The sequence below is a fragment of the Nuphar pumila genome, chromosome 3 (assembly GCF_984573655.1).
Source record: "Nuphar pumila chromosome 3, dmNupPumi1.hap1.1, whole genome shotgun sequence".
Taxonomy (NCBI): Eukaryota; Viridiplantae; Streptophyta; class Magnoliopsida; order Nymphaeales; family Nymphaeaceae; genus Nuphar; species Nuphar pumila.
In genome coordinates, this window is record NC_143251.1 from 10349838 (window position 1) to 10421926 (window position 72089).

Here is a 72089-nt window from a genome sequence, read left to right on the forward strand (position 1 = left end):
TACTGTCTTGGGCCGATCTTTTGAAATAGGACATGTGCAGTGCAGAGCTATACTGAGTGAAAAATGCATCGAGTGTAGAAACGTGCGGTATGTGTTCGCTTGATCGGTGACGTGCGGTGGTAGCACGGCATGTGATAAGCATCGGTATCGTCGTTAGTACATCGTTGTGTGGCGGTACAAACGTGGAGTGTTGCTTGGTTAAGCAGTGTCAGCGGATCAGAGGATGTTGCCTTTGAAGATTTGGTTTTGCCTTTGAAGATTTGGTTAAGGATCTCTCAACTTGAAAGATATCGCACATGTAGATTCTCCCAAGAATCACATTAGATGATTCCAACCGAGTATGGTGACTCGGGGCTAGGCAAGTGAATGTCTAAAGGCCGACGAATGAGTCTGGGTGGTGCTCTTCGCTATGGTGTTCAATCATCAACTGATATTCGGACTGAGGGCGCAAGGTCTTGTTCCTTCGGTAAAGAGGTTTTATTGCGTCGTGCGCATGGAGTCGCAATACGCTCCATAGCATGCAAGGCTAAGACAAAGTTTGTGCTTCTTTAAAAAAATGATAGCTGGTATTGAACGGCTATGCACTAAGCGGCATGGACTACGTAGAATATACATTTAAAAATGTGCTTGATCAGCTTCCACTAGGCAGCTGCGCACGAGGTGGTACGCAGCACCAATACAAATGATTCAGCACATGAAAAGGTGTTGGTACGCAACCTTTGGCCATTAGGCTGGCCAGCTTGAGCAGCTTGACGTGTTGCGGGTTTGCGAAGCATTCTATGCTCATACAGAGCGATAAAAAGGCTTGCAGCAGTAAGGAATGACTGTCGCGCCGCACTGGCTTATTGAAAAAAGTAAGCCTATAACAACTACATTCTACAAAAAAAAGGTCATTTATTCAATTAAGAAAGATGTCGCCAAGGTAGCTTAACATGACGTAGAACATGCTTCGCAGCTACAAACTTGGGGAACTAGGACAGCCAGATCTCAAAGTGTAGAAGGTTGAGTATCATCCCACTCCGGCTGCGGAAAATTTTGCCCGTTAACCAAAATCCTTGAGACATCCTTTAGCTTCTAAGCTCTTAACAAACCACCCTCTCAAGCAGGTTGCATGCAATGAATTGGAGAAACATGAGTATAGAACTGGTTTACATTTAAATAAGAAAGTAAAAAAGCAGACTAAAAAACCTTCGTTCATGGTCAGACTCTTAATAGATAGTAACATTTGAAAAAAAAAAGAAAAAACTGGAGATTTGACAAGATTGATTATGCTAGTAGCCAACCTCATCCATCGCTGTACCTAGAGTCATAATGAACCTATATTGGGCATATATGGCCTACACCATCCCCCTGGAAGAATATGATAATGCAATCATGGAACTGGGAACCTTCTTGCTAGTGAAATTGCATCAAGAATGGAAGTTGAAGCCATTTGAAAAATCCACAAGCAGTATAACCATAAAAAAAGTAGTTGTTCCTTATCCAAAAAAATGGTACTCCTTCAAACCAACAGAGGCTTGATTTGAATTATCTCCATGCCTTTATGTACCCACATTGCACGATGGTACATGGTAGAGTGAAGGATTGAAGGAATGCTAGCACAGCAAGAATAGGATCTTTCAGCTCTGGATAATTGTCAATACCTACTTATAAACTTGAAAAGAATTTTGCACACTACATTCCTATAAAAAGGCTTGTGAACAGTGGCTAAGATGCAAGCACATAGAATTCTGGGGTATGCCAGCTCCAAATGTATATGAAAACCTCTAATAATGTCTCAAACTATGCTTCTAGCATTCCTATGATGCAAGTTGTCTTCAGAGTGTTTCCCAGGAAAATTTAGTAAATAGTGTAGTCACAGCCTAAACATTAATTATACTAGGAAGCTAAAGAAAAGGCAGGAGATCCCAATTTTCTACAAACAATCCTATCTCCATGGACTGTGATGAATCTTCCATACGAGATCCTGATTTCTATGAAAAATCCTATCTCCATGGACTGATGAATCTTCCATAAAAGCAGAATTTAATCATCACTAGTCTACTCAGCAGCTCAAGGAAGCCAGAGATGACTGAAGGTTAAGCTCTCATAAAGATTAATGTAGAATGGGTGTGGCATAAAAAGAGTCAAAGCCCTGCCCAATCGGGTGCCCTCTCCCTAATATAGTATGAATAGAAAGATCAGTTCCTAAGAATTCTTCTGAGATAAGGAAGAAAACCAAAAGAGTTGGAAGTAAAAAACATGAATTGCAGTTTCTTCTTTTATGGATCTGCACAAGAAATTATCTTATGGAAGAGGAGGTTGTGTTCGTCATTAGGATGTTCTCATACAATCTCTGCCATGACATGTATGAATGGAAGAAATGAGTATTTTAGAGGGTGTTCCAGCATATGAAACTTCCAACTACATTACACTGCTAGATTGGAAGACTTGTACGAAACCATTAGAAGGGCGCACCAACAAACACTTGTTTTTGGCTGACATCAACTAGACAACCTTATTTCATAAGTAACTCAATTGGAAGATTTTGGGTGGACAAGCCAGAAATTCCAACATTTCCAATGGACCTATTGTTTAACCTGCAGTTATCTAAATAAAACAGAAAAAGTGCAAGATTTTTGGGACCTCATCATCAAATTTCAACTCCTTGTAAAGCCATAACCGATCTACGTACCCAATCTCCTTTTCATTTCTTTTGATCTGCTACCTGCATCAATCAACATCAATGGTGCCTGCTAAACAAGACACCATTAGTTTGGCTCAAAGGTCCAAACGGCATCTAAACAGTGGCAAGAAATTGTGAACCTAATTGAGATGCCTGAAACGAGATATCTGGCCAACTAAATGCTAATTGACTGCCACCCATATGACTACATGACTTCTACTGGACGCCAGGATCGCTACCTTTAACAGTAGTTGAAACTTGAAAGCATATTTCTTTGAAAAATAATTGCTTCTACGTTTGTATTCATCTTTAGATAAAAAAAAATAAGGTATTTATAATAAGTAGCACTGACACCCTCTGTACAATGGCTGAAGGATTTTATACCTCTCAAAGCAGAACAAATTGCCAATACAAAAGGACAAAAAAAAAAGAGAACTAGACTTGGAACTTCAAAAATCAACTCTACCTTACAATTGATGGCAAACCACAGCCAAAGCATGTTTAGCTCACCTGAAGTAAGTCAGATACTTGCTGTACTGGCTAATCAGCAGGAGACAATTGAAAAGATCAAATTAAACCTGAAAATCACATTTATCATAAGTAACGACTATAAATGCCACTGGCAGAAAAAAAGAAAGAAAAAATCTTCAACTGGATAATGGTAAAAAAAGGTTACTGTTAAAACAATAGAGTGCTCCTCTCATTTGAATCAGGGAACCAAAATGTTATTTTAATGGATAAACAAGGACCTGCCTACTAATAGCATTACCTGCTGCCTAACCTTTCTTGCACAATCTGCAAACTTCTTTGCAACATGTGCACATTTAAGAGGGTCCTTCATATGTTCCTTGTAACACTGCAGGCATGCATCTTTTTCAAACAAGCAGGGCATAGGCTTCTGGTAAGGAAGCTTAAACTCCTTATCATAAAGGTCCTTTGTTCTTTGTTTTACTTCTTCAGTTATGGTATCCTCCATCTTTTTCATCTTCTCCATGACCTTTTCACTCTCCTGAAGGACGGCTTGAATAGCGTTTGTCTCTGGATCTGTAACAGTGGGAAGAGGAGAAGGAGGAGGCTGCATCAGTGGCAAAGGTAAGTGGGAATGGAATGGCCATCCTCCAGTAGAGGTCGTTGATGAGTCAATGGATAGCTGCTTGTGTTCGCCTTTGTTCTGTGACTTTTGAGGACCCTGGTTCTTTGGTTTAGATTTCTTAGGTTTTTTAACCTTTTCTTCTTGTCTTGCAAGCTTATCGACTAAGTTAGAGCTGATATGGACTGTAAACCCCTCGCCCATTGTTGTATGTTATACTTTCAACCTGAAAAACAGAGCAGCAATGGTCACAAACTAAACTGAAGGTTCTGACACTTGGCTGATGTTATTACTTGCACACACACACATAATGGGGGTGAAAGTGGGGTGAGGGAAGAAGAAGAAGAGGAAAGAAAATAAGCAATTATTTAATACTGATTAAACTAGCTCAAAAGCACTTTTTTTATTTCCTTGTGCCTTTGTATATGTCAGATGTCAGTGCAGGCCCACTGACAGATATTTTAACCAAAAAAAGGCCTACTTTGAATTTTTTAACCAAGCAGCATCAACTCATAAAATCCACAACTTCCACACAAAAGTGAAATTTGATAGAACTGCCTATAAGAATAAGCTAATATTAAGAAATTTCAATAATAGAAAAAAAATGTTCACATCTTGAACATTTGAACCAGCAGCCAGCTGAAGAATCCTGCTTGACACTTACTGGAATAAGAAATTTTGAGGATGGGGAATATGCTTAATTGAAGAGCATCATTCTGATCACTTCTATCATTCTATGCCTCTTTCAAGACCATCATAATAATGTTTAGTACGTTATTTATCTTTTAATAATGTCATAATCTGCACAACTATCCATACATGTCCTACACAACTACCAACAAGATATATAACATAGATGCCTCATATATCCCTGTATTTGATCTTTTTTTTTCTTAGCGGGAAGAAACCACCGTTTTGGTTTGAATACTGGCTGAAAGTGACCATGTTGCCCATCGCCTTCCTTTGGTAACCACAATGTAAGTTTCCTTCAAAGCCCTAGAGTTGTCATTTTTTCCCTATTGAATTGACTCACCAAATCCCCTTAATTGAACATTGCAAATGCTTTGATCCTTTTCTTTTTCAAGAATCAATGTAAGCACATGCTTGGATAAACCAAATGCAACCACTACCATTACCGCCCTCATCTGTTGGATTAGACCTGAACTATCATGAACAAAGCCACGGAAAATTTTTGTGTCATCTTTTAGCTGCACGACTATCCATCAGTTTCTCCAAGATATATTTATCCATGACATACACTTGTTCTAAAAAGGTGATGGTTCCAAGCAGAGCCTAGTGCATCATCAAATCAGGATTATTAAAACACCCCCTATTTTTTCAAAGGCAAGAAGCACCAAACTGCTATAACAAAGTAAAATCTACTGTGAGCAATGAAAGCTACAATCATAAGATAACTGAATGTTAGGATGATGCTTAAATTGCACTGAGAAAAGAAAGAAAGAAAAAGAGCAATGTGATTCATGTTCTTGCAAGTTCCTGCTATTCTGAGGTTGTACCAATTCCATCCATCATACTTTGCCAGCTAAACCCCCTAGCATGGATGCATGCACGAACTACACCGCTGGATGCAAATGTCATACGCCACCCAAATACAAACACCAAGAACCAGAACTCATTCCGGACGGCTATGAATTGCAGATTTGGTCCCTTCATGACCAAGAAAAGCAATGCCAGGATCCCATTTTGAGTCTCATCATGGCGCAAAAGGGGCATATATATAATTTTTATATATGGTGAATGATTACAATTCCCAAAAAAACACCTATAATACAAAAACCCAATTGGAGTTTCCATTCTGCTACAAATAATTCATCAGAAACAAAGCGTGAACAACGCATAATAATATGAGAAAGGAATATCGGTGAAGATCCCACAAAATCAAACTAAAATCAATTCGAGCTACGGAGAGTCCTTACTGTGTTTGGTAGTGAGAGAGAGAGAGTGCATTGATGCAACTCATACCTATGAAGCAGAAGGTGGTCACCGAGAAACACGATAAAAGGATGAGTTGGGCTCACGCAGATGAGTGCTTCTCGCCGGAGACAAGAGGAGGGCTTGGAGGCAAGAGGGAGGCGGCGAGTCGGTAGCGAACTCAATGGGCTCGGGTTGGATTGGGACTTCGGATATAAGAGACACATACCCATGTAAGACCCAAGTCGGATCCGGTTAAGACTAAGATCCGAATCCGGTTGGCAGTTGGCACTTACCTCTCGCTAGAGATCCGCTTAATGTGGCCAGAGAGGAAAAGCCTACTCTATTTTATTTAATTTTTTTTGTTGTGACGAAGAACCCTGTGGGGTCACCGCCACTCAACCTCCCATCAGTTAAATGCACCCTCACACCTGGTGCGAATCGAACCTGAGACAAAAGGGTCAGCACCTTCAACCCAAACCCACTATTGTTCGGGTGACTAAATTCTCATTTGGTTTTTATAAAAAACCCAACTATTTATCTAGCCCAATGTTGTCAAAATAGTATCGGCTATCAAATCGTTTGGCAAACCAATTCAGGTGAATTACCCGGTACCGATTCTCAATTGAATCGTTCTGAATTGACTAAAAACAATCAAAAAATATTCTGTATCAATCAGAACGTGTTAAAACCATTTAAATAATATCAAAAAATTAAATTTAAGCATTTTTTACATTTATTAAAAAATAGCCTATTCAGGTTAGTATCATATCGATTTTCTGCCTATGCGATACGATCCAGGCCGCCGATTCGCACCAATACTGACAACATTGATCTAACCCTGAAGGAATTAGTCATGCATCCAAAATGTTGGTACAGGAAACTGCAGAAACTCGGCTAGAAAGGTCATTTTGTACACTGTCCATTTTCCTCTTCATGGCAGTTCTAGGCATGGGCTCTGGTTTACCATTCTTCTCTCCACAACATTTTTTTATCTAGACAATGAGATAAAAAATTCATATCAAATCCCTCTTTTTTCGAGCTCCATTACCTTTATGAAATGATCCACGGTATTTTTGCTTATTTTGGTACTTGCAGTAAACAACATGTATGCAACAACAACTACAACAACGCCTTCATCCCAAAACAATTGGGGTCGGCGATATAAACCAAAAAAGAAAATCATTATGGGTCTTCCACATGAATCTTTCTCCTCCAATCATTTCTATTTAATGTCATGTCCTCAGTAAGGTTCAAAGCATTCATATCATCTCCTATCACCTTCATCCAAGTCTTCTTAGGCCTACCCCGACCTCTTTTAACTAATAAATTTTTTCATGTCTCCATCCTTCTAACTGGAGCATCATTAGGCTTTCGCCGAATATGTTCAAACCACCGTAAACGATTCTCTCTCATCTTATTTTCAATAGATGCAACGCCTACCTTCTTACGTATCTCCCCGTTTCGAATCTTATCTTTTATTGTATTTTCACACATCCATCTAAGCATACGCATCTCAGCTACACTCATTTTTTGAATATGATGTCTCTTGGCAGCCCAACATTCCATACCATATAGTAAAGCGGGCCTAATAGTCGTCCTATAAAACTTTTCCTTCAACCGCAATGGCATTTTACGATCGCACAACACTTCAGTTGCACTTTTCTATTTCATCCACCCAACCTTTATCCTATAATTTACATCTCCATCAATTTCTCCATACTTTTGAATGATAGATCTCAAATATTTGAAACAGTCATCCACCGGTATTTCTTGCTCACCAAGCTTCACTACACCCCATCACTACTTCGTTGCTTACTAAATCGGCATTTCATATATTCTATCTTACTTTTACTCAACTTAAAACCTCTTGCTTCCAATGTTTGTCTTCATAATTCTAACTTCGCATTAACCCCAGCTCTAGACTCATCAATCAAAACAATATCATCAGCAAACAACATACACCACGGCATATTTTCTTGAATTGATCTCGTAAGCTCATCTATCACTATAGCAAATAGGAAAGGGCTTAATGCATGTAACCCAACCGTTATAGAAAAATTGGTTGTCACCCCTCCACAAGTGCGGACATTGGTTACTACTTCGTACATATCTTTAATTATACTAATGTACTTGAGAGAAACACATTTCTTCATCATTGTCCACCAGAGAACATCCTTAGGTACTTTATCATATGCCTTCTTCAAATCAATAAAAACCATATGCAAATCTTTGTTCCTTTCTCTATATCTCTCAATAAGTTATCTAAGAAGATGTATAGCTTTCATAGTTGATCTTTCAGGCATAAAACCAAATTGATTCTCTGGTATCATGACAATCTTCCTCAACCTATACTCAATCACCCTCTCCCAAAGTTTTATAGTATGACTCATGAGTTTTATACCACGATAGTTTTTGTAATCTTGTATATCACCCTTATTCTTATATAGAGATACCAAAGTACTATTCATCCACTCATTAGGCATCTTATTTGTCTGTCAAATCTTGTTAAAAAGATTTGTCAACCATTCTAAACATTTTTCACCCAAGCATTTTCAAGCATCGATGGGTATACCATCTGGGCCAAGTGTCCTTGATTTCATTTTTTTCAAAGCCTCTGCAATTTTTTTCTTTTGAATCTTGCGCATGAAGTCGTGATTCATCTCATGAAAATGAATGGAGAAGTCTCCAAGATCCTGAGCATGACTTCCATTAAATAGCTTATCAAAATCATCTTTCCATCTTTCCTTAATCTCCTCTTCTTTGACTAAATCCCTTTGTGTTTTATCTTTGATACATCTAACCATACCTAGATCTCTCGATTTCCTATCTCTCATCATTGCAAGCCTATAAATATCTTTCTCGCCCTCTTTGGTATCCAACTTATCATAAACCTCCCTATATATCTTATCCCTCGCGTTTTGAACTACTTTTTTAGCTTCATTCTTTGTTATCACGACTCTTAGATTTCTATAACACTCTATTTTAACCTTAATAGCTAATTTGACATCCTTATTCCACCATGATGTATCCTTACCTAGCGGTGCACCGCCTTTAGGCTCACCCAATATCTCCTTAGTCATATTTCTCATGCCACCCACTATCTTATTTTACATTGATTTTGAATCCTCCTCGAGATATCAATCAGCTTCCTTAACTACCTGCCCTACAAACATTCTTTGTTTAGCTCCTTTCACTGCCCACCACTTAATTCTAGGATCTATCCTATGTCTATCCCTTTTGTGGCATTTTCTAATTCTAAGATCTAAAATTAAGACTCGATATTGTGTAGCTACATTTTCTCCCGGTATAACCTTACAATCGATGCAACAATCAATATCTCTCTTTCTAAGTAGAAAAAAATTTATCTGACTCGTATTAACCCCACTTTTAAATGTTACTAGGTGAGACTCCCTCTTCCTAAACCAAGTGTTTGCTAAGATCATATCATAGGACAAACCAAAATCTAAAATCTTTTCTCCACTTTCGTTTATTTCTCTTATATCATAGTCTCCATGGATACTCTCAAATTCATCCGTACTAATATTTGCATGTCCATTAAGGTCATCGGCGATGAAAAGCTTTTCTCCATAAGATGTCCCTTTTACTACTCCATCTAAATCTTTCCAAAATTGACGCTTAGTGGAATCATCTAAACCTACTTGAGGTGCATAAACACTAATAATATTAATAATATCCGCACCTAATACTAATTTAATAAGTAAAATCCTAGCACCCTTCCTACGAACCTCAATTACTAAACTCACGACTAATAACAATCCCTACTTCATTCCTATTTATTCCTGTATACCAAATCTTATATCCCCAAGGTTCTATCATTTTTGTTTTCTCACCTACTCATTTGGTCTCTTGTAGACATAAAATATCCCTCTTGTAGATATAAAATATCCATCTTTCTCCTACACATAACATTTATTAATTTATCAGTTAAAAACCCTATGTTCCAAGTGGCTAACCTAATTTTATGGTCTGGTACTGTCTTTGTGATTCTACGTTCAGCAGCCATCTAAACAACTGTGTTATGCAACCGACTTGGATCATAAACTTCATCCATAAGGCGAGCACACTTCCAAGTATTTAAAGTTTTATTTCATTTGCTGATCAGTTCTTGTTTGTGGCAGCTCTGCCTGACCCACTAAATTGCTATCGAACTTCACCCGCTACACTTGGAGTATTTGGATTCACAGAATTTGGCAGAATTGGAATCCAATTCCATCAAAATTTTCTTTTCAACCTTATGATTCACACGGTATCAATGAATCACAATATGATACAAACAACAAAACAAATTTTCAGATAATTTGGGAAATGGGCATTGCAATGGCAGCTCCTCTTAAACCAAAATCAGAGATCACCAATTTCACAACAAAAGGAAGCACATCGGTTTGAAAGACAAAACTTGCCAATCAGAGGCTCAGAGCGTATATAGCACAATCTATAAAAGGTCTTATAAAATTATCAACACAAAGAGGGCATCGGATTTCTCAAATTATGTTCAACAAGTTCAATGCAGTGATACAACACCACCTGAATAAGATTCAAGGAACTCTGTATACTGAGTGCAAATTCACTATTATCCTTTGCATTTTCTGCTTGGATTCCTGAGACCAAAGTACGAAGAGGGAGAAACCACTCAGTGTAAGCCTTTTGTAATTTGCTTTCAAGGAGGATGCCACTGCAGTTTGTCTTCCCTGGAGTCAAATGGCAACAATGCGGTTGTCAAGTATTAAGAAGTGTCATCAACAACAGCGGAAAAGGTAAAATCAGCATCAACAAGGGTTTGCAACAGGTTTCAATATCCTCCAACCATAAAGGTCACCATAAGTACAGGAATGTCATGCAGCATTTAAGCCAAACGAAGAAACAAGCTCAACGGAAACCTTAATTCATCTAAACAGTTTCATACAATGTCAACCATGGTTCATGACCTCCGATTATATCATGCAACCACTAGTCAGGTTATGCAAACAAAAAGTCTGATGCTAGTAGAACACACAAGGAAAGTTTACATACGAGATTATATCATGCAACCACCAGTCAGGTTATGCAAACAAAAAGTCTGATGTTAGTAGAACACACAAGGAAAGTTTACATAGGAAGACTAAGAAGCTTTAGACTTGGATACTAGAAATGCATTACAATTTACATTTCACTTCACTATGGAATTTTCCATTACCATCATCATTATGCTTTATTAAACTCCAGGTAGATTGAATGATTATGCGTCTGATGACCCACACTGGTACCCCTTACCAAATTAGAATAAATCAACAAAATAAGAAAAAATAAAATATCATGACCATTAGGATGGTAGTAATTTGACTAAATGGTTAAATTTCCATCATGATTATTCTTAATTTTGTGAGATTTTCCCTTTGAACCTGTTTTGTGAGAAGAGAAAGAAAGAGAAGAATAGAGGCTGCGGCTGTCACGATTTCATTATCAATAATGAAATCGTGACCTAGAACCATGTATTAATATGTGTTACTATACAATATGGGTCCGGGTCTAGTATAACATTCAAACCCAAAAATGAAATAAAGACTATACATAATATGGACCCGGGTCTGTATATTATATCCAGACCCAAAAATTACAATAAACACACTTTTTCACCTCCCCTTAAGTTGATCATGGTCTTGAACCATGAACAACTTGCCTTCAAGCATCCAAAAACGATCTTTTGTCAAGCTTTTTGTAAATATGTCAGTATTAACAAACTCAGGCTCGATTTCTTTTTCTTCAACTTTTTGTCTTACAAAATGTTGGTCTATCTCAATATGCTTAGCACGACTGTGATGTACTGGATTGAATGACATGTTGAGAGCACTTTGATTGTCACACAGCAAGGTAGACCGAGAGATCGTTTCTCCCACTTCAGTTAGTAGATGCCTGACCCATGTGACTTCGGCACTAACGGCAGTCATGGATCTATACTCAGCATCAGTGCTTGATCTAGCGACAGCCTTTTGTTTTCTACTACTCCAAGAGACTAAGTTTCTTCCAATAAACATACAATATCCTGATGTAGATATTCGTTCATCAGGATCCCCAGCCCAGTCTGCATCACAATATACAGTAAGTTCACGCACATCCTTGCCAAACGAGTGCGGAGAATATATCAACCCGTACCCAATGGTCCATTTCAGATATCTGAGTATCCTCTTAACCGTCTCTATGTGTCCAGTACGCGGTGTATGCATAAACTGAGACACTTGATTGACTGAATAAACAATATTAGGACGAGTGAATGTGAGATATTGTAACGTCCCTATTAGACTGCGATACATGGTGGGGTCCTCACACAGATCTCCAGCAACTTGTGGGGTCTCTAATGTATCTTAGCATCACAAGGTCAAACATCTCTCATGCCGTGTATACTGCAAGCCCATTTCAGCATGCTCCTACATCCGTCCATATGAGTGTCGTTCTCCGAGTTGTCAGATATATAAGAGAAACTTTAAACAAGGGAGTTTTCCTTTCCTCATCTTCTGAGTTAAATTTAATTTCATATACTGACTCTGATTGAGGAGGTGACCCAAATAACCGTCACTCCACCACAAGTTTTTGTATTTTTTTAAGAGAATCACTGGTCTCATGGAGATGTAAGAAACAAGAAAAGGTGTCGTTATCATCCACTGAAGCAGAATATCGAGCCATGGCTTCTACAACTATGGAGATTGTCTGGATTCATCAGTTGTTGCAAGACATGGGAATTCAAATTCAAGGACTCACAAAGTTGTGTTGTGATAAAAAGAGTGCAATCTATATTGCTAAAAATCACACTTTTCATGAGCGAACAAAGCATATTGAGATGTACTGCCATTATGATAGAGAAGCATATCTACAAAAAGTCATCGACCTTCCTTATGTGACTTGAGAATATCAGTTGGCAGATTTCTTCACCAAAGCGCATTGCTCACCCAGATTCAACTTTCTCCTTGGCAAACTTTCGGTCATTGCGCCCTAAGTTTGGAAGAGGGTGTTAAAATATCTCTCTTTATATTTATAAATATATACCTAAAGAGGGATACATATACATATATGTTATATATATATGTATATGTATCCATTTTCAGATATATGTAAATATCTTTTTGTAAAGTCCACAAGGGTATTATAGTCATTTCCCTCCTTTTGCGCATATTTATAATTATGAATATGTTGTAATATTTTTTACTTTTTCCATTTTCTTTTTCTTTTTATTTTTCGTTGACTAAGGTCAACTTGGAGGGGGCTCAACACTAGCTGTTGGGCCCCTCCAACGATTAGAATTCTAACCGTTGGAGGGGCTCCAACAGCTAGTGGAGCCCCTCCAAGGCTCATTACTTCTTATAAATAGGGGAGATCCCCTTTTGTATTTCTCACTTCTGGGAGCTTTTGTTCTCCACTCTTCTCAATAAAAATTCTTTATATTTTGTATGCCTTTGTGTATTTGTGTTTCTTTATTGTACATTTGTTCTCAGTGTTCTTGTGCATTTGTGCACATACCTATTGGTGGTGGCGTGCTTATAGCACACTTTATCTCCTTTTTTGAGATATTTTCACACTTTGATCATTCTGCTTTAAATTCAATTCTGACAAGGCGGATATCAACAGATCTCTAATCTCTCCATTGTCTTTGATATTGCTGAACTTTCTTTTTGGTTCTGTCTGTGGAGTCTTTCCTTTATTTTCAGGATTGTACCAACAATTCGCCTTGATATGCCCCATTTTGTTACAAAGAAAGCAAGTGGGGATAGATCTTTGTCCCTGAGCATGGGTCAACATATTTGGGGTGGGAAGCAAACCACGTCTGCCGTGTCCATTTCGCCCTTGTCCACCTCGCCCCCGTCCTCGACCATAAGTCACCCTTGTGGCAAAAACTTCTTGAGAATTTGCATGAGCGTGGGTTCCTTCAAAAAATCCCTTCAGAGTCATTTCATACTGAATTAATTTAGCTCGCAACTGATCAAAAGTAGGAAGGGCAGGTAAGCACATCAGTGAAGTGACGATCATGTTATAGTCGGATCCCAATCTACTCAGAGTTTGTTGCATCATATCACTGTCACTCATTGCTGATCCTATAACTACAAGTTGGTTTGTGATAGTCTTCATCTTGTTTAGATATTTCATGATGGTTATTGAGTCTTTTTTCAGCAGCTGAAATTCCCTCTTGAGAAAAACCATCATCGCCTGTGAAACTTGTGAATACGTCTGAACCAATCTCTCCCAAAGTTGCAAGGTTGTACAATTGTCAAAAATTGCAACAAGAACCTCTTGAGACAATGTAGATATAATGTATGCAACTACTGATTGATCTTTCCTTTCCCAGTTGAGATATTCTACATTTTTTACATACACAATTGAACTTGCCCCTTTATTATTTTTCTCTTCTCTCGCAACGAATTCTAGTGGGACTGGGGTGGTTCCATCCAAGTGACCTAAGAAACCTTAGCTCCTTATAAAAGGAATGATTTGTCTCTTCCAAATCAAGAAGTTTGAGGTGGTTAACTTTTCGAAAACAAGTTGATTGAGGAAACTTGAAGAAAGACTTGATTGAGAAGAATGAGAATCCATGAAGGAAAAAGAATTGAACAAGGACATTTGGGTGTTCACAAAGTGCCCAGTCTACTGCCAAAGAGGTTTGTTGATCACCCCCCCCCTTCTTTTTTTTTTTGGAGCTGAGCAACCATCGAGAAACTAGCAATTAGAGACTGTCAGATTCAAAGAGAGATCAGATCTGAATTTTCCCTTCTTCTTTTTTATAAAATTTGAGATTGACGCAATAGGAATTTCTCACACATTGAACAGAAGTTGAAACTAATTGCGTTTTCAGATCTGGATACTAGACGAATAAAAAAATGGGTTGACTTTAGGGTTTCACGTGAAACAATGGATTCACGTGAGACGTGATTTTTTTTTTGAATACAACGATAAGAAGTAGAATATTTAAGAGATTTACGATTCACGTGATGATTTAGAGATTCATGTTAGGGATTCACGTGAGATGTGAATCTTCCAAGAAAGAAACGAAAAGAGAGATGAAGAAAATCGAAAGTGAAGAAAAAATGAGAGAGATGAAGAGATCTCAAACCTCTGGTCGCACCTTTTGGAAGCCCCTTTCAAACCCTAGGTGGATCTCTGCTTTGATACCATGTGAGATTTTCCCTCTGAACCTGTTTTGTGAGAAGAGAAAGAAAGAGAAGAATAGAGGTTGCGACTGTTTGAAATCGTGACCTAGAACCATGTATTAATATGTGTTAGTATACAATATGGGCAGACTCAGAATGAAATAAAGACTATACATAATATGGACCCAGGTCTGATATGATATCCAGACCCAAAAATTACAATAAACACACTTTTTCAAATTTGGGTTCTTCAACAGAATTCGCTAAATTTTTCATGGTAGACAGTGTCATCATGGTTAATTGAAGTGGTAAAGAGACAGCATGATACCACAAAGTAGCCATACAAATCTGGTGACTATTGGTATGTCTAGTTGGTCAGCGGTTGTTAATGTCAGCTATTTGTGTGGTGGAGCGGCCAAAACATGTGTGGAGTTACGTATGCGACCCATCAAACTACTAGTAATGGGGGAGAAAACATAGCATGTCACAACGCTTGATTTAAGGCATCAGCAAAACACTGCTGTCTGTTCCAGAAACAAAAAAACCCTTCACACACCAGGATGGGAGTTGGGGACAACCTACGCGCAGGCAGCAGCAGTACAGGCTCCACCAGATCAGAGTTGAATCTTTCTTTTGGCTTTCCCATTCGCTATTCTGGAAGAAGAATGAAGGGTGCAAAGCACCTTTCAGAACATTGAAGTTGCACAATCGACAAGACTTGAGGTACGTTTGGTTGCTCGTGGGGTACTGTGCAAATGAGATTCATTTTCTAAATCTCATGAGAACTCGAATCTCATGAGGTCTCATGAGATTAGTTCTCACACAAATGAGATTCACTTTCTAAAACGACTCTCATTTGCAAAGGCAAATGAGATTCACTTTCTCATGAGGGTACTTTTTATGTTTGGTTGCTTTTGCAAAAAAAAAAGCAAATGAGATTCACTTTCCAAAGTGTATGAGGAAGTGAATCATGTAAAAGGTTCTTTCCCACACATTTGCGGAACCCTAAAAGTGGTGATGAATCATACATGTTTTTTCCCTCTCCTGTTATCCTTACCATTGCAAGCTGGGGCATAATTCCTTATGTAACAGAACCAAGTCCAGTCAGTACTGCATGAATGGAAAAGAATGAATTATGCTAACACAGCTTCTACAGGACATGCACATGCCATAGACATGCAAAATCACTAGACAAGTAGAACAGATGGGAGTAACTGGACTTAATGCATTTTTTTATAACTTGCATTTAGATAAGTAGAATAATACATGGTTGTGCTTAATCCTTGGTTCATGTTCAATATGGTACATCACACGTCACCTTTTCCAAAACATCCCCAAACAAACATCAAAATGTCCTCAAAAGGGGAGAAAAGTTTTGGTTTCCATGAAGGTCCAAAATGGTGGAAACCAAAACCTTTTTTCCCCCAGTTTTCAAAATGGTGGAACGGCAACAATGAAGATACAAAAACATACCATGGAACTGCCTACAAAAGTTCTCTTTATAAAATGGTTAACATATACCAACACCTAACAAGTACCTTTTTAACAACCATTGTGCTTTAATACAGGATTATATTTAGGGAATGCTATTTACATATTTTAGAACAATAATGAACTGAATAGTAAAAAAAGGTCACCTTAACCAAGTGTTCAATGGCAATCTTTACCTGATGATTCCAAGATAAGGAGACACCTGTAGAAATTGAGTGCTGATACAACCTGCAGATAATGTTCAGAGCAGTCAAATAAGTCGCAAAACAAGGTTTCAAATTTCATCAAGCATGCCCCAAGGGGGGTTGCATAGTGGGTGGGGCCTTGGCTGCTAGACAGGCAGTCAAGGTTCGATTCCCATGGATGTCACCCCTCTGCGCAAGCCAACGCGTAGCATAGGCCCCGGGGGCAGGGGTCCTAGCCTCGGAGTTTTATGCTGTCGGCACGACGACCATAGGTATGGCAGGCTGAGCCAGCGCGACCAGGTCTTCGTGCCAGGTGCGGTTTCTTCGGGTTATAAATCCAAAAATAATGATGACATATAATATAAAAGCAGCACTGATTGATACATAAATAAGTCCATAGAAAGCTAATGGTTGTCATATTCAGCATTCACAGAACAGAACTTACGAACTAGCAAAATTAAACAGGAGGATCCAGCTGACTTCTCCAACAGAGGTAAAAAGAAGTGTTAAATCAGACCTAAAACCATACATTAGAAAAGGGACCTCAGTTTTTAACAATGAGCAAAAATGGTTTCCACCATGCAACACTGGAAAATCAAGCACTTGCTTTGACTGCAACCTAAATCATGAAATAATTTTTCATCATTGTTCATGCTACTCTTCTATCCAAGTGCTGCAGTATGCATCATTGTCTGTTCTGTCTAGTTAGTAAAATTGGTATTTGCAGCCTAGTCACCTGCCTAGGTATTAGGCCTGCAGCTGGACCGACTAGGCCATGAATTGGCCACCTAGTCCCGCCTTTGATAACATAGATCCCATCACTAAAAAGGATGTCAGAATTAATGGCATCACGTGGCCTCTAACATATAAAGCTTACACAAACTTCACATAACTTCTTGTGTGTGCACGCATGTGTGTGTGTGCGTTAGCTCGCACATTTAAAAAATACGATCACGTACATCACATATGTAGGTAGATAAGTCTATAAGATAAAAGAATAATTCATTATGGCAAAGACAGTGCAAAGAATAAGCATATTGATATCATAGGAAAGAAGAAAAGATTTCTTGGTGACATATTGATACCATAGAAAAGGAAAAGATTCCTTGGTGATACCCAAACAGCAGCTCAAATCACCTCTCACCAAGTGCAAACCAACAAAGATATAATCAAGTGATTGATTTGAGCACTGAAGAATTCACGATCTATAATCCTCCAAGATGGTACAAGATGTCAACTCAGGACCTCACAGAACATACATTTAATTTACAAAGCACGAATGTACCAGATTATCTTTGCATGACAAAAGCATTTTTGAAATGTGGAAAAGCAAGATATTTGGATACATAAATCTAAGTGTCATTGGGAAATTTACAGAGGTTATACAACAAGTACCGCATCAGAATCCTCTGGAAGAGCAGGAGGACCACCTTTAGGAGGCTTTAAAACTAACTCTACCAAGTCAAGAGTGCCACGACATCCATCAGATGAACTTTGAATGATTTTCTCCTCCATTTGAATGTTTTTTTTATTCCCTCTGGCACTTTTGTAGCTTTCCACAAAATCCTCTTTAGCAAAATCTATGAGAAGTGCAGTCTACATGGAAACAAAATCATAACTAGGTTTTGCATCTAAGGCAGTTGTAATACATCGACTCATGCAAGTACAATGCGTGCATAATTGTGCATGTGCATAGCCAACAAGGAAGCAATCACTAGGTAAGTCTCTGGTAAGACACAGTATATGCATGGAAAACCTGAAGAGGATGGATAAACTTCATATGCATATGCATTGCATGTGTGCATGCTCATGTTGTACATGTTAGCAAGTATTACAAAAGAATGCAGCATTTATGGCAAACACACTCATAAATTGCAAAGTTCTCACCATTGAGGGGTAACTACTACTTGTAATAAGAGCATATAAGATATCAAATTTTGGGCCAGAAGGAAGACCAGAGAGTACCTGGAAAAAAATTTTAAATCAAAGAAAAAGGAATAGATGAGTCAAAGACACACAAGCAACAGCATAAGAAAATATACTGCATCAAAGGATACAATGCGAAACAAATTACTTAAAATGGAGAAAGATAAAATTTGTAAATTATAACATAAAAATAAGGGTGTGTCTTAGACAAAGAGAGAAAGAAAAATAAAAAAGATGGCTAAGATAAACAAATAAAGAAATGTATGACCAACTTAGTGGTGTAGATAAGATTTATAAGAAAAATGAAAAAGATGGCTAAGATAAACAAATAAAGAAATGTATGACCAACTTAGAGATGTAGATAAGACTTATAATCAAGGCACTTGAATGTCACAATGAAAATGGCTGAACATAGAGATGCAACCAGGTGCCAGTGCAAAAATGCTTCGCAAAAAGCATCATCTAGAATTTGACAAACCATTTTAATAGACCAAAAAATTGTGAAACTAAAGACCTATAATAACAAAAAGCAAGAAGCCACACAAAACTAATGGAGTTTTAATTATCAGGAGACAGTCTGAAATGGTCAACTTTATGTTTACTTCTTTCATTCGTACAACTTGTTCTTTTTACAAAAGGAAGATTATTGAAGACAGTCATATATCGCCAATATATTCATAAGATTATTGAAGACAGTTATATATATCACCGATTTTATTGGTCTCTTTGAGGTAAATGAACAAACTGATAGACAAAGGAAAATACATGATAAATCAATTTTATCTTATTGAATTTATCATGGTTTTTTGTAAAAAAATGCAATAAATCTTCAACATAAAATAATGTTTTCAGAAGGGACATTCTTGCCAATTTAACTCAATTTCTAATTTTTTTCTAAATTTAAATTGCACATAATGGTGCAGTTTGCATGTGTGCCAAGTGTGTACGCACTCCAAAGATGAAGATATGAGAGAGAAGGCTTGTCTTATATAGAAACATGAGAAATCCCGTCTTCAAATCAGGCATTTATTGCTTGTAGAAATCGATGTGACTAGTGGCATATCAGGTAGACAACTGTTGAATACCATCATTAGGACTGACAAACTTTGGTTTCGAGATTGTCCAACAATAACATAAATATCAACTATGTTTTGAACTGTCACAGGGACTCGGCCAACTGGGTGCCGCACCCGCACCCATGTGACATAGGTTTTGAACGTTTATAACAGGAGATAAAATATCATAATATTTTTTACTATGGCACAGTCTTGGGTTGGTTATCCAACCAACCCTGGTCAGAATTGGTAAATGCTACCAGATCTGATTATATACATACAGGCATGATAAGAGCAGATATTGAAAAAATATCTCACAGAATAAAGATTTGGCTATGACTACAGTGGTCCAATTATAATATATATATGTGTGTGTACATCTATATACTCTATAAAATGCATTTATAGTAATACAATTATAAGTTTTTTAAAATTGATCAATTTTGGACTTCGTCAAAGTTGACCAAGTCTAAAATTGGATCAAAATGGTCAAGTGCACAATTGATTACACCCAACCTAAGTCACAGGGACTCGGCAAAGCAAGTGCCGCACCCGCATCGACGTGACGCGACACGGGTGCACGTATGGGTGCGGCACCTAGTGCAGTCAACACGACCCTAGGTGTGGTCAACGCACCCAGGGTCATTTGCATCTAATTTTTTAACATGAAAAAATCTGTTGCCCGATCAAAAAGGGTTGCGAAAGAGGTTTGTCGTAATCTTCTCCTCTCCTCTCCTCTCCTCTCCTCTCCTCTCCTCTCCTCTCCTCTTCACTCCTCTCCTCTCCCACACAGCGCCGCTCTCTCTCGCCTCCTCTCCTCCCGACATCTGCCAAGGGAGCCCGACGCCACCACCTCCTCTCCCTCGTCGTAGGTACCCTCTCGCTCTCTTGTTGGGTCGGCAGGGGAGGGGCCCAGCCCCCCTCCCTGCTCCCTCTGATTTCAGGGGAGGGGCCCAGCCCCTCCCTGTTTTCAGCAGGGAGCTGGATGTTACGAAAACCGCGAGCAAGAAACAACCGAAGGAAACAAAAAACTTTATTTCTCTTTTTCGACAGTTACAAGAGAGAAATAAAAGAATGAAGGGTGTCAAACATAAGCCCAGTAAGGGCAAAAACTATGAATCAGGCTCCACAACTCATCATTGGACTTGATATTATATTTCTTCTAATGATGCATTTGATGATAAAGAAGAAAATTATTAAGATCCATTACTTCATCGTCATATACATTGTAGGATATACTTTTGGTATGTAATTTAGTTTTTTTCTGCTTTACTTATTTGATTGATATTTAAGTTGATTTGTGTAATTGATTTACTTATTTGATTGATATTTAGGTTGATATATTGCATGCATGATGAATGATATTATGACAATGTTATATGTTAAAACTTTAAAATTATATATATATATATATAATTTTTTACAGTTTTGCCCTGCCGCACCCCCGCACCCAAGGTTTTTGAAAGTGCCGCACCCCCGCACCCATATGACATAGCACCCAACCGTGTGGGGGTGCCACACCCATGTCACACCATGTCAACACAGGTGCCTTGGGGGTGCTGAAGCAACCATGTTACATAGGTATGGATCAGGAGACCAGTGTCTCCAGGCATGGATGTGGACCAAACGAGGACTATGCAACTCCTGAAGATACAACAACAACAACAACAACTACGCCTTCATCCCAAAACAATTGGGGTCAGCGATATGAACCAAAAAAGAAATTCATTTTGGGTCTTCCACATGAATCCTTTTCCTCCAATCATTTCTATCCAACGCCATGTTCTCGGTGAGGTTCAAAGCATTCATATCCTTTCCTATCATCTCCATCCAAGTCTTCCTAGGCCTACCCCTACCTCTTTTAACTAATATATTTTCCCATTTCTCCAACCTTCTAACTGGAGCATCATTAGGCCTTCGCCGAATATGTCCAAACCACCGTAAACGATTCTCTCGCATCTTATTCTCAATGGGTGCAACACCTACCTTCTTACGTATCTCTTCGTTCCGAATCTTATCTTTTATTGTATTTCCACACATCCATCTAAGCATCCGCATCTCAGCTACACTCACTTTTTGAATATGATGTCTCTTGGCAGCCCAACATTCCGTACCATATAGTAAAGCAGGTCTAATAGTCGTCCTATAAAACTTTCCCTTCAACCGCAATGGCATTCTACGATCGCACAGCACTCCAGTAGCACTTTTCCATTTCATCCACCCAACCTTTATCCTATGATTTACATCTCCATCAATTTCTCCATACTTTTGAATGATGGATCCTAAATATTTGAAATAATCATTCACCGGTATATCTTGCTCACCAAGCTTCACTACACTCCCATCACTACTTCGTTGCTTACTAAACCGACATTCCATATATTCAGTCTTACTCTTACTCAACTTAAAACCTCTAGCTTCCAATGTCTGTCTCCATAATTCTAACTTAGCATTAACCCCAGCTCTAGACTCATCAATCAAAACAATATCATCAGCAAACAACATACACCACGGTACATTTTCTTGAATTGATCTCGTAAGCTCATCCATCACTATCGCAAATAGGAAAGGGCTTAAAGCAGATCCTTGATGTAACCCAACCGTTATCGGAAAATTGGTTGTCACCCCTCCACAAGTGCGGACATTGGTTACTACTCCTTCATACATATCTTTAATTATACTAATGTACTTGAGAGAAACACCTTTCTTCATCATTGTCCACCAGAGAACGTCCCTAGGTACTCTATCGTATGCCTTCTCTAAATCAATAAAAACCATATGCAAATCTTTGTTCCTCTCTCTATATCTTTCAATAAGTTGTCTAAGAAGATGTATAGCTTCCATAGTTGATCTTCCAGGCATAAAACCAAATTGATTCTCTGATATCATGACAACCTTCCTCAACCTAGACTCAATCACCCTCTCCCAAAGTTTCATAGTATGACTCATGAGTTTTATACCACGATAGTTTGTGCAATCTTGTATATCACCCTTATTCTTATATAAAGGCACCAAAGTACTCTTCCTCCACTCATTAGGCATCTTATTTGTTCGCCAAATCAAGTTAAAAAGATTTGTCAACCATTCTAAACCTTTCTCTCCCAAGCATTTCCAAGCCTCGATAGGTATACCATCTGGGCCAACTGCCCTTCTTGATTTCATTTTCTTCAAAGCCTCTGCAATTTCTTTCTTTTGAATCTTGCGCATGAAGTCACGATTTATCTCATGAAAAGGAATAGAAAAGTCTCCAAGATCCTGAGCATGACTTTCATTAAATAGCTTATCAAAATAATCTTTCCATCTCTCCTTAATCTCCTCATCTTTGACTAAAACCCTTTGCGTTTCATCTTTGATACATCTAACCATACCCAAATCCTTCGATTTCCTATCTCTCATCTTTGCAAGCCTATAAATATCCTTCTCGCCTTCTTTGGTATCCAACTTGTCATAAACCTCCTTATATACCTTAGCCCTCGCGTTTCGAACAACTTTTTTAGCTTCCTTCTTTGCTATCATATACTTCTCCAAATTCTCATTATCACGACTCTTACTTAGATTTATATAACACTCTCTTTTAACCTTAATAGCTAATTTGACATCCTCGTTCCACCATGATGTATCCTTACCTAGTGGTGCACCGCCTTTAGACTCACCCAATACCTCCTTAGCTACTTTTCTCATACCACCCGCTATCTTATTCCACATTGATTCTGAATCCTCCTCGAGACACCAATCAACTTCCTTAACTACCTGCTCTACAAACATTCCTTGTTTAGCTCCTTTCAGTGCCCACCACTTAATTCTAGGATCTATCCTATGTCTAACCCTTTTGCGGCATTGTCTAATTCTAAGATCTAAAATTAAGACTCTATGTTGTGTAGCTACACTTTCTCCTGGTATAACCTTACAATCGATGCAACAACCCCTATCTCTCTTTCTAAGTAGGAAAAAATCTATCTGACTCGTATTAACCCCACTTTTAAATGTTACTAGGTGAGACTCCCTCTTCCTAAACCAAGTGTTTGCTAAGATCATATCATAGGACAAACAAAAATCTAAAATCCTTTCTCCACTTTCATTTCTTTCTCCTATACCATAGCCTCCATGGATATTCTCAAATCCATCCCTACTAATGCCTACATGTCCATTAAGGTCACCGCCGATGAAAAGCTTTTCTCCATAAGATGTCTCTTGTACTACTCCATCTAAATCTTCCCAAAATTGATGCTTAATGGAATCATCTAAACCTACTTGAGGTGCATAAACACTAATAATATTAATAATATCCGTACCTAATACTAATTTAATAAGTAAAATTCTATCACCCTTCCTACGGACCTCAACTACATTATCTATAAACTGACGATATTTTCTTCAAATAATGACAAGGACAGCAATCGTGGCACTTGGTAATGATTAAATGCATGAGAACACCATAGAATTTGAATTGAAACCTTTCATACACATTTCACAATATGAAACCATTATAATTTTTCAAGGAATAAACAACGACTTGGCCCAAACTAGGCCACTGATTGGGAAAGCACACTACTTGACAGAGTTCAATTAATATAGTTGATAAAAGTAGGTCTAACCTAGTCACCAAAAGGGCCCAGCTTATTAGTCATTCTCTAGGCAGCAGCCTAGCACACTTCTGGGGACATAGTCTCAACTAAAAAATTGTCTCTAACCTGCTTTATAGTTAAACCAAGTCATGACCATCAACTGCCCTGGACAATGCCCCAGATTAGCGGCAGTCAAAAGGTTAAACTATGGCCAACCTAACTTGCTCAAGTACGGTTCCAGTCTTAACATTCCCAAGTTAAATAGCCACGTCCATATTAATGTAACATAGATTAACACAGAGTGTGTGTGTGTGTGTGCACGTGACAGTATACATTGTTAAGAACAAGCACAAACCACATGGATTACAGGGAGTTCACAACAGTTTTTTTATGAAATAAAACGGTTGCTCTATACAAATTTCAAATAAAAGATCAGATGAGAATAAATTATATTTCCTAAGGTGTACAACTGTGAGCAACATGCCTTTCTTTTCATTTTAAAGGGTCACTGTTCAAACTTTTATGTTTCCATCTGTTTGATTGACAAAATAAATGCCTTTCTTTTCATTTGCTTCACCTCCTTGAACAGGGAATCATCCAAACCAGATGAAGCAAAAGGTCAGCAAGGATAACAGATGCTTGAAAACAACTCAATTGACAAATAAGTCCATATCCATGGTAAAAATTCAAATTTGAGAGGTAAAGAGGGGAAAAATATAAAGGGAAAATAAATCTCCAGAGAAATGAAATAGACATGCATTGAATTTCTTCATTTCAACTTACTGTACTACAAACTTTTGACAGCCAAAGGGTGAACAAGTCATGCAAAATCTGAGATAATCTGGAACTGCAATGCAGTTAAAAGATCAATATCTCTCTTTAAGTGCCCCAAATGATTATGCCCTCATAGTATGAAAAAATACACCAAAAAATGCATGTAGCATAAATTTTACTTCATGAGAAGAAATTAATTATAGAAGCACTTCCTTTTCTACGAGAAATGATACTAAAGACAAAACATACACTCTTGAAAAAATAGACGTGAAAATTTAGTTGGGGGAAGATATATTCTTTCAAAATACAATGAAGAGATTTAATAGCAAAATGACAAAACACAGATGTTGAAAAGCAACTGAATACTAAGGGTATATTATGTTTTCCATAGGAAGAAATAGAATACGTTGACAAGGAAAAAATAATATATTCATACTTAATATTAAGCAAATAAAAAATTACAGCAAGAAATTTGCAGTGCATGTCAATATAAGATGAAGCATGACATTAGGTTTTACAATAATTAATTACCAAGACACTCAAATCCATAAAAAAATTAATCTTTTCGAGCACAACCAAGAAATACATATCGTGTTCATCTAAGAAGTTTAGTAGCTAATAGTAAAGGGCAATAGGGAATTCTTTCAAAGGTTCATAGAATTGAAAGAGCTGCTGTATCGTATGAACCTATAAAAGGACATGCTTCAAGAACTTACTGTCTTTAGAGCAGAAAACGCTTTCTTCCGAATTTTGGCATCTGAAGCATAAACAATGACTAGTTCAACAGCCTGAAAGTTTTATCTTCAGATGTTAGAGAGCAGTGAAAAACATTTAACAAAATCCAAAGAACAACATTTTAATATACCTGCAGTGTGGCAAATAGGTCAGTCATACATGAGGACCAATCATAATTTTCATCATCAGACGTTTGAGATAATTTTCCGTCCATGATACTCAGTATAAAGTCAATACAATGTTCTTTCAATTCCCATGAATGACCAGCAGAGGAAAGCAAATGCCTCAAGAAGCATACTGCCTTATATCTTTTGTTTTGACTGCTTTGAAGCTTAAGCAAAACTTTGCTAAACTCCTCACCAGCATGCTTTGCAACCTCATCCGATATATATCCCCAGATAACTAACAAAAAACAAAATCAATGCCAAAGTTGTCAATGGACTAAACTTATTATATAAAATGAATTTGATCATAAGAATCAACTCCAGGAAAAACTATAGTGTTTCATATCAAAGCAATAGAGTTCCAACCATGAGAGAGATAGCAAAGAAGAAGATGAGAAACATCATTAACCTTGAAATGAGAAAAATACAAGCATATAAGGGGGCATCCCCTCTACCCCACTACAGGACAAAAATTGTTGACTCTGTATTACCTGAGAAAATACAAAAATACCCTTAAAAGGAATGCTATGTACATATAAATACAAAAAGGGGCAGCACACAAGAATGGTAATATACATATGATACATAAGTTTCAACACTCCCCCTCAAGCTTGAGATGATGCAAGCAGAATCATCCCAAGCTTGGAAAGGAATGAACTAAAATGTAAAGGAGCAAGACTCTTAGTGAACACATTTGCAATTTGATCCTTAGAGCCTGCATGCTCAAGTGACAATCTATTTCAATATGCTTAGTTCTTTCATAAAACTCTAGATTTTTTGCAATATGAATGTTGCTCATATTGTCACAATACCTAACTCTCTCAATAGCCACATTATCCATACAATCTTAGTTGTAACCTAAGTCGTAGCCTTGTATTCTGCTTCAGCTGTAGATAATGCAATACTTTGTTGTTTTTTACTTTTCCAAGAGATTAAGCAACACTAAAATAAAATATGAAATTTAGTAGTGAAAAGACGATCCTAAGTAGATCCCCCAAAACCAACATCACAGTAACATATCATAGTGCATGGTGTCCCTCACATATCTAATGATCCTCAGCAAGATGGATTGGGATAGCTCATAAATTAACTAACTGCATGGACTACATTAGTGATATTTGGTATGAATATAGTCAAGTATATCAAACTCCCAACTAACTATATACCATTGTATCTTCTAATTCCACTTCATCTGAGGCCCTTAGTTTTAAATTTTCTTTCATTGGAGAACTAACTCTCTTTGAATCATCTAGCAATCTCGCCTTCACAACCAAATCAATTGCATACCTATGTTGAGATATATATACTCTGCTTTTCAAGTATGCAATCTATAAACCAAGAAAATACTTTAGATTTCTCAAATTCTTCATTTCAAATTCTTCTTGGTATCATCCACCCGTCTCCATCACAAAAATAGTAATTAAAATGCAAAATCCCAAAAATCTAAATCATACTTAAAAAAACAGATTTATCATGCATTTACTGAATAAATAACAAAAATATGGGTCGAAATGCAAAATCCCTAAAATCTAAATTATACATTTGAAAAAAAACAGATTTAGCATGCATTCAATAAATAAATTATAAAATTAGCAATAAAAATGCAGTACCCTTAAAATATAAATCATACTTAAAAAAATAATTTGATATAGCATGCATTAACTAAATATATTACAAAATTAACAATTAACAATTAAAATACAAAACCAATAAAATTTAAATCCTACATGAGAAAAAAAAATGAATATAGCATGCTTTCAGTCAATAAATTATAAAATTAGCAATTAAAATATAAAATCCCTAAAATCTAAATCATACATGACAAAAAAATTGGATTTAGCTTGATTTTAATAAATAAATTATAAAAATATGGATTAAAATGCAAAACCCCTAAAATCTAAATCATACTTGAAAAACAAATTAGATTTAGCATGCATTCACTAAATAAATAACAAAAATATGGATCAAAATACAAACCCCTAAAATCTAAATCATAGATGGAAAAAAAATCGGATTTAGCATGCTTTCACTCAATAAATTACAAAAATAACAATTAAAATGCAAAACATCTAAAACCTAAATCATGCCTGAAAAATTAGATTTAGCTTGATTTTAATAAATAAATTATAAAAATATGGATTAAAATGCAAAACCCCTAAAATTTACATTATACATAAAAAACAGATTTAGCATGCATTCATTAAATAAATTACAAAATTAGCAATTAAAATGCAAAACCCTTATATGAGACTCTAGTGCAAAGGTTTTCTACAAAATCAATTATGTATTGTTAATTGTAACCCTTTGTCACTAATCTTAGTTGTATTTCTCAATTGATCTATCAATCTTTGTTTTGATCTTATAAACTCACTTACTCCCAATAATATTCTTTTCAGGTGGAAGCTTTACCAACTCTCATGCATGTATCCTCTCCAACACATCCATCTCCTCTGTCATTGTCTATTGTCACTCTTCTTTTGAAGCTGCATCTAAACAGGACTCGGGCTCAACATAGGAATAAATCAATGCCAAAATGCACAATGTCTAAGAGAAAGATTCATAAGACACAAAGCGAGAAAGAGGAATAGATAATCTAGAACTTCGACGTACCTGAGGGAAAGAACGAGAGCACGAAGTGGAAGGTGAATCTAAGCTTGTGTGATCAGGTTCAACTGAACAAGGAATTAGATCAGGATTGGCCTTTATATTTTATACTTCCTTTGCTTCTACTTGATCCAAGAATAGAATCTCAACAATATTTCCATGTCTTGTATAATAGATTTGTCCAAATCTATTGTCTCTAAAATGGACTTGTTCCCCCTGAACTTCGACATGCTCGTTCGTTCGTTCTTTTTCAAGAAATAGCACTAAAAAAGACAAATCAGATTCATCTCCCACCTTATACCCAATCTGGCTAAAATAAGGTGTATCTTAGTGAAAGACAATATTTCTAGATACCCAAACTTTTTTTCAAACTGGATCATAACACCTATAGCCTTTTTCACCATTTGAAAAACCAAGAAAGCAACATTTAACAGTTTTGGAAGACAGTTTCTCTATATCTATTAGGTAAAAGTACAAAACAGATACACCCAAATACCTTCATCATTCTATAATTTTGGAACCATTCCATATAACTTCTTCAAAAAGTGATAAATCTTTAAGAACACTTGATGGGAAATGGTTTATCTGATAGACAGCTAACTGAACTGCCGCAGCCCAATAAGCTTTTGGCACACAACCTCCAAAGAGAAGCTCTCATTGTGTCCAAAATATGTTTGTTCTTCCTTTCAGCCTAAGTCACATGGGTGCGAGTGCGGGTGCGGAGATGCGACACTTTAAAAAACCTTGGGTGCGGGAGTGCGGCAGGGCAAAAATGTATGTATATATATATATATATATATAATTTTGAAGTTTTAACAGTTAACAACAGTAACACTATTATATATATAAGGGAACCTTGACAGTTTCAAGGTTGGCATAGTCAGATTGACCATTTTCTTAGTCAACTATATGTCTTGGACTGGTCAAAACAGGGGTACATTAACCAGGTTATATGAACATATACATGCTTGAGTGATTCAATGTAACTTCATATTTCTAACATTAAACCTTCTGCAGCATGACATTAAATGAGTTATGAAATGAACTCCAGCAGAATTATGACCACGCAACAGAAACTAAAATCGAGTACAAACACATATAAGCATACGCCTGTACGAAGAGCAACCAGCAAAAGAACTTGAATGAAGAGAATACCTTGTATTTCTTGAAACAGGAAAGTGAGCAACTGCACCTTAAAATATTGACAAATCAATAACTTCTGTAACTTGGTAGATCTTATAATCCTATGAACTGAACTTAGATAATGAATCAATCCCAAAACAAATAAATTAAACCCATTACATGCCCATAACATAGCACCACATTTTAAGCAATGGTTGATAGAACAACTTTTCAAAAAAGATGAAAGTAACATTTGACCTTAAGTCATCAAGCATAAGCAACTAATAAAATAGATTGTAAAGGAAATAAAAAATCAAGAAGCTCCACAAAACCCATTTTAGCATAGAATCAAAAGCCCCAAAATCAAATAGTCAAAGATCCCCAAAAAATAAATACAAATTTCATTAACTATATACCTCTATAGCATCATCAATTCATCGAAAAATTTCGGAGTGCCCAAACCCCCCAAATAACATTATTGAAAAAAATTCGGAATGCCCAAAACCCCCAAATAATATTATTGAAAAAAATTTGAAATGTCCAAAAAGCCTATTAATAAAAAGTTAAAAACCCTAGATGTTAATGACCCAGGTATAATACAATCAGAGAGAAGAGAGACAGTGAGAGTGACGAAGAGCGAGTGAGAGTGAGAGTGAGAGACAGTGAGAGTGACGGAGAGAAGAGAGACTATGAGAGAGAGTGAGAGTGAGAGTGACGGAGAGAAGAGAGACCGTGACAGTGACGGAGAGCGAGTGAGAGTGAGAGAGAGAGCAAGTCGAAAGGAGACATACCTGAGAACTGAGGAGGAGCGGCCGGAAGGAATCGGAGATCGTCGGCTTCAGGAGGATTTTGCCCTAATTCTCCTTCTCTCACTTGCTTTTCATCGGGCGAAAAAAACAATTTTGTCTAAAAATTGGACCTAAATGACCCTGGGTGCATTGACCGCACCTAGGGTCGTATTGACCGCACCCGGTGCCCCACCTGCATGTGCACCCACGTCGCGTCACGTCGACGCGGGTGCGGCACCTGCTTTGTCGAGTCCCTATGACTTAGCTTTCAGCCATTGTGTTCTACTCAAGAGTATAGGGATAAGATTTTTTATGATCTATTCATTTTTCTTGCAAAATTTTGTCAAACACAAAACTGACAATATTCACTGCTAGAGTCAGTTCGAAGATTCTTAATCTTAGCCAAGAACTAAGTTTCAATCATGACATAAAACTTTTTGAAGATCTCAAAGAGTTCACTTCTACTCATAAAATATACCCAAGTATATTTTGTGCAGTCATTAATAAACATGACAAAATATGACGAACCCTCCTTGGAGAGGACTGGTGAGGGACCCCAAACATCCAAATAAATAAGTTCGAAAGAAACTCAAGTTCCCTATCTCTAGCCTCAAATGGCAAGGCATGACGTTTCACCAGCCTACAACTCTCGCACTCCTGCACATGTCTTGACACAACTAACTTCAACCAACCTAAACTACCAGCATACACCAAATGTTGCAACCTAGAGCAAGAGATATGATCGAATCTCTGATGCCACAAAACTAACTCATCCACAACTACAACTCCTAAACTAACTCTACATCCAATCTAGGTAATATAAGTCTTCCCTTTTATGACCAACATCAATCTTTCTTCCTGATAGCTGATTTTGCACAATACAATTAACAGGAAAGAAGGTAACAGTATAGTTAAACTTGGTAATTTGGGCAACAGAAATAAAATTCATTGCAAGAGAAAGGACATGATAAACTTATAAAATATTCAATTTACTTTTAGGACAAAAATTGAAAGTAATGAATTTAACTTTTAATATTGCCATGGAGGATCCATCTATAGTGCGAGAGGTATCACTACAAGTCTGACAATTGGCTAAAATGGACCCTTGAGTCTATCAACCACCCAAGAGGACTACCAGAAATACTTGCACAGGAAATGTTGGAAGAGCAAAAATCAGAAGAAAGAGCAAAAGAAGGGGCAACAGTGAGTGAATGAGATAAGAGTTGCAACTGAAGAATTTGTTGTTGCATCTGCCATATCAACTCCAAAATCCATAGCCAACTCCCATCAGAATGCTCAAAAGAACCTCCCACGCACAAGTCAAAAGATTGAGTATTTCCACTACCAACCATTTGCCCATTCTTGTCCCTAGGACTCTCTCAAATAGACAGCCACATAACCTCCACTCTTCTTTCTCAATGCAGGGTAGGATCGCTTCATATACCCTATTTCTTTGCAATAATGACACTTCATACCACTCATGTCACCTCGAGATGCTCCTAGCATAGAAATCCTCTCATTACTGAATCTACTATTCTGACAAACAGATGCACAAATCTCATCAAGCTTCACTGGATCAAGACGAATCAATTCTCCCTTCTCAATCACAACTGCAACCCCCAACCACACAACAAATTTCTTGCACAAAACCAACAATAACAATAACAAAATAGCCAAGAAAATTACAAAGGGCAACCAATCACTACACCATCCAAGCCACAAATCTGTATCAACTTCAAAGGATTTGTGTCAACACACGATACACCTCAAATACAATGATATGCACAATATCGGCCCCAGTCTTGTTGGATTTCACGGGAATGACTTGAATAATCTCCTTTTTCTTTACTCTCCAAAACCCCCAAACTACAAATTAAATCCCTGAACATAAATGCAAATGCAAATGCAAATGCAACAAAACAATGCTGAAATACTGCTCACAATAACAAATGCAGCAACCCAAACCACAATATGTTGTAAAGTAGACTAAAACCAGATCATCGACACCCAATTCTTGCAGTAACACCCAACAAACTCAACCCAAGAGAATCAGTCAAGAAGGTACTCCACACATATTATCACCCTTCCAATATCACATGCACAAAGTTTATAGGAAACCAACACATCAGTACAACAACAACAACAACAACTACGCCTTCATCCCAAAACAATTGGGGTCAGCGATATGAACCAAAAAAGAAATTCATTTTGGGTCTTCCACATGAATCCTTTTCCTCCAATCATTTCTATCCAACGCCATGTCCTTGGTGAGGTTCAAAGCATTCATATCCTTTCCTATCATCTCCATCCAAGTCTTCCTAGGCCTACCCCGACCTCTTTTAACTAATATATTTTCCCATTTCTCCAACCTTCTAACTGGAGCATCATTAGGCCTTCGCCGAATATGTCCAAACCACCGTAAACGATTCTCTCGCATCTTATTTTCAATGGGTGCAACACCTACCTTCTTACGTATCTCTTCATTCCGAATCTTATCTTTTATTGTATTTCCACACATCCATCTAAGCATCCGCATCTCAGCTACACTCATTTTTTGAATATGATGTCTCTTGGCAGCCCAACATTCCGTACCATATAGTAAAGCGGGTCTAATAGTCGTCCTATAAAACTTTCCCTTCAACCGCAATGGCATTCTACGATCGCACAGCACTCCAGTAGCACTTTTCCATTTCATCCACCCAACCTTTATCCTATGATTTACATCTCCATCAATTTCTCCATACTTTTGAATGATGGATCCCAAATATTTGAAATAATCATTCACCGGTATATCTTGCTCACCAAGCTTCACTACACTCCCATCACTACTTCGTTGCTTACTAAACCGACATTCCATATATTCAGTCTTACTCTTACTCAACTTAAAACCTCTAGCTTCCAATGTCTGTCTCCATAATTCTAACTTAGCATTAACCCCAGCTCTAGACTCATCAATCAAAACAATATCATCAGCAAACAACATACACCACGGTACATTTTCTTGAATTGATCTCGTAAGCTCATCCATCACTATCGCAAATAGGAAAGGGCTTAAAGCAGATCCTTGATGTAACCCAACCGTTATCGGAAAATTGGTTGTCACCCCTCCACAAGTGCGGACATTGGTTACTACTCCTTCATACATATCTTTAATTATACTAATGTACTTGAGAGAAACACCTTTCTTCATCATTGTCCACCAGAGAACGTCCCTAGGTACTCTATCGTATGCCTTCTCTAAATCAATAAAAACCATATGCAAATCTTTGTTCCTCTCTATATCTTTCAATAAGTTGTCTAAGAAGATGTATAGCTTCCATAGTTGATCTTCCAGGCATAAAACTAAATTGATTCTCCGATATCATGACAACCTTCCTCAACCTAGACTCAATCACCCTCTCCCAAAGTTTCATAGTATGACTCATGAGTTTTATACCACGATAGTTTGTGCAATCTTGTATATCACCCTTATTCTTATATAAAGGCACCAAAGTACTCTTCCTCCACTCATTAGGCATCTTATTTGTTCGCCAAATCAAGTTAAAAAGATTTGTCAACCATTCTAAACCTTTCTCTCCCAAGCATTTCCAAGCCTCGATAGGTATACCATCTGGGCCAACTGCCCTTCTTGATTTCATTTTCTTCAAAGCCTCTGCAATTTCTTTCTTTTGAATCTTGCGCATGAAGTCACGATTTATCTCATGAAAAGGAATGGAGAAGTCTCCAAGATCTTGAGCATGACTATCATTAAATAGCTTATCAAAATAATCTTTCCATCTCTCCTTAATCTCCTCATCTTTGACTAAAACCCTTTGCGTTTCATCTTTGATACATCTAACCATACCCAAATCCTTCGATTTCCTATCTCTCATCTTTGCAAGCCTATAAATATCCTTCTCGCCTTCTTTGGTATCCAACTTGTCATAAACCTCCTTATATACCTTAGCCCTCGCGTTTCGAACCAACACATCAGTACACAACAAAAATAAGAAAAACCAGTTATCGCCTACTAGAGCACACCCAAAACATCAAATAAAAGTCAACAAATTTATCGTTGATTGCAACCAAACCACTTCCAATAGGATCTGTACTCAAAAACGACCCAAATGATGCAAATCTAGGGCATTGAAAATCCTTGATGAGATCAATACCAGCAATTTCTCAAATCTGGACACTATTCAGAAACTCAGAAAAATCCATATAAAATCAAGTATACCTCCGATCGGAATGATTCTTGAATTAGAAATCATCTAAAATCAAGATCTACCAAAGCCCCAACTCAATCGAACCAAACTACAAAAAATGTACGGATGTCTTCCTTTGGCACACGCAAAATGAGGCACACACTCAAACACACTAGAACGAGTTTCTTCTTCCTTTTCCCTTCCAGATAATTACCAAATACCTATTTCTACGGTTGGGCATAACTCTAATACCATATCAAAGCAATAGAGTTCTAACCATGAAAGAGATGGCAAAGAAGAAGATGAGAAGAGAAACTTCATTAACCATGAAATGAGAAGAATACAATCATGTAAAGGGACATCCCCTCTACCCAGTACAGGACAATAACTGGTGAGTGGTGACTTTCCACTACCTGAGAAAATACAAAAATACCCCTAAAAGGAATGCTATGTACATATAAATACAAAAAGACGCAGCACACAAGAACGGTAATATACATATGATACATAAGTCTCAACATTCCACAGAGTCACTACCCAAAGTACAGACTCCAGAGCCAAAAGAAAGCATGGGATGAGAACCTAGAAGATATGGGTCAAATAAGATAGCTATACCAGTTAAGAATTGCAATATCTTAACTAAAGGATCTTGGATTCATATCTCATTGTGGACAACCAATCTCTTCCCACTAAAAAAAAAAAAACAAGATACAAGATCTAATCAGGCAAAGAAAGATCAGAATACCTGCAAGAGATGCTCCGTGTTTGATTGAAGAAAAACAAGCCAACAAGTGATCATTGTTCTCTGCAGTAGTTAAGGAACATTGCCCAAAAAATGGACTTATTATCTAAGCAATGCACATTTAAGATGAATCATAAAAATATTTGAGGAATTACCACCGAATAACACACTGACAACTGCATCAATATCATCTCCAGTTATTAAATTAATATATGAAAGTCCACAAAATGGCAGGAACTCTGATAATTGACAAATGTAGGTCATTCTACTCAAAGTAGCACCTGAAACAACCGTCTTCGAAACAAGGGCCTGTAGATCAGAAGTGGTAACCACACAATTTAAGGACCACATGGAAGACAAAAACAGGGAAATTATAAGGATTACAATTACGCTCGAAATTGACCATTCAAGACACAGAGCGCAGGGTGGGGGTAGAGAGAGAGAGAGAGAACAGACCATGACTTGTAAGACATACAGGCCAAGCAATGCATTTAGTAGTCGTTTGTCTTTTTCCACCTATAAAATATGGTGCATAACAGTAATTTAATATTCAAATTCAAGAAGAGAAGAGATACAGAAAACAAAGTACAAGTACTGACAAGGACAGAAAAGATAGCCCATCATGAAGCATGTCACAAACCAATTTGCCGCACACTTCTCGTATGGAAGATGCGATCATAATCCCTCTCTCAAATAAATAATGTAGAGAACCTTTATTTTCCTCTGGCAATACTGAGGATGCAGATTCTAGAACATTAAGAATCACAGGTACAGCTGCTTTTATTTGTTCAAAATGGCGCCTTCGTGTGCAAAGGAATACTAAAACCAGAGTTCCATAGTCAGAGAGGAAATGATCAAAAGTTATTCTTTGATTTTTACACATTAACATCAAGCAGCTAGTTGCGGCTTACAGTGCAGAAATACAAGAAAATGCAACTGGAATCAAATAGTAGCCTCTAAAGTCTAAACATTTTTTTCTTTCATTTCCTTAATAGAAGTAAGATGTACATGACATGATGCTGCATTCCACCATAAGTTCTACCATTTCCTCTCATTCAGGAATATACCATACACACAGACACACAAGCACAAACACACCCACGCACACAGACACACAAGCACACGCACATGCACCTGCACTTTCGGGCACACACACACACACACACACACACACACACCTGCACTTGCGGGCACACACACACACAAAAAAAAAAGGGAAAAAAGCTACAAGGATGCACCACAAGAATCTAATTTAATTTAGGTTACCTTTGGGAACTCATAATTGTCATGGGAGTTTACGCAGTTGGTGAAAACTTGGCCAAACTACCTTGGTGGTGGCTGTTTGGGAGAATGATATTGAGGAGGTAGGCTATGCATCTGGGAAGAGGATGTCAGACTGTCTCCCCTTTGTATTTGCACTAAAAATTGTGTTAGTTAACTACCACCTCCTAATGGTGGTAGCTGACAAATCCAGGATGAGAGCTGCCACTTTTACAAATGCATAAACTCCATCCAACTGTCAGTTCCCAAACAGAGACTCAGAAGAAATCACCAATCCAGATATCTGAGTTTGATAAGATTATATTACGTAATATAATACCAAAGCCAACCAGATTAATGATCTAGAAGGCCTTACAAACCGCAACTAAATGTGTTCCAATCAGATATCCAACCCACATTTTCCCATTGGTGTACGTACCCATAAACAATCAGAAATGCAGATATTCAAGCCAAATTGATACCAGTAAGAACCCCATCCATAAGCAATCAAAACTCTTCTCCCTTGTAACACTTAGCCTGTCTCTTAAGATGGCCACCGTATACACTCATTCATACATACAAAACATACATAAATACATGCTTACATATATGGGATAAAGTTTGCTACAGTTGATTGTAAATACAATCGAGTTAGCAAACCTTTTCTTGTTTTTGTTTTTCTTTGTCACATCTAACATTGTAGTGTGATCTACATGTTTTATTTAGTGGGAACAGGCTTTTGGATCGACAGCATATGATCTGTATACAAGTTTTTCTGGTTATCCACAAATCGATGGCTATGAATGCATTCATTTTTTTTACTAAAAAATACCCATTTTTGTCAAAAAAAAAAACATGATCTAAGGGTTGATTCCCACTAAATCAACCATGTTGAACACATCTATAAGGTTAGATTGAGTCAAAACCAGTCACATATATCGGTCTCAGGCTCTCAGCTATATCTCGGGGAGGAAAAATCTTGAGATATTATCATTTTTCAATAAATATTGGGAACATCTCAAAAAAATTAAAAAATAAAGTCAAACCCGTTTCTTTTTTTTGTCTTTTGTCTCTATCGAAAACCCTCCCCCTTCCCACCCTTGGCAGCAGGAGTAGAAGGAGAGAGAGAGAGAGAGAGACGGTGGCTCCTCCTTCTTCATCTTTGTCTTCTCCTCGTTCTCTTTCGTGGAGAGAGAGAGAGAGAGGCGGCAGGGATGGTTAATAAGAGGGGGGATGGGGGTCACAATGTACCCCTTCCCCTTTTATAATAAAAGGGGGATGGGGGTTAAGAGCTACCCCTTCCCCTTATATAATAAAAGGGTAACCCCATCCCCGTTTTTATTATAAAAGGGGAAAAAAGTGCATTAAATATCATTTATTTTTAAAATAAATATTTTAACAAATAAATATTAAATTATATATATATAGTTGTGCCCCCGTATCCACATCTTTTGGAATTGCCATGCCCATGCCCATGCCCTATGTCACAGGGATTCGCCTAGACAGGTGTCGCACCCACGTCGACGCGACGCGGTTGCGGGTGCGGTCAACCCGACCCTGGATGCGGTCAATGCACCTAGGGTCATTTTGGTCCATTTTTTGGATTAAAAAAAATCTGCTTTGGAAAATAAAAAAAAAAGACCCTTGCTTTAAATTCATTTAAAATGCATTGAACAACATTATTTTCAAGTGAATAAATTCTCGTTAAACTCTCTCTCTCTCTCATTTAATAGTAATAAAACTTCCTCTCATCCACCAAAAACATAAAACGAGCTTCTCAACAAGGCAGATTTGGAAAGTGTTGATAATAGAAAACAACAAACAACAACAACAACAACAACAACTACGCCTTCATCCCAAAACAATTGGGGTCAGCGATATGAACCAAAAAAGAAATTCATTTTGGGTCTTCCACATGAATCCTTTTCCTCCAATCATTTCTATCCAACGCCATGTCCTCGGTGAGGTTCAAAGCATTCATATCCTTTCCTATCATCTCCATCCAAGTCTTCCTAGGCCTACCCCGACCTCTTTTAACTAATATATTTTCCCATTTCTCCAACCTTCTAACTGGAGCATCATTAGGCCTTCGCCGAATATGTCCAAACCACCGTAAACGATTCTCTCGCATCTTATTTTCAATGGGTGCAACACCTACCTTCTTACGTATCTCTTTGTTCCGAATCTTATCTTTTATTGTATTTGTGTATCCATCTAAGCATCCGCATCTCAGCTACACTCATTTTTGAATATGATGTCTCTTGGCAGCCCAACATTCCGTACCATATAGTAAAGCGGGTCTAATAGTCGTCCTATAAAACTTTCCCTTCAACCGCAATGGCATTCTACGATCGCACAGCACTCCAATAGCACTTTTCCATTTCATCCACCCAACCTTTATCCTATGATTTACATCTCCATCAATTTCTCCATACTTTTGAATGATGGATCCCAAATATTTGAAATAATCATTCACCGGTATATCTTGCTCACCAAGCTTCACTACACTCCCATCACTACTTCGTTGCTTACTAAACCGACATTCCATATATTTAGTCTTACTCTTACTCAACTTAAAACCTCTAGCTTCCAATGTCTGTCTCCATAATTCTAACTTAGCATTAACCCCAGCTCTAGACTCATCAATCAAAACAATATCATCAGCAAACAAAAAATGAAAAATCCATGCACAGGGGGTTTTGAACCGAGGTCATCAACCTACGGGGTAACAAGCCCCACCACTTGTTGATAATAGAAAACGGTTTCCTAAAATCTATCTTGGAAATTAAAAGCTTTCATTGAGAATAGGAAAGGTCTCCTAAAGTCCAACGTGTAAATTAAACCCATATTTTGAAGTTTTAAATGATTTTATTTAGAAGTTTCAATTTTGGACCAACCTTCTATATATATATATATATATATATATATATATATATATATATATATATATATATATATATATATATATATATATATATATATATTATTTTATTTTATTTTATTTTCCCACCCCCACACCCAAGGTTTTTGAAAGTGTCGCACCCCCGCACCCATGTGACATAGCCCATGCCCATGCCCATGCTCATACCCATACCCATAGGCTGATATCTATGACTATGGTCAAAACAACTTGCATCATGAGATTCCAACTAGACTAACTAGACAGTAGGTACAATTGATTGTAGCAAATACATACACACATATATGTGTGTGTTTGGTAAAATCGTTTGCAATGTACAATCTAGTTCAAATATGAAGATGCAAGATGTTTTAACTCAATCTGATGTCAGATATTTATTCAGCATTCTCGACCCTTGGAACATGGTTTTTCGATGAAAAAACAGATTTTTTAAGTCGAGAAATTTTAAGGAATTTATGGTCGTTAATTTTTCAATCACCAGAAAATCATGCTCTGGTACTAGAATCCAGCAATCCAAAAGCCAATCCAAACACATGCAAATCACATCCATGGGGTTGAAAAACTAAGAAAACAAAAGATTACAGAAAAATGAACTTCGCTAAGTCACTTTTACATACAATAGATTGTAGCAACTTTATATATATCACATGGAACTATTGAGATAGAAATCATAGGTTAACCTTCGATAGTGTTATTTGAGTCATGAAATTCTAGTGCATTAGGGGTCATTGACTTTCGAACCCTTAAAAAACTTGCTTAGATGTTACAATCACATGATTCAAACTTCATTCTCCACTAAATAAACCTTGTAGATCACATCCATAAGCTCCGATCTACCAAAAAACTCTAAAAAATATGAAAAGAAGATGGTTTATACTCAATAGTTAGGTGCCTTCATAGCACTGACAAGCAGTGATAGTTTGGCTTAAACAAAGCCAAGAAGTAACAGCCTTGCCTTTTATCAGCAATGACCAATTATCATTGTTTGAGATTCCAAATCAACTAATAGCTGCAGCAAAAATCAGCATTCCATTTGGCAAACATAAGTCATGGAAAACTGCATAAATTGATAATAAACAAGACAAACTGATGTGCTTTATTAACAAAATTAAAGGGTGCATTAAGACACAAGCCAAATATGTATGTAAGGGAAATCATAATCTAAGCTTACCATGAGAGATTCCACGAAAAAGAGGCAGATAAATTTTGGGTGCATTATACGCTTTATGGTAGTCTAAAGCCTGCCCAATTTGAAGAAAAACACGTCCATGATTCAAAGGTCTAGTAAAAATAAAATCTCTCGTGCACACACATACATGCAATTTTCCTCGACTAATGAAATTCACTCCATCAGATAACCCACAATCATGCACCTTCTCTACGGACTTAAGTTTTGGGAACCAATCTTAAACAAAAACGGAAAGAGAGAATAGACAAACAAACTTCTTCTTTGTACCCACCTCTCTGGAAAAGTGAGATAAGCTAGGATATAGTATCATCCACCAAAATGCAACTCCAAACTTATCCCATATTTCCAGATAAACGGGCACATCCAAACACGAAACACCCAATTCCCAACGCCATCGCCCTTTGATCAAATAGAAACAACCGGAATTCAATAAACAATCAGCCTCCCTCACACAACTCCAAATCTTAAACATGCCAAACAGTTCCAAGAAGCAACGAACCTCGCAGAGAATCGAGAGCATGTCACGCGGGTTACAAAACTCGCAGAGATGGTCGACGATCCGCTCCACAATCTTCGCGCATTCCTCGGAAACCCCGGCAAACTTCGCTATCGCCTTCGGCAGATCCAGCGAGAGAGCGTCCGCGACTTCCTGCGAAGACTGCGTGATCAGGAACCAGAGAATCAAGGGAAGATCATAAACCCAAATGCATATACCCACCTGGTTCAAGCCGATGAGGAGTTCGTGGGTGGCTTTGACGACCTCGAAAGCACGGTCCCTCCATCCAGGATCACCCGGGGCAGCTAGGGCAGAGACGGAGACGGAGTCCAAGAAATCGACGAGGGACGGAATCGCGCCGGAGGGGATTTGGAAATCCTCGCTCTCCGAAGCCTGCAGAAATCGAGCTCATGAGAGAGAGAGTTAGGGTCAGGGTCAGGGTCAGGGTTAGGGTTAGGGTTAGGGTTTCCCACCTGGACGAAACAGGAAGAGAGGTCGTGGAAGCGAGGGAGGAGGGATCCGACGTCCTCCATCTTCGTCGCGCGCAGCAATTCCAATTCCCCGCGTGATTTTGAAAGAGAGAGAGAGAGAGAGAGAGAGACGAAAGAAGATCAACATTACCACTTATAATGTTAAACCCTTAAACTCATGAACCGAACATTATAGAAAAACAAAACAAAACAAAAAACATAGAAAAATAAAAAGCTAAAGAAAAAAAAAACTACAAACAGATAACCAACAAAGCCAAAGCCAAGCTCAACCAGGATCTTCTGGATTAGAAGAAACCACATATGAGTGAAAGTTGTTTAAAGATAATGAGAGGTCATTAAAATGCATACCTAGAATAGCATATACATCAACCAAGATTGTATGGACAAGATTATTAAATCCTAAGATCTTCATGTCCTATTAAATAAGGTCACAAAGATTGGGCAGGACAAAAATAAATAAGAAACAGTTTCTTCACCAACTTGACAAAGCACACGCCAACTAGAAAACTGAAAGGCCAACTTATTTAAATAATTATGAATCTAAATCCTATCATGCAAAATTAACCAAGCTAAGACTCGAGATCTTAAGGAAAGGTCCTTAGCCCATAACACACACTCAGAGAATCAATCTGCTCTTGGGATGAGCAATGATATATACACTTTGTGAGTAAGGAATGCACCATTTAACACAATCACCCATTGCAACCACTGATCATAATTTCTCGCATCTTCAATTTGATCTCTGAAGAACGATAAGGCTCTCAACCACATACTTCACAAGTGCAAGATCGTCAACCCCCGGGTTCCACGACGAAAAAGAGATAAATTAGGAGCACCATATTTAGCATGAAGCAAATGAGCGCATGGAGAACCTGGTTGATGGGTCATCCAGCATTGTTTGACCACAAGAGTAATACTTCTCTGTCTTAAAGCAAAAACACATAAGGCAGCCTTTTGCCTAGGTAACACCACCGTTCATCAATGAACCAAATGGCGCTTACTCTGGAGTTAACACCCAGACCAAAGAAAACCCATCATTAAACGACAAATTTGTTTCTCCACACCGACTGGCATCACGAACATTGACATGAAGAATTCAAAAATAGAAGAAAGAACATGTCTCATTAAAGTCAGACGGCCAACGATGGAGAGATAAGATGTCTGCTACGAAAAAAATTTGTTTTGTACTTTTTTAATAGTTGAAGCCCAAGCAGCGGAAGAGAGGCACTTCACTTGTAACGGCATGCCCAAATACGTCATCAGCAACTTAGAGAATGTGCAATTAAAAATTCGTTGACCCGCTGCAACCATGGAAGACTCAACATTGAACATAGTAAGAGAGCATTTGCTATCATTTAGGGAAAACCCAGAAAGGAAGAGAAAGAACTGAAGAATAAGTTTGAATCTAAGCATCCCTTGCACGTTTGCTCACCCAAAAATAATCATATCATCAACATAAATAAGAATATGGTCTGAGAAATCTGGAACATCTAAAGGATCTATCAGGCGCTTCTCTGCATCACGCTTAAGCAACACCACGAGTCCCTCAACAATGGCATTGAACAACAAAGGCGAGAGAGAGCAGCCTTGTCGTAATCCATGCCCCAACTTGATTTGGTCATCTCTAATGTTGTTAATCTTAATCATAGCTTAAGCATTAGAGATCAATTCTCTCACCCACCCAGAAAAATGATGACCAAAGCCAATATTAGATAACATTTGAAATAAGAAAGGCCAATGCACAGAATCAAAGGCTTTATGAATATCTAATTTAAGAGAAAAGTAGGGTTGACCACTAAGATGTAAGGAGTGAATGACTTCAGATGCCAAAATGAATGAATGGTGAATCATCTTATTGTGGATAAAAGCGAACTGGGTTTAAAAATATTTTGTGAGCCACGACCTTCAACCTATTAGCCAACACCTTGGCAATCATCCGATAAAAGGCACTCATAAAAAAAATCGGGGGAAACCTAGTGATATCAATGACAGCAACATCTTTTGAAATTAAAGAAATAATTGCCAAGTGGGTTTGAATAGGCAATATGGAGTTGTGATAGAACTCTCATCAAACATGTTAATAACATTACACACAAGACCAAAAAATTATAAAGAAATCCACATGAAACCCACCAGAACACAAAGCTTTCCACCCCAATAAACCTTTGATGGCCCTAAAAATCTCATCTTCAAAGAACTTCTTTTGAATAATTCTGGCTTGATCTTGCTGAATCGAACCAACAGAAACATGACCAATGACACCCTCCGTAGTAAGTGAAACATAATATAAATTTTTAAAATATTAAGTGACAGCTGAAATAAACTGTTGATTAAAGTATGAAACATTCCCAATGGTGATTGATGGGACAACATTCCTTCTATGATGATGAGAAGCATATGAGTGAAAAAATTTAGTGTTACCGTCTCTAGCCGCAAGCTATTTCACCCTTGCCCGCTGCTTTCATCTAATTTCCTCCTTGACCCTCTAGTTCTTTAAAAGCGTTGATAACTCAATAGATCTAGCCTGCAAACTCTGCAGGTGAAAATCAGATAGAGACTCCGGAGAAGACTTAGTTTGATACAATGTTGAAATCTCTTGCTCCCAAGCAGCCATTTACTGAAATTTAACCACATCTTGATTATGGAGCTAAGCTTTGATATCCTTAGCAAGACAAGACAACTTCTCATGACATCGGATAGCTGCCCACTACTCATTGGATGACTTGTTTCAAGAGTCTAAAATAATCGTGGAAAAGTTTCGCTCCTGGAGCCACCATCGTTCAAACACAAAACTCCCGGCGGATTTAAAACCATCCTCCCAAAGAGTGATTAACTGACCATGATCCGAGATAGAAGGAGCTAGCAAGACACACTTGACATCGGGAATGAGATCCAACAGATTTGGAGTGACAAAAACCATGTCAAGAACTCTATAGCATGGGTGAATCTACCTATTCAACCAAGAGAAATGTTTCCCGATAAAAGGAATAGGGTAAAGGTGATGTTGATGAACAAAATCTTGAAAACCTCGCATAGATGGATTGGAAAGAATGAGGTTATTAGAATCCTAAATAGACAAAAGACAATTAAAGTCCCTCATAAGAAAATGGTACTCCTCGTTTGAGATGACGATCCTATTTAAGTCGTTCCAGAAAATATGCCTCATAACAGCGTGATTAGAGCCATACACAACAGTGACCACGACTCTTCTGTCACTGTCATGCAAAGTGAAGGCAATAGACAATGAAAAAAGACTCATATCCAGTTAGAAAATATTTAAAGACTGTTTCCCCAAAATAAGGATACCACCAGCATGGCTGACCGCAGACTTAAAAAAATAGTCAGCACCCCTCCATATACCAGAGACAACAGAACGAGAAGCGTCATTCATCTTAGTTTTACAAATAGCAATCAGGTCGGGCTTCTCCTGTCTAACCCAATTAGCCAAAAACATACGCTTACCAGGGCAATTCAAGCCCCTGATATTCCAACAAAGTGACTTCATGACACACAATCAGGAAAAATTCGGGGAGTGTGTAGCCTCGCCGACCTTCATGGAGACCTACCATCGAAAGCCGTAATATTGAGTGGGTTGCTCCTTTTACTTCTACTACCACTGCTAATGTGTCGGTGCCGAACAACCCTCACACGCTTAGTAGCCCTCAAAGAACTGAGAGAATCACTCCTCAAACCGAAGACAACACCAAGTGAAGGACCTAGGGAGCCACATAGGATACTAGAGACTGCCGAAATGGTAGATATCATATCGATAGTTATATGAAGCAGCTACGATGAGAAGAGAGAGATATCAAGCATCTGGGCTGCCTCTTCAACCTCAACACCCAAAGGCAACAAAGGAGGGCATTGTCGAGGAAGGGTAAAAATTTTGTGATAATAACAGTGACCCCATGTATAAGCTCCTGAAAAAAGAAAGGTGGGTCAAGCAACACCATGACTGAACAGGCTTCAAGAGGCTCCCTCTTAACGACACATATAAATTTCTTGATGTAAAACCCAAGTTAAAAAAAAAAAATATCGGACCCGGGTCGGAACCCGACCCAGGCCCGCCCTCGTTGGGGTTTTAAAACCCAACGCAAGGTGAGGGCAAAACCCTCCCCTGTGCGTCGCTCTTCACCCGCGCCGCTCCACCCTTTTGGCAGGATAAGGAAACCCCTTGAGGGTTTCCCCATATCTCGCCCCTCCCCGAGCTCTTTAAGAATGTTGCGAGAGGAGGATCGATGCACTACCCCCCCCCCCTTCTCGTTTCCTACGGGTGACAACCTCGCCTGCAACCCCGACGCCCCTGCGAACCGCGATGCCACCTGCGTCTCTCTCTCTCTCTGCTTACCTTCCGGCAGGGGCCATCGGCCCCTGCCCCTCTTCTTTTAAAACCCAGCAGGGGCCGATGGCCCCTGCCATTTTTTGTCCAAGACCGACAAGGGCCTTTGGCCCCTGCCCTCCTCCTCTTTTAAAGACCAGCAGGGGCCGATGGCACCTGCCTTTTTTCTCCATGAACGACAGGGGCCATTGGCTCTTGCCTCCTCTTTGAAAGCCGCAGGGGGCCTTTGGCCCTTGCGCTCCCTCTCTCTGCTCATTTTTTTGGCAGGGGCCATCAGACCCTCCCATTTCTCTTTCTGGTAGGGGTTGATGGCCCCTGTCCTTCCTTTAAAGCTAGCAGGAGCCTTCAACTCCTACCTCTCTTTTCGGAAACCCAGCAGAAACCGATGGCCCCTGCCCTTCTCTTTTGGCCATTCTACCATTTTGTCAGTTAACGTAAGATGATTGGTGCTGACTTGTATTAAATTAACTTTTAAATAACAATAATGGGTGAATGTTTATGCAGGTTTTGGATGACACTACTAAGATTCAGATGTGATCAATGAGGTATATGAGTATTAGTACCGATGTACCCGCCCCCACTGGAATTTTGGATATCCCACTGGAATTTGGGAAACTCTACTAGTGTGTATGTAGACATCATGATGTTCGAAGATATGGTCATAGAAAAGCTATAAGAACCCCATGATTAAATAATAAAGTGAGACCCATAATATTATGCATTTATTTGAATATAATATTATACATTAAGAGTTATGATTCAAATTATGACATGATGAGAAATTCATATGGTTATATGAAATGAGTGTCATGGCTAAACCCATACCGTATGTGGAAAGAATCATGGTTCATATTATGATAAAAATATCACATGACTATGTAAAAAATAACCCATAGCATGTGTTAAAAACATCATACTTGAAAATGAATGAAAGTGTGCATAGCTATGTAAGAAACAACACATAGCATGTGCGAAAACAACATACTTAAATATGAATGATGAAAAATATTCACATGATTGTGTGAGAAATAACTCAGAGCACATGTAAAAACCTTAAAATTGAAAATAAACGATGAAAAAGTTCACGTACAAAATAACCTATAACATGTGAGAAAAATACCATACTCAGATATTGATATAATCCAATGAATTGTGAAGGTTTATTTGGTGCATATCTTGTCATGAAGTGCTATATGTGATGCATGATGCACAGATTGTGATATAATATGGTTGTTCACTCCATATGGCCAAGTGAGAGATGTTGGATCTTGATAATTGGATCCAGTTTGGCCATAGGGGCTAACAATGAAATCTAAAGAGTTACACAATGGTGGACTTGTAACTCACATAACATGTGAGTTAAATTTCATTATAACATAATGAATGGGATTAAAAACCTATTCATGGCAGCTACCCAGGGAAGGGCTATAAATCCCCAATCCCTACACATTGTAGGAAAGGACCAAGCAGAAACCTCTTGACGCAAGTCATTTTCTGTTTCCCCCAATCTTTATCTTCTTTTCACTTCTCTCTAAGTTTTCGCCTCCATCACTGCTCCCACCTAGGTCCCAGAAATCCAACACACTTTTGCTTCACGCATCATTTTTTGTATCTGTTTCATTTTCTGGTAACTATGGTTGCAAATCTCCCTCTTCATGTGTGATGAATTTTTTTGCTATGGGTGTGTTTGACACCTCTAAAGTTGAACCCCAAATCTTTTGTTCTCATGAAAATATTGATGTGGCATGGGCCTCACACTAAGATCCAAGTCGTGTCAAATAGGGACATCAACGAGTCGGGTTCGGTTCGTACCCAAGTGGAACCAGATGTGGCCCCAATTTTTGGGTATGGTTTTGGGTTTGGACCCGAGTTTAATCAGACCCACCATAAGAGAAACCATACCCGAACCTGATAAGAACTACATGAACCAAACCCGATAAAATAATATTTGTTTACCATTTTTACATTGAAAATTTATGGGTCTTAATCGAAACTTGGGTCGTGCTCGAGTCTGGTATATAATTTCACAAACTATACCTGAATCCATGTATTAATCGGACCTTTGAGTCTGGGTAAACCGGACCCATTGACACCCCTAGTGTCAAATACTAAATTTCAGAATAACTAGGCTGATGACAGAAGTGGTATGATGTAAAGGGTGTCGTGTTGCATACAATGAGAGGAAACCCACACACACAAGAGATGAATACACACCTTATTTGTACGTGGTTCCACGACCTCTCCTACTCTCCAACAATTTTCCTTGAGAGAGGAGTATCTTTGATATACTATTAGTTATATAATTAAGGAGATCTCTTAACAATAACCAATCTTCTAAACTTCAGGCATAATTTTTTCTCATTAGAATTCTTAGAATCACAAAGGTAAGTTCTCCTTGGTCACCTCTCTATTTTGAAAAAAACATTGTTTTTATTCATCTTTCTCTGATGAACGACCTTGCATTTAAACGTTTCTAAGCTCATTGAACCTGACCTTGAGTTTGTTGGATCGAACCTCACACCATTAGATCTCAAACCACCTCAACATGCCCCCTCAAGCAAATCTGCCCGTGATTGAGTTTGTCCTTCAAATAGTTGAATCTCAGTCCACTTAGAGCCTTTCTTAAGAATTTCAGCCTGCTGCTCTTGGGTAGACATGATTTTGACTTCAATTTCACCTTTGTTTACCTTATCTCTCACAAAATGAATCTAGCATGAAAAAACTGGATTAGTTGATTGGTAAGTAGCTCCAAAATTATCACACCACGAGATTAATGGTGGATCTTTAACCTCAATCCCGCTATATCCAAATCAACTCAGCATTGTATTCAGCTTCTCTATTGGACCTAGCAATTGTTTCCTACTTGGTGGATTTCCAATACAGGAGATTACGCCCAAGAAATGATAAAGAACCAGCTGTGGGACCTCTGGTCATCAGGACAATTGGCCCAGTCTTCATTGGTATATGCAGATATTCTAAAATCCTCTTGGATATTAGGATATCCATGTTGATAGTGCTCTTGAGATATCTTATAATACGTTTCATATGCACCCAATGCACATTTGTAGATTAATGCTTAAACTGGCACACCTGTCAGGACTGGTGAACATGAGGTATTGGAGAGCTCCTACAATACTTTGATATTGTGTTAGATCTCTAAGATCCTCTCCTTCAAGTCTTGATTTGCTGCTGCAAGTGTGGCCAACAGCTTGCAATTTTCCATAGATGTTCTTACAAAGCGACCATATATATATATTTCCTTAGGGTTAATAAAATTCCAGTATCATTGAATATAACTTCCACACTCAAGAAAAAGTGGACACCCAAGTCTTTAATAGAGAATTCCACACCAAATTGATCAAAGTTGTTGTGCCTCATTTTTAGAGCTCCCAGTAATAATAATGTCATCAATGCAAATTAAGACAAACAATGTCAACCTTCAAAATTTTAATAAAATAATGATGTGCCAGCCTTGGATCCAGAAAAAAACAAATCTCTCAAGACATTGTCTAAGTCTTTCAAACCAAGCTCTTGGAAACTACTTTGAATCATAAAGAGCTCTATTCAACTTGCAAATATAATGAGAAATTTTTTTATTTTCAAAACCGTGTGGTTGTGATATAAACTTCTTACTTCAAAAATTTGGGCAGTGGTAGGCTAAAGAAATGCATTATTGATAACAAGTTAGTGTATCACCCAACCTCGACTAACAACAATAGAAAGAACCATTCGGACAGTGGTAGGCTTGATCATAAGACTACAAGTCTCAAAGTAATATATTCCTTTCTATTGTTTATATTCTTTAGCCACCAACAGAATTTTATAAATGGCTATAGACCCATGAGAATCCCTTTTAATTTTAAACTCATTTGTTTCTTACATTATTATTTGACACAACTTTAGAATGAACTAGGGTCCATGTATTGATTCTGATTAGAGCTTCATACTCAATCATAGTGACACCATTTAGGTCCTTTGATGGCCGAACCAAAACTGCTAGGTTAATCATCCTGCACCAACTCACTAATCAAACTAATACCAAAATAACAGAGTGAATTAGCATAAGTTCTTGGCTTTAGTGTCGTACTGTGACTTAGTGATCATATGGTCAGTTCAGTTATAGATGATCTTGACTAATCTCTTTAGGTTCAACATCATCAAGTCCTTGATTGTCAAAGGTCGGCTCAGTGGACTCAAGTGGCTGATCAACCAACTCCAGAACCAACAACTCTTTGATTATCAACAAACTAATCCATTAAATCGTTGCTAACACAATCATTGACACTAAACTGCTCTGGTTGATTGGGAGGTAACACGTCGACAGGTTGATTCACATTCTTGACAAGATCTTGCAATCGGAACAAGTTCACATTGTGACTGACCTACTTTTGAACCATCTTGAGACTTCTTCATTAGTGATCAGATCCTTAGCACCAACCATCTTGAGACTTCCTCTATCACTATGAAATTTTTTGATGGGGTGACCCATCAGGTTCTCCATAATACTTATAAAATATTTGAAATAATTAAAAGAATTTAACTTTTTAATTAAAAGAAACAGCTAAATAATTTTTTGATGGGGTGACCCATCAGATTCTCCATAATACACATGCAAGCAATGCAAGGGTACTGGGAAAAAAAGTGAAAGCTTAATTGCATTGATGACTATGTTTATTGCATTGATGACTATGTTTATTGCATTGAGGACTATGCTGGGAAAAAAATATTTATTGCATTGTTGACTATGTTGGGCGGAACCATTTGGTCAGTTTTTGGTCAACCTTTGACCATAAAAATAGTGGAACGGTGGCTAGTTATGGAAGAGGAGTGGAGGAGGTTGTGTGTGAAAGCGAGTTGAATATTGCAACTCAATAAGCTAGGTTTCATTACGTCAAAAAAAAAAAACTAGACTTTGAAATGAAAAACCTATTTTTGGAAGGTTTTGAAAACAGAAAATGTTCTTGTTGCATGTGTTTTACAAAAAGATAATGCAATTTACCAAATTCGTCGAACTGACAATATCGCATGTTTCTCAATTTTTTTTATGCTTTTACCCCTTGCAGGTGCAAAGTTTTTATTTTCCCATATCATGGTGCTAAAATAATGCATCCATGGAACTCATCAACAAAATCTCATTCGAGGTTGTGATTTTAAAAAAGATTACAAAATTTCAAACAATTTGCGAAACTCATGATGAGTTTCGTGCGATTACCTGCAAAAATTATAAAATTTATAAAAGTTTGATAATTGTGAAATTATGGGTGAGTATCGTATAAAGTATTGAAAAATTCTACAATATTTGTGAAAGTCCGATATTCCTGTAAAATTTCTTATTCATATCATACTTGTATTGAGAAATTTCTTTTTCTTGCCAAATTTTGTCCCATATAAATGCACGTTTAAGTTTTTTTCTCGTTTGGATATGAAAAGAGCGGTAACCCCAATCATCCTCCATTTAGAACCCCAACCCTTTCAATTCTCATAAAAGTTGATCACTCTACCTCGTAAAAGGTTGTGGTATTCTTCTCTTCTACTTCTTCAATTAGCTATTAAGGTTGCAGTATCTTTTTTTTTCTTGTTTATCGTTTAAGTTTTTTTAATCTTTAGGGATTGTGTCTCATATCCTTCTCTTCCACTTGTGCTTATAGATGAAATTTGATGAAGGTTACCATTGCACTTGCAAAAATAAAAGCTGATAAAGATTCTTATTATGTATATGCATTTGTTTATGAATGAATTGTGTATATAACATGAAATGAAGTTGTTTGATTCTTGTTTTTTGATGAGAATAAATTATGTATATAATATGGAATGAAATTGTTTTATTCTTGCTTTTTAAATAGAATAAATTATTTATATGATATGTGATTGATTTGTTTGTGTGTTGTATATATAATAGGTGAATGATTTATTTATGATAATGAATTGTGTATATAATATAAAATTAAGTTGTTTGATCTTATTTTTTGTTTGATATGTGTTGTTTATGAAGCATGTGATTGATTTGTTTTTTATAATCAATTGTGTATAATGTGTATATAAAAGATAATAAAAATGTGCTTCGCAAAGTACATGCGAATTTTACAATTGATGATTTTTTACAACATGAAATTTTTTTATAAGGTATATGCAGATTTTAATTTATTCTTTTTAAATCATAAAGAAATTTCACAAGGTACGTGTAAAAATTTGTGAGTCAAATATTGTGAAGATTCTTATTAACATTGCTTCGATATTGCAAAATTATTTTTTCTTGTAAAATTTCTTATTCGCATGCACCATTCACGAGAGATTCGCCAAAAAAATCATTGGAGGGGCCCAAAATTTAGGGTTTGCAAAAATAAGGTTGAGAAACGAATAATCATTTTTTTCACAAAATGAAGTCACTCATACATTACATTCATTTAATTCTTTCACAAAATAAAGCTACTCATATATTGCATTCATTTCATTCTTTCACAAGAATGATACTTCTCACTGCCTCTTTGATGAGGGGGTAAAAACAGAGTATATGCAGAGATACCTTTATCTCTTGGGCTTCAAGAATGTTGTATATCATCGTATCTTTGATAAATAGAAAATACTATACTATATGTTGTTATCCTAATTTTTTCTATTTTGCCCATTCTATGTGATCGAATGTTGACTGTGAGATACGTCGACTTTATGTTGACGAAAAAAAAACACATCTATCTAATTATCATAGTTCGCTAGAGTGGAGGCCTTCGATCGATTCTACACCATCATTGTTCACGATAAGAATAAGTTTTTAGAAGATAACTTGTAGACTTTTGGTTTTTTATCTTACCTATACCATAATATGCGCTTACCGAAAAAACTCATTGTTAGGCCTCAAGAATATTGCATATCCCACCTATACCACATGATCGAATGTTGACTATGAGATACGTCCACTCTTTGTGATAGAAAGATACATCATCATTGTTCATGTTCTCTATGATGAAAATGAGTTGTGAATTTTAATTTCTATCTCACCCATACCATAAAATGCTTTTACCAGAGAAACTCGTCGTTGATTTTTCGCTGATGAAGTGGTACCGATCTTCTCATCATTGATGCTTGGCCCTGAAAAAATGGCTATAATTTTTCACTGGTTAGAGATTACAAAAGCCTAGTTTTCATAAAACCTAGCTTTACTTTTATACTATGCTCATACAAAATTTTGCAAGAAAAAAGAATTTTGCAATACTTCATGTGATACTCATATACAATTTTGCAATTATCAGACTTACACAAATCTTATAATTTTCATAGGTGATTGCACGAAACTCGTCACGAGTTCCACAAATTATTTTGAATTTCACAATCTTTTTTAGGAAATCACAACCTCAAATGCACTTTTTTTTACGAGTTTCATGAGTGTAATTTTTTAACATAATCATATGCAAAAATCATAAATTCGCACCTACGAGGGGTAAAAGCATCAAGAAAAATTTGAGAACCTGATATATTGTCCATTTAATGAATTTGATAAATTTTGAGGCATTTTTTAAAACACTTTATTTTTTCATCCAGTACAAACATTTTTCCATTTTTGAAAACCATGTTTTGGTGAAAAACATAGTTTATGAAACCAAGTAATATCATTCAAACCATGTCAAAATGTAATGTGTATCTAAAAATTATTTTTTTATAGTCAAGCTGGGGTTAGGCAGGCCGCTTGGAATTCAAACTTGCAACGTCCCAACAACACAAGGTGACGTGCACTAGCTGTTCCTACCAGATAAGCAGAGCTCCCATTAATTGTATCTAAAAACTATATTGACACTAAAGCTTAATTAAAAATCAGGTTTTCAGGGTCACCCATAGAAGCCTTTAGACTTTTACCACAGTCAACCCCAATACCCATACCTTGTTTTTTTTTTCTAATGAAATATCCATACCTTAATTGATTAATATTGGACGTCCCCTACATTAGGGTGACCATCTGTCTGGTGACCCGCCCGTTTGGGGTTGAGCTAGAGCTGAACAATGCGGCCCTCAACCAGGCTCATGTGCAAAATGCACAAGGCCCGAGTCCGATTATAACTGGGTGAGACCAGGGTTGAACCAAAATATGGGCCCGACCTGTCCAAGAAAAAGACTAATTATGTGGATCTAATTTAATCAGATTTCATATTTGAATCATGTTATCTTGGATTCAAACTCGGTATTTCTTGTAACAAAAGGTGGTGCATATGTATTCTTAAATTAATTTCTGCTGTTCCAGCTCGGCTGAACTACTAGAGGCAACCTATGAATGTCACCAAAGTGAAGGGACGTCAGTAGTTCAAAACCCATGGGTGTACTGCGAGGCTAAGGCTGGGTGTACTTCCTAGTGGGAAGGAGACCTGAAGTTTTTACATCAGTGAGCTGGCGAGAAGGAGAAGTTATTATTCTGATTATCCAGAAAAACAAAGACTATGAAAACTGTTAAAATGTCAGCGAGTTGCGTTTGAGAGTGATTGCATCCAGAAGCTTATTTAAAGAAGAAGTTGGCTGGCTGCAACCTCCTTTTGGTTGTAACCCAATACAACTTATTAGGTTAGGTTTGCTTAAACATGGCTTTGTGTTTGTTTGAACAATGTTGGATATGTATGGTCCGACAGTAGACCCCACATTAGGTTACTTAGCAAAATTGCTTTCATGTGCAGCCAACAGATTAAGTGCATGTATTTGTGGGAAACTGATCGTACTGCCCTGTAAAAAATGGTGCATTCTTGCAAAAATCTACACATCTGCCAAAATTTTTCTAGTGTTCAAAATTATTGATTCTCGACTTATTTAGGATCATTTTTGTCCTTCACGACATATTTGTGCAGATCTCTTGACGTTCGCATGTAAACCTCCTGATATTTGCACAAATATGTTGCAACCTAACGTTTGCGTGCGAACCTGATCAGAAGGTCCAGATAAATATGTTGTGAATATCTTGGGTAATTTTAACTATATTTGGAGGTTCACAACATTGTGCGGACGTAAGAAAGTCTCTTCAAATATGTTGTGAATCTTCTCAGTAATTTTAACTATATTCTGGAGGTTAACATATTTATACGAATGCCAAAAGACCTATGAAAATATATTTGAAGGTTCTCAGCATATTTGTGTGAATGTCAGGAGGTTCCCACAAATATTTTTGTGAAGTCAAGAGGTTCTCAACATGAACCTCAGGAGATCCTCGCAAATATTTTTGCAAACGTTAGGATGTTCATAATATATTTGTGCAAACATCATAAAGTTCTTAATATATTTATGCAAACATCTCACAACATATTTGTGTGAACGTTAGGAGGTCTACACTATATTTGTGTGAATATCATGAGGTTCACATCATATTTGTGCGAACTTTAGGAGAAAGTTTGTACAAAAATGTTGCAAAGACTAAAATATAAATAAGGCATGAATCAATGATTTTGGACATAAAAAAAACTGGTATATTTGCGGGAGCACACACTTTTTTTAAAAGACAGTACAATCATTTTTTGGTGTATTTATTTTATCGAGTTTATGCCCAAATTAAGTTCATCGGTTGTCTTTCCAAGCAAGGATCAGGTGCAATGCAATTGCACACTTTTATTGTACAGCTGCACCTGACCACCTTCCATGTTTGAGATACAGCTTGTCAACTATAGGGCCCAACTAATGTTGTCAGCATAGGTATCGGCCTTGAATAAGCTAAAAACTAATTAAGAATATTTCATGTAAATCAAAACATGATACATGTTAAAACAATTAAAATAATATTAAAAATATTTTAAAATTAATTTTAAGTATTTTTATATTTATTAAAAAATAGCCAATTTAGGTTAGTATCGTATCATTTTTTTGCAAATACGATCCGTATCCACCCATATAAGCCGATTCAGGCGGATACTGACAACATTAGGCCCAACAGTGATCAAGTACAGCAGCACCAAAAGTGTGCAATCACATTTCACCTGATCTTCCTTATTCCATTATCGTCCCTCTATACATGCAGGGATTAACTTAAGGGATAAGATAAGCAATGGGTGAATTTGAAAATCAAGTTGGCATTTTATGCTTGTTTTTTATGAAAGGCAAGTTGCCCCTACTGGTTATACAATTATACCATTTGGATTTGAACCTGCAACATCCCAGCACAAGGTGATTTGCACTATCTGCTCCTACCAGACAATCAGAGGCCAGGCGGTTGGTATTTCTATGCTTGTACACAAAAAACAATAAGGAATTTTTTTTTATGGGCAAGCTGAGGTTAGGCAAACCCCCACCAGTTATACAACTACACCATTGGGATTTGAACTTGCAACGTCCCAACACAAGGTGACATGGACACTCACTGCTCCTTACCAGACAACTAGAGCCCCATTGGTTAACAAGGACTTTTTGCAAACGAGCAAACATCAAAGTTGTGTCTATAAGAGTTTTTGATATGAGAAGTTATTCAAAAGAAATTTTTTTGCTTGTTTGTGTATTGTAAAAAAAACATAATGGGAAAATATGAAAAAATGAGAGAGAGGAGGAGGGTGGTGGTGATGGTGGTGGGTGGTGGTGGGGATGGTGAGATGGTGGTGGTGAAATGCGATAAGATGGGTGGTGTAAAAATAAATTTTTTCTTTGCAGAAAATATTCTTTCACCATCCCTACCGGGAATGTTTCTTATCAAAAAATGTACTTTTTTAGAAAAACTCTCTTCTGGTTTGAAAAGGTCAAAAAATCCATACAAATTTTTTATTATTTTGCATCACTTTTCCAGTATCTTTCTCAATTTCAATTTTTTTCTCAAATATGTAATATGGATGATGATATCATTAGATGGGTCCCACGAAGAAGACTCAGGATCCTTTTTTTGATGAGAGGAACCATCGCCGTGAACTAGGCCACTTAATTGACCCACCCTCAGGCGAGGCAAACCCCCAATTGTGAGGCCCACAACTAAACAGACTTATTGGGTTCACCTTCAAAAACTAATGACGCAGAGGTACCCCCAGGTGCACAAGTAGGGTTCGATCTGGCACCTTTATTTTAATGCCTTCACAACCACCCTACTGACCACACGGGCAACCCCACGGTGGTAATATAATTAACTGACCATCGTGTCTGAGCCAGAATATATGTTGAAATACCATAACCCATTTTAGGTACGAACCAGGAGCCCAGATTTTTTTGTTCAAAAGTTGGATCAAGATATCAGATCATGCAGCAAATCCAATGGCTAGTAGTGCCCCATTTGGTCAATGTAGATGCGCCCTACGTAACGTACGTCTTTCAGTCTTTGGATTTCAGGGGGCGTTTGACACTCGGACCCTGTAGACAGGGACGCCCTGTCCTGTCTAGTGCTGGTCAGGGGAGGGGGCACGGACGGGTTATCCATGCACGCTATTTTATTTTGCAAGTCTAGAACGCTGTCCGGACTCTCTCTCTCTCTCTCTCTCTCTCTCTCTCTCTCTCTCTCTCTATATATATATATATATATATATATATATATATATATATATATATATATATATATATATATATATATATATATATAGGCCTGGTCCGGCCCGATTAGGCCGATGGGCCTAATGGGTGGTTCGGGGTTCGGACCAGTCCAGTCTACATTCCGGTCCATTAGTGGGCTGCAACAGCCTGTTGGGAAAACCCCAGCCCAAGGCTGCCTGTTAGCCCTGTGGGCTTAATCGGGCTGGGCCTATTATATTCTATATAAAATATAATGTATATTATGTATAATATTATGTTATGTATAATGTATATTATATATAATATATATTTTATGTTATATATACATGTTAGTAAAGTTGCTGCATTAGGGACTAGGGGTTCAAGGGTGTTAGATTTGGGTCAGATCTTGTCGATTTCGAATTTAAAACTAAACCATATTCAGATCTGAATAAGATCCAATGAGGTAAGGTTGATTCTGAATCTGAAACAAACATTATACTAATGGATCTAAAAAATAGAGAACCATAAAAAAAATGTAATCGGGACAGATCTTGATTCAGATCAATTCCAGATTAGACTTAAAATGCTAATCCGAATCCAAATCGAATCCGAAAGTAATCCAATTAGCAGATACGACTTCAAACCGAATGTACATTTGAATTTATTTAAAAGATCCAAATCCGAAAATAACATGTCAAACTTGAATCAGATATCTGATCACATCCGATCTGTTTGCAGAACTATTTAGGACCAAATTTTACCAATATGATTAGGGCTGCCAGCGGGTTGGGTAGCCAACCCATCAGTGTATACCCGAACCTGCCCAAATAACATGTTGTAGCTATTTTTTTGGGTATCTAAAAACAAATTTTTTTGGGGGCGCTGCCCCCTTGCTACACTCCTGTTTGCCCCCCCCCCCCCTCACATGAATCCTAGCTACGCCACTGCACTTATGTGCATACCCGAGAATTTGAGTTTAGGTTTGAATACAAACCTAACCCATTGACAGTCATATATATATATATATATATATATTTATACTGGGCTGTAGCCCAGTCCTGCCTCCCGAAACAGTTTTTTTTTTTTTTTAAAAGCCCAGTCCTAGCTCAGCCCTGATTTCATATGAAATAGATTTTTATCCATTTTTTAGCCCAGCCCTGAGATTTGTTCATATGAAATAGATTTTTATTAATAATCGTAGCTATTTTTTATTTTATCTCAAAATTTTTTTTTGGGGGGGGCTGCTCCCAAACCCTTGACTATCACACCAATTATTAATTTTTGGCTACAGCCCTGTTTGCCCCCCCCCCTCACTTGAATCCTAGCTACGCCACTGTAGGTAGGTAGTAGGTGTGCAACCCTTAGGTGGGCAATTACCAGTAGGATGATGCTGTCGCACAGCGTGATGGACGGTCAGCATCATTGTTGCCGGAAAAAAACACTTTTAGCGGTGACTTTTGTTGCCGCTAAAGTTCTGAGACCTTTAGCAGCGACTTTTGTCATAGCTAAAGTTTCAGCAGAGACTTTTAGCAGCTGCAAAAGTCACTATTGCTAAATAAACGATGTTCTCTCTCTCTCTCTCTCTATATATATATATATATATATGTGTGTGTGTGTGGTGGTGGTGGTGGAGGAGAAGGTAACCAAAAATAATGAGGAGCGGTTTTCAACTGTACCATCATCACGGATCTTGCATGAGCCACTCATCTCGATTGCAACTGACATTTTCTGAACAATGTGGCCCACAGAAAGGCATCACTTAAAAACAGCTTGAACTTAATGCTGGGGAGTGCAGGAAAAAGAAGTAATAAATAAAAGAAGAGGAGAAAGCAGTGTGTGCTCGGTGGCACTGGAAAGCACGCTCTACTTGAGCTATTATTGACCCCTCTAATAAAGGCTTCTTTTGTACCACACCACTTTAGAAAATACAATTATGCGATTAGTCTTTTGGCCATTCTACCGTTTTGTCAGTTAACGTAAGATGATTGGTGCTGACTTGTATTAAATTAACTTTTAAATAACAATAATGGGTGAATGTTTATGCAGGTTTTGGATGACACTACTAAGATTCAGATGTGATGAATGAGGTATATGAGTATTAGTACCGATGTACCCGGCCCCACTAGAATTTTGGATATCCAAACGGAGGCATAGTTTTTAAAAATCTCATCGGGTTGACCCAGTGATTCTGTTGACTGGGTCTGTTTTGCTCTGGTCAAAAAATGTATTAAACTCGGCCAAGTCATGAGCATATATATATATATATATAATGGGTACGTGCTCAACCAATTTGGTGCTAAACGGCATGCTAAATAGGTTTTTCAGGCTTTTTTTTTATTTTAGTTTTAAATTCTGACCGTGCAGATGTGATATATGTACTTGATTTTAGAGGGAACAGCTCTTAAAGTGTTGTTTGATTCCAAAACATCGGTGGGTTTTTATAAAGTTTGAAAAATCAACGGTCCAAAATCTTTGTAAAATTTTTAGGCTCCAAACATCATTTTTTTTTCATGGAAAGCACATGATCCAGATGTGTATTTTTAGTAAATCTATCATGCCCAACACATTTATGGGGCCAGAACAGAATAAAAAGCAGCCAAGAAGCCTGAAAAACCCATTTAACACGCGGTTTAGCACCAAATTAGTTTAACACATATACATTACTCTATAATTACATATATTATATAAAATATAATACATATTATGTATATTATATATAATAATATGATTAACAAATAAATATTATTTTCACTTCACTTCCAAAGAACCAAAGGCACGCCAAGCAAGGGGAGCAGAGCCCAGAGTCAACCGTGACTCTTCTTGATAATCCCACCCAGTGAAGGATCACTTGATCCCATCAAACTTGTTTTGTGGGCCCTACCTTTGCAGATGGGCCAACTTAGAGTGGTTGTTTTCCAAAACCAGCTCTGATGTACATAGTGACAAACGTTTTTATCGCCAATTTCTCGTTTTTTCAAAAACTTGCGATAAAAAAAAATCACAAATCTCGCATTTTTTTCGGCAAAATCTTGGCAATAAAAAAAATAATTAACAAATATACAAATTATTTTTTATAAGAAAATATTAATAAAAATTATTTAAAAATAAAAATACATGATTTTTCATGATAAATAGTCATTTAAAACATAAATATCGCTTTTAAATTGCAGTATTTATGTTATTTTCATAAATCTTGCTATATTTTGAAAATCTTGCAAGAAATTGCCGTTTTAAACTTTCAGGCAATTTTTGGTGAGATTTTCATAAGGGGGCGTTTGATGTAAACAGGTTGGACTCGGGTTGAATCCGATCCGGAGTAGGATGGCATCAGCTAAAATTGAATCCCGATCCGACTACCTTAAAATCCAACGTTTATATGAGTTCAGATGCAGAACCTGTTTGGATTCAGATTTGGATTTGGGTACAAAACTCAATATCGAGTTTGGATCCAATATTGGCTAGCGGAGCGGATTCGAATTTGATCAGACATCTGACCTGATTCCATACTGTACCCTATTTGATTGCCACCAGTCTATGTGGCATGGATCCCATACCAAATCCCTCAGTTTATGCAAACACCAGATCTTAAATCCTCCTGTGGTTGGGCTAGAGATGCAAGGATTTTTGGTTAACATCGGTTACCTATGTGTTTTTCAGGGTCCTGTGTCAAGCTGAAGGCCCAGGATCAAATCCTGCTGGTGCATGGGAGCTACAGTTGCTTTATCATGCTAATTGAGGCAAGTAAGGCTGGGTGGTCGGGTCCTCAACCCGGAGTTTTACCTTGCAGGAAGGCGGGCCCATTAATTGACCTGGTTCTCGGTCATGATTTCCTTCATCATTAAAAAAAAAAGCATCTTCTCACATCCTCCTTTCCTCTATCTCTCTCCCTCTCTCCCCTTCAAATTAGATCTTAGATCCATTACTAAGATTCTAAGAATTGAACCTGACAAGATCTTAGGCATTCAACTGCACCCTGCGTGGCGTTAGACCAACCGGACGCCACAGTCCAGGACAACAAAGTTGCAACGCTAGTGGTGCGAACTTTTTGTGTCGACAAATTGGGACACCAGGTGTCCAATTTGTCAGGACAGAGTGGTACTGCGACAGATTCCAACATGGGGCCCCACAAAGAAAAGAAAACAACAGTCCACATGGATCGTTGCATGCATTAAGGGAGCGTTTTGATAATTTTTTTTTTAAAGGTAAGCTGGGGTTGGTCAGACCCCACCAGTTGTTATTTAATCGTACAGGGGTTTGAACCTACAACGTCCCACCACAATGAGACGTGCACTGATAGCTCCTACCAACCACGCGGAGGCCCCGTTGGTGGGGGGCGTCTGAGTACCTTGTTACCACAAGAGTGCATTGATTTTGGCATGGGGTTACCGTTGAGAACTGAAGTATTCAAACAGTGAACTTGAAATTAGGGCATTCAACTTTCAAATTTACAGTGAGATACACGGATCTATGGCCCCATGGCGGGGTGAGGGGACAGGGAGGACCCAACATTATGCATATCTGTTGACCCTCGGATCTCAGATTAGATTCACATATGAGATCACTACAAGAAAATACGTTGTTAGCGACAGACGTTAGCGACGGAAAGATTCTGTCGCTAGTTAGCGACGGATTGGCGAGCGACAAATATTCGTCGCTATTATCACTGAATCTTATGAAAGTAGCGACGGAAGATAGTCTGTCGCCTAGTCCGTCGCTAATTAGCGACGGATGTTGCGACAGATTGTTTTGTCGGTACGATCGCACCATTTACCGACGACGTTAGCGACGGAAACTAGTCCGTCGCTAACTAGCGACGGATGTGGCGACATAATATAATCCGTCGCTATTTTCGCGAATTTGATTTTACGTTGGCTTAGCGACGGAATTAATCCGTCGCTAAGTCGTCGCTAACTTTCGAATAACCCTAATCCCAACCAGGTTTTCCTTTTCTTCTTTCGCTGCTCCTGCGCCGGTCCCGCTCCCACCGTTCACCGTTCGCCGGTCCCGCTCCCACCGTTCACCGTTCGCCGGTCCCGCCGTTCGCCGGTCCCGCCGTTCGCCGGTCCCACCGTTCGCCGGTCCCACCGTTCGCCGGTCCCGCCGTTCGCCGGTCCCACCGTCCGCCGGTCCCACCGTTCGCCGCCCGGAGAAAGGTAACGCCCTCCCCCTCCCGTTTCCGGCAGGGGGTTAACCCCCTGCCGGAAAAGGGGGTTAACGCCCTCCCGGTTCACGCAGGGGGTTAACCCCCTGCCATTTCCGGCAGGGGGTTAACCCCCTCCCGTTTCCGGCAGGGGGTTAACTGCCATTTCCGGCAGGGGGTTAACACCTGTTTTCACGCAGGGGGTTAACCCCCTGCCGGAAATGGCAGGGGGTTAACCCCCTCCCGGTTCACACAGGGGGTTAACCCCCTGCCGTTTCCGGCAGGGGGTTAACCCCCATTTTCACGCAGGGGGTTAACCCTATGCCGTTTCTGACAGGGGGTTAACCCCCTCCCGGTTCACACAGGGGGTTAACCCCCCTGTCATTTCCGGCAGGGGGTTAACCCCCGTTTTGACGTAAGGGGTTAACCCCCTGTCGTTTCCGGCAGGGGGTTAACCCCCTTCCGGTTCACGCAGGGGGTTAACCCCCTCCCGGTTCACAGGGGGTTAACCCCCTCCCGTTTTCCGGAAGGGGGTTAACCCCCGCGTTTTCCGGAAGGGGGTTAACCCCCTGCGTTTCTTGCAGAGGGCTAACCCCCTGCATTTTTCGGCAGAGGACCCTTGCCTTTCCGGTAGGGGGTCGACCCGGGCAGGGGGTCGACCCCCGGGGTCGACCCCCTGTCGGAACAGCAGGGGAGTCGACCCCTTGTCAGAACAGTTTTTTTTCCGTGGTGACTTCATTTTAAAAAATTGTTTTTTTGTACAGATTTCTCAACGAAACTCGCTTGTGCCCCGCCACCCGTGGTAAGTAAGTGACAAAAACAATGCAAATTGGGTAAATACCCGTGGTGAGTAAGTGAGGCAAGCGCATCACATGTTATTTAATTTATTGAATGTAACACTTTATTGTTCACACACTCACTTAGTTGTTGATATCTAGGACTGCTTTGTTGGAGTTCGGAGATCATGCTGAGCATGATTTTAATGTATGAATATGGAAGTGTTCTTATTTTTGGAGTACGGAGTCTATTCTATGCATGGTAGTAGTTAGTGGGATATTGAAGTGTGTTTGTTGCAGGTACATGTTTGACATTTGTTTGATATGAATTATTTCGATGTATTGCAATGTTTGATGTGATTGTATCCATGCTTACATGTAGTTACTTTCAATTTGATTATGTCTTCCATGTGAAATTGTATACTGAAAGCATGCTTCAAATGAATGTATCGTGTCATGAATAGTTTGCACATGAAAATATTAAGTTATCAATGCATGCATCATAATTCTTGTGATTGTATGACATCATATATTGCATGATAAATTTGATATTTTCTTTATCATAGCATTCTGATGATTCTCTTTTAACTGGTTAGGATACTATTCGTAACATCATACGACAGAATGACTGCAAACCGTGAATGGATGTACCGTAGGATAGTGGACAATGAGTTATCGCATGAATATATGGATGGTGTCGACAGTTTTATTGAATTTGCAACGACAAGTGTCAGTACGGTAGATCCCACAGGTCGGATTAGGTGTCCCTGCAAGATTTGTAAGAATAATCGATTTGTAGAACCTCATGGCGTTAGACATCACCTATACAGGAAGGGTTTTGTGAGTGATTATCAGAACTGGACGTTTCATGGAGAAGAATTTAGAAACGATTTTGATGCACGGGTGAATGTGGTGCACGATAATCCATATACAGATTTGATATTTGATGCTGCAGGAACAGAATAGGGTTCTGCTATGAGTTCTAGTGATGTAAGAACTGTCGTAGATGAAAAATCACCAAACGATGCAGCTAGTAGATTTTATGATTTACTTAGAGATGCTGATGAGCCACTTTGGAACGGTTGTGAGAGTCACACTATCTTGTCTGCAGTTCTTCAACTAATGAATTTGAAGTCCGAGTATAATTTGAGTCAATCATGTTTTGACCGTTTGTGCATGATTGTGAAGAGTATGTTGCCTAAAGATGAGAAATTGCCACAAAATTTCTATCGTGCGAAAGTTATGGTCAACGCTCTAGGTATGGGTTACAAAAAGATTGATGCTTGTCCAAATCACTGCATGTTGTATTTCAAGGAGCAGGAAAATGACATATCATGCCCGTCATGTGGGCATCCTCGGTTCAAGCCAAAGACAAGAGGCAATGGTAGCACGAGATCAAAGGAAGTTTCATACAAGTCGCTCCGCTACTTTCCTATCACTCCTAGATTGCAGCGATTGTATATGTCTTCAAAGACAGCTAAACACATGAGATGGCATGCAAATAAAGTTCGACACGATGAAAACAAGATCACGCATCCTGTTGACGCTGAAGCTTGGAAGCACTTTGATCGTATTCATCAGAACTTCACAATGGAAGTGCGAAATGTTAGACTCGGTCTATGTACAGATGGATTTAATCCATTTGAGGGTAGATCAACTCCATACTCATGCTGGCCAGTATTTGTAACTCCATACAACCTTCCACCAAGCTTGTGTATGAAACGTCCAAACCTTTTCCTATCTCTGTTGATCCCTGGTCCGACCTCATCTGGCCAAAATCTTGATGTATATCTAAGGCCATTGATTGATGAATTAAAAGTACTGTGGGATGACGGTGTTACCACGTATGATGCCCACAAAAAACAAAATTTCAACATGAAGGCCGTTGTTCTATGGACAATCAGTGACTTCCCTGCATATGGTATGTTATCTGGTTGGAGCACACATGGGAGGTTGGCTTGTCCGTACTGCATGGAGGATTCCAAAACTTTTAGATTGAGGCATGGAAGGAAGCCTTGCTGGTTTGATTGTCATCGTCGATTTCTACCCAGCGATCATCCGTTCCGACGTCAAAAGAATGCATTTAAAGCAGGCACAACTGAAACGGAAGGTCCATCCTCAAGATTGTCTGGCATAGAGATTCTAAGAAGATTGCGATACTTTCCAGATGTATTAACAGATGCCCGCAGTCCTACACCCTTCTGTGGATTTGGGAAGGATCACAATTGGACGAAAAAATCTATTTTTTGGGAACTACCGTATTGGCCGACCCTATTGATACGACATAATTTGGATGTGATGCATGTAGAGAAAAATGTGTTTGATAATGTGTTCAATACAGTAATGAATATTAAAGGAAAAACGAAGGATAATCTGAAGGCCCGTATGGATTTAAAATTAATATGTAAAAGACCAGAATTGGAACTCAAAGAGTATAATGACAAAGTACTGAAACCAAAGGCGAAGTACGTGCTCGGACCTGATCAAATAAAACATGTATGTCAATGGTTGAGACAACTGAGATTTCCAGATGGATATGTCTCTAACATTGCTCGGGCTGTGAAGATTGACGATGGACAGTTATATGGGTTGAAGAGCCATGATTGTCATATCTTTATGCAACGATTGATACCCCTAGCATTCCATGATATGTTGGACAAACCTATATGGGGGGTATTGTCTGAGTTGAGCGGATTTTTCAGAACATTGTGCGCACGGGAGGTCGTTGTATCAGATGTAAAGAATCTCGAGGACTCTGTCATCACCACTGTTTGTCTGTTAGAAAAGATATTTCCGCCAACATTTTTCGATGTTATGGAACATTTGATCATACATCTGCCATATGAACTAAGGGTTGGTGGCCCTGTGCAATATCGATGGATGTACCCATTTGAAAGGTATATGTTTTTTTATATTTGTCTCTTTAGTGACAGATATTTAAAATTTGAAATGTATATTCTTGTCAGATGCATGTTCGACCTAAAAAAAAAGGTTCGTAATAAAGCAAGAGTAGAAGGCTCTATTTGTGAGGCGTACACTTAAGAAGAGATTTCAAATTTCTCATATATGTACTTCGAACCTCATATTCCAACACGTTACACATGCCCGCCCCGTAACGATGATGGAGAACAAGTAACTGTAGCTGACAAGCTGTCGATATTTCAACCACTTGGGCATGCATTTGGTAGTTGCCGATCAAGGCTATTGACAGATCGAGAGCAAGATGCAGCACACATCTATATTATTTTTAATTGCTCAGCGATCGACCCATACATCGAGTAAGTATATGTATATGCAACTCAATTATAAATCCTTTTATGTTCTATATGTGGATACATGGCTCGGTAATATAAGTATTTGTGGTTTGCAGACGATTTGATCTGGAGTTGCAAAACGAAGTTTCACATCTCACTGATGCAGAAGTACAAAAAGAACGTGAAACTAAGTTTGTGGAGTGGTTGAAACAGTTGGTAAAGAAGCTAACATAAATTTTGTACTTATAAACAACACTAAGTTACTTAATTGATCGTGATCACAATCATTGTTTATGTTGGTGCGTAGGTTCGCAATGGTGATGTTAAAGATCAAGGAATATGTGATTTAGAAAATGGTCCGACCAAAGTTGTGCAATGCTACAACGGGTATATCGTAAATGGTTATCGATTCCATACAAAAGACTACGGTATAAACAAATCAACGATAAATAGTGGCGTGTGTGTCAAGGGTAGCAGCTACGGTGAAAATGAATATGATTACTACGGTGTTATAGAGGAAATAATGGAGTTGACTTACTTTGGCATGAATAACAGGGTTACGATATTCAAGTGTCATTGGTTTGATCCAACTGCAACAAGACTCGACAAAGCTTCAGGCATTGTGGAGGTGAATCATAAATCCAGGTTTGGAACATATGAACCATTCATATTAGCCTCGCAGGCTCAACAAGTTTAATATACTTCATATCCGAGTATAAAAAAGTCAGATAGAAATGAATGGTGGGCAGTTTGCAAGGTGAAATCCAAACTATACCCCGAGTATGATCAGTTACAGGAAGATGAATTAGCTGAAGACAGTGATTACTATCAATCAGATGATGTCTATGACTTCGCTTATGGTCACGATGTTGCGTATGATATGCATGTTATATCTCCATTGGCCGATGAAACATTCATAGAGGAATGTGATCCAAATGATGTACCAAGTGGATGGGCAAACAATGAAGAAGAAGAAGAAGAAGAAGAAAGTCAAACTAGTGACGAGGAAGAATTCTCAAGCTAGTGAGCAAAATCTTATACTACAAACCTCTATTTAAATGCATTGTAATACTTGATGTGAGTTGTATTGCAATACTTGGTGTGAATGATCATAAATTTTATTTGAATGTATTGTAATACTTGATACGAATGATTCGAATGCATTGTAATACTTGATGTGAATGATTTTAATTATTTGAATGTATTATAATTTATGCAATTAACGAATGATTTGAATTAGTACAATACTTGATGCCAATGATTTGAATTATTTGAATGCATTGCAATGCTTGATGTGAATGACTTGATTGCATTGTAATACTTGATGTGAATGATTTCAATTATCTGAATGTATTATAATTTATGCAATTAACGAATGATTTGAATTAGTGCAATACTTGATGCCAATAATTTGAATTATTTGAATGCATTGCAATGCTTGATACGAATGATTCGAATGCATTATAATATTTGATGTGAATTATTTGAATTATCTGAATGCATTATAATTTATGCAATTAACGAATGATTTGAATTAGTGCAATACTTGATGCCAATGATTTGAATTATTTGAATGCATTGCAATGCTTGATGTGAATGACTTGATTGCATTGTAATACTTGATGTGAATTATTTGAATGTATTTTATGACATATGTTATTTGTTAGAATATGGTTCGTGGAGGTTATAGTGGTCGCTCATCCAGTAGTAGCCAGGCTCAGCCTTCATCTTCACGGGCTCCTGTGATAGGTATATCATATAACTAATTAGATGCTTGATTAGTTCAAATGCACATTCTGAGAATTTCTAATGTATTTTTTTACAGATGATGTTGCGCCTGTACACGACCCACCTACACCAGTTGATCACACAAGTCAACAGCCAACACAAGAAACAGGGTCTTCTCAGGCTGGCACAAGAAGACTCATTCGAATAGTGTATATCGATAATCGACCGTAAGTATTTTGTTTTAAATTATTGCATATCTTTTAAATATTTTATATTGATATTTACTGTGTAACAATTCATGTGCAGCACCAGGTTTGAGCCACAAGAAGTAGTACGGGAGATTAGGAATTCACTTCTTCAACATCTACCAGGACCAGTTGCTCAATGGAAAGAGTACCCAAAGGAGGTGTTAGACAGATTGTGGTCCTCATTCATGGTATACAGTTGTTCCTCATAGTTAATGTGTTTCATATTTAATTTATTTAAGCAATGTCTACTAACTTTCTGAAAATATTTGTAGGCTTCGAATCGCTTCGCAACTACGGTGGAAGAAAATGATGCAAGGAAGGTGTGGCAGAAGGTGGCTGCCAATCGATTTGCAGACATGCTGCACACTATGAAGACTGCAACAAAAAAAGCATCTGGCGTAGTAGATGATCCATTACTGTGGAAGGGCCATGGTCCTATTACTATCAGGAGAGATTTCTGGGATGAAATGTGCGATAAGTGGGCGGGAGATGCATTTAAAAATCGCTCTGCGAAGGCTTCACAAAATCGATCGAAGATGCCCGAAGCCCATCTACACACAGGTAGATCTAAGACATTTGGGAGCCACCTAAAGAAAATGGTAACTCATCAATATATAATATTAATTTTATAAGTATTGTTGCAAACTTGTGTACTAAATCTTTTGTCATTTAACTTCGCAGGAAGCAGAAAAAGGAGACAGTGTACCATATAAGGATGTGTTTGTAGAAACACATAAACGGAAGACCACGGGAGTCTTCGTATCAGAGAAGGCGAGAACGACAACGGTATGTATTAATTCTATTAATAATCATTGCAATATATATGCAAGTTATCATAATGTTATCATTAATTATTAATGAATACTTTAAACATTATTTTGTAGGAGGCATATGAGCAACAGATGGTAGAGCGATATGGCGAAGACGCTACTCAGCATCCATCATTTGATCCTACAGCATGGGTGACTGCAGCAGGTGAACCAAAAAAAGGTCGCGTGTTCGGGTTTGGGAGTAATATGAACACTTCACCAGTTATTGGTTCTTCCAGTTACGGCTCACCGACTTCTTGCACCGACATAAGCTCCAAGCAGCCGACTATTCTTTCTGGTGATGACGTACGCGAGATCATTAATGAATCACTGAATAACTACTTTCAATACACCGTCGCCCCCTTTCTCCGAAATGAGATCAAGGCCGCTGTTCAGGATAGGGGATCTTCGATTCCAGGTCCCTCTCAGGTATAATCACATATTCAGTTTTTTGACTGCCTTAGAGCATATATGAGCATGCTATATTCACATATTCAATTTTTTTACTGCCTTAGCACACATACGAGCATGATCGAATCACATATATAGTTTTTTGCCTGCCTTAAAGCACATCTGAGCATGGTAGAATCACATATAGAGTTTTTTTAGATGCCTTAGAACACATATTAACATGCTATAATCATATATTCAATTTTTTGACTGCCTTAGAGCACATATAAGCATGATAGAATCAAATATAGAGTTTTTTTATTGCCTTAGATCACACATGAGCACATGATAGAATCACATATAGTGTGTAATTTATTTATTATATTTTGTTTATCAATACTGACTGTTCTTTTCTTGTGTAGGCTGCTAGCGATAATCAGGGTAATGGAGCTGAAGGGACAGATAAAGACAATGAACAAGAAGACGCACAAAATCTTGGCGATAATTAGAGGACTGTGTTGAAGAAGTTCTATTTTTTTTTATTTTTCCTAATTGTAATTGTTGAATTGTAAATAATTAAAGTTCTTAATTTTAAGGTGGAACGATTAATTGTTGTAGATTCTTGTTATATGAATTTTTTTTTGTGGTTTGTTTTTTATTTACAGGAAATATAAATCGTACAGGAAATAGAAATTGTACAGTTCTCGGTAATTAATTTTCAAATAATTTTTTTCGTGTTTGCGACGGATTAGCGACGGAACCATCCGTCGCTATTCATATTAATATAGCGACGGCATAGCGACGGAAGTAAATCCGTCGCCAAGCGGTGGTCGACGTTGAGTATCGGCGGATTGGCGACGGAATATAGCGCTCGTTATTCCGTCGCAATTAGCGACGGACCTGGCGACGGAATAATTCCGTCGCCAGTTAGCGTCGAAATATTCGCGCCGTAAGCATACTGTCGCTAACTATGTTAGCGACGGATTAGCGACGGAATGTGGTCGTCGCTAATCTACTGCTTTGTTGTAGTGGATCCGAGCAGTCGAATATGCTCGAATTTACAGTAGGGATGCAAATGGATCAGATCAGGGGCTGCGGCTCAAGAGAAGTTGAGGCCCTTGGCATATTTCATTGGAGGCCCATATTTCTTCATACTTTTTTTATTGAAGGACCATATTTCTCTATATTTCTGCAAATGGGTCGGATCAGGAACGGCCCATATTTGCTAGGAGCCATCTGGTTTAGGCAAATGAGCACGAACATGGCAAGCTAGGTTTGTTTTTTATATATATTACATATTTTATACATATATTATATATGTTTTATACATGTCTATACTATATAAAAATATGGTTTTCTCAAAAAAACTTGAGAAAATATTGGCACATATAAAGATATAGAACAACATAACAATACTTTCACAGGAAATTCGGTAAGAAATATTGAGCCTTCATTTGGAGGTGGTGTTGCTTATCATGTGGCAATGCATTTGGAATGAAAGAAACAATAGAATCTTTTGAGAAGAGTATAATTCTGTGAGGCAGGTGGGAAATCGTATAAGAAGTGAACTCCAAGCTTTGTTATCCGTATAGTGGTCTAGGGACGGTGCATAGCTTGTTCAGGATCTTGTGCACATCTCACTTTAAGTGTGATGATTTGTTGGGAGATGTTTTTTCTGTATTAACTGTGCGAGGAGTGATGCCTTGTTATTTCCTCTACGTGTTCTATAATTCTTTTTATGAATAAAAATCTGAATATTTTTTTTTTAAAAAACATAACCTTTTCGCATTTTTATTTTTGAGGGCGGGATTTGCGTGTTAATATCACAATAAAAACATGATATTTGTAAAGTTGATAAAAAGTATTTTTATCCCATTACTATTGTGATAAAAAAAAATATATGTCCATGACAGGTGATGCTCTGAAATATCAAGACATATATCTTTTCTGTAAAATATCACTTTGATTTTCAAAATATCGGCCATATTTTTGGATTTATAACCAAAAGAAACTGCACTCGGCACCAAGATCTGGCCATGCTGGCTTAGCCTGCCATACCTATGGTCCTCCTGCTGTCAGCGTAAAACTCCAAGGCTATGACTCCTGCCCCCGGGGCCTAATATCGGCCATATTTGCAACTATGTTTGCAATCAGGTACAACAAGAACACCTTGATTTAGAAAATTTTTCTTTTCATCTTTGAGAGAAGACTTGAATTGATATGAATGGACTTATCAGACGAGTCGTAGCACCAAAGATTCTGAACTTGTGTATATTAGTACACTAATTAATATAAGGTTTTCGTGTCTCTTCATATTCTATTTTTTGCTGGACAATGTCTGTTTGCATACGACTAATATTCTAAAAATTTTCTCATGTTCTCTGAAAAAGACATACCAAGCTCTAACGTCAAATCAGAGTTTGAAATCGAACTCAATGTTAAAATCCACATAAAATATCGTTTTTAACC

At 38.0% G+C, this 72089-nt stretch overlaps 2 protein-coding genes across 2 annotated transcripts; both read right to left on the bottom strand.

Annotated features, from left to right (window-relative positions):
• Positions 1-2917: 2917 nt before the first annotated feature.
• LOC149841922 (uncharacterized) lies at positions 2918-3959 on the bottom strand. Its single transcript, XM_090001214.1, has 2 exons — positions 3435-3959; positions 2918-3243 (listed from the first exon to the last, which is right to left on the bottom strand). The coding sequence occupies exons 1-2, from the start codon at positions 3957-3959 to the stop codon at positions 3238-3240; spliced, it is 531 nt and encodes a 176-aa protein (XP_089857340.1). The 3' UTR covers positions 2918-3237.
• Positions 3960-10119: 6160 nt separating this feature from the next.
• On the bottom strand, positions 10120-41607 carry ALF4 (aberrant root formation protein). Its single transcript, XM_089998783.1, has 14 exons — positions 41495-41607; positions 41244-41414; positions 41025-41174; positions 40508-40577; positions 35797-35975; positions 35613-35672; positions 35312-35465; positions 35160-35219; positions 25683-25954; positions 25534-25605; positions 18385-18462; positions 17893-18093; positions 16489-16540; positions 10120-10399 (listed from the first exon to the last, which is right to left on the bottom strand). Exons 1-14 carry the CDS (start codon positions 41552-41554, stop codon positions 10167-10169), a joined length of 1812 nt encoding a protein of 603 aa, XP_089854909.1. The 5' UTR covers positions 41555-41607; the 3' UTR covers positions 10120-10166.
• Positions 41608-72089: the final 30482 nt, after the last annotated feature.

What these genes read in the sequence shown, in the direction of transcription:
- LOC149841922 (XM_090001214.1), bottom strand. Translation starts at nt 3,959, where the DNA reads ATGGGCGAGGGGTTTACAGTCCATATCAGCTCTAACTTAGTCGATAAG.
- ALF4 (XM_089998783.1), bottom strand. Translation starts at nt 41,554, where the DNA reads ATGGAGGACGTCGGATCCCTCCTCCCTCGCTTCCACGACCTCTCTTCC. An exon ending in TCCTCATCGGCTTGAACCAG is followed by an intron (nt 41,175 to 41,243) that starts GTGGGTATATGC and finishes CAGTCTTCGCAG; the next exon opens with GAAGTCGCGGACGCTCTCTC. An exon ending in TGTCAGTGTGTTATTCGGTG is followed by an intron (nt 35,220 to 35,311) that starts GTAATTCCTCAA and finishes TAACTACTGCAG; the next exon opens with AGAACAATGATCACTTGTTG.